General features: G+C 35.7%; 2 protein-coding genes across 6 annotated transcripts; both read left to right on the top strand.

Moving 5' to 3' along the window:
* Positions 1-29,061: 29,061 nt before the first annotated feature.
* On the top strand, positions 29,062-46,962 carry LOC106073999 (putative ankyrin repeat protein RF_0381). Of its 2 annotated transcripts, none has more exons than XM_056009473.1 (3): positions 29,062-29,155; positions 37,164-39,953; positions 41,622-46,962. In XM_056009473.1, the coding sequence occupies exons 2-3, from the start codon at positions 38,350-38,352 to the stop codon at positions 41,674-41,676; spliced, it is 1,659 nt and encodes a 552-aa protein (XP_055865448.1). In that variant the 5' UTR covers positions 29,062-29,155; positions 37,164-38,349; the 3' UTR covers positions 41,677-46,962. The 2 variants fall into 2 exon arrangements, with proteins under 2 accessions (XP_055865448.1, XP_055865447.1); XM_056009472.1 differs by having other exon boundaries at positions 29,071-29,155; positions 37,021-39,953.
* A 141-nt stretch (positions 46,963-47,103) lies between these two features.
* Positions 47,104-64,235, top strand: LOC106073998 (uncharacterized). Of its 4 annotated transcripts, none has more exons than XM_056009468.1 (11): positions 47,104-49,240; positions 52,158-52,273; positions 54,144-54,238; positions 54,866-55,070; positions 55,564-55,632; positions 56,180-56,464; positions 57,135-57,261; positions 57,925-57,958; positions 58,525-58,602; positions 59,611-59,695; positions 60,431-64,235. In XM_056009468.1, the coding sequence occupies exons 2-11, from the start codon at positions 52,231-52,233 to the stop codon at positions 61,147-61,149; spliced, it is 1,740 nt and encodes a 579-aa protein (XP_055865443.1). In that variant the 5' UTR covers positions 47,104-49,240; positions 52,158-52,230; the 3' UTR covers positions 61,150-64,235. The 4 variants fall into 4 exon arrangements, with proteins under 4 accessions (XP_055865443.1, XP_055865441.1, XP_055865439.1 ...); XM_056009466.1 differs by having other exon boundaries at positions 47,395-49,228; positions 54,144-54,322; XM_056009464.1 differs by having other exon boundaries at positions 47,396-49,240; positions 54,144-54,322.
* The last annotated feature ends 7,854 nt before the right edge of the window (positions 64,236-72,089 follow it).

Genomic DNA, 72,089 nt, shown 5'->3' with positions numbered 1-72,089 from the left:
GCACAGTTATCAACCAGCTATTGGCATTTTCATTTGAATGATACTAGAATAAGGATGTAGATCTACCTAAACTAACTTTTGATTTATCACTCTTAAGATCTGTATCTTCTAGACCTAAAATTTAATTTTGGAACAATTTAGAAGTAATTAGGATAAGATTTACGTAAAGAAGCCTAGAAAATCTATCAAAAGACTGAAAGCAACATTATATTTAAAAATAGTAGTTTTAATATTGCATAACATTGCAGTATAGATCTAAGCATTTGGAAATCAAAACATACACTTTAAGTCTAGATTTTGATCCAGAAATTGAAATTCTAGATCTTGATCTAATATACTTTATAAATTACAAATACAGAATAAAAACATTTTGTTATAGGAGTGTTTATTGAAATTATAATTTTAAAATATAAATTTTTAAATGTATTACTTTGACGAGATTGTTGAGAATGTATGAGTGTAATTCTGTCCAGCTAAATATTTATGATCAAATCTCAACAAACTCTCATTTCTTGTCGAATCTAGTTCAAACTTTGAAATATTATTGAACGTACCTAAGACAACATGAATCAGTCAAAACGTGAATAAGTTAATAATTTATTGGTAATTATTATTTTTTAGTTGGTATCAATAAAAGGATATACATGCTACTTATGCAATGATGTGGCTTTATATGTTCAGCTTAATTTGATAATTGAATTTCATTGTTACATATACTTATATGCTAAGGCTACTACATTCTAGAAGTTCAGTAAAGGCTACATAGGAAAAGTAAAAGAGTATAAGTAGTGGAAAGTAGATACGTAGATTTAGTACGTGTATTTTATTATGTTTCTCTTTTGTTTGTTTATAATTTTGTTTGTTTATAATTGTCCTATTAAAATGACCTTTGTAAGAAAAGTTGTAGAAATACATAAAGAGAAATGTCAAGACTAGAAATGTCAAGACTAGAATCATTATAAAGGCCTGATGATACTAAGAAGTAAATTGGCATTTATTTTTAAAATCTATGACATTATGAGTGTATTGAGTTAATTATAGCCAGGGTCGTGTTGTTGGCGTTAGAATATGCATAGATATATTTGGATTGTTAACTATTTGATTGCGGCTGGAATGAGGCTGTTTAGTACAGGCTTAAGAGAAGAGTGTAGATGTTGTTGGTAGAATTTTAGTATGTACTTTGTTAGGATTCTTGTGTTTCTTAGCACATGTTTAGAAGTTATTATTTCAAATTGTTAACTAATATGTTTGAAAAATGAGCCGATAGACGTTCGATACACATCGAACTTGTTGAACAAGAGGGGGTGTTACGTGCGCAGCATAGTGTGAATGTGGAATAGTGCGAATGCGTGTTGAAAGGCTTAGAGAGGAAAGAATCCAAGATGGAATAATGTAAACTAAATTATTTTTGATGTACTATTAATGATTTATCAAGATTTATGTATCCATCATCTATTATATATATGAGTTAGTTAGTACATAATTTAGAGTCTTATCAGCACGTAACAGTATGTAATCGTATATGTTTAACTTCAAGAGGCCTATCCGGAAATAGGCATACAAAAATAACTATGCTACAAATTTGAAGACTGTATAGAGTTTATATAAAGAAATGTGTGCTTTTTTAAATTATTAAACACAATGTTAAAGCAACTCATTTACGTGTGAGATAAGCGAATATTTTAATAAAATTCTAAAATAATGAAAACTAAGCCTAAAGAACAAAACGTCAATTTCTAATGTAATACATTTTGTACATACTAATTACATATTGTTCAACTTTAACAAATGTTAGCCTTCTTTTGTATGGGAAATTATGTTTTAATTTTATGTCCATTATCTCCCCTAAAGTTTTGCATTTACAAAATTTTTAGGGAACGTTAGGGTATTAAGTAACACAAAAAAATACCAACATTACCTACTTTGTATCAAATCGAAACGAAACTCAATACCACATACACACACTCCAGCCGTAGAGTAGCATAACAAACAAGTCTTACAAAAGAATTTTAACCCAGTACTACACATGTACAGAAAACCCGCGGTTTGAAAAAAAAAAAGTGGGGTATTTTTTTCCATTGTTATTTTATGAAACCTTTGGGTAGGTTTATATATATATATATATGATGGCTTAAAAATAAAGCAATGAACAAACTAACGATAACCCCTAATGTTTCGATCCCGATTAACTATGTTACTATGGCAACGAAGAACAAACCACTGGCCATGGGTTTTTTAAAATATCAATGGAAAAAACACATCCCAGGTGATGCGCTGCCATCCGGCCTTCGAAGTATGTGTGTGGACAGTAAAGTCTCAGAGTCGAGGTTGTGTTGGACTCTAAGAGTTTATTTTTGACCTGATTTGTCACGTGACACGTTTGTTGGCACCACTAAATCATGCAATAGTAAATTAAGTAGGACTGATTGTAAAGTTGTTGATATGCCATTAAACGAGATAACGTTATTATTCTCGATGCTTGGGTTTATTTATATATATATATATATATTCTGGTTTAAACATATAGATACATATATATTTTCTTTGAATGGTGTTTGTTTAGTAGAAAAAGTTCATACTGAAACTAGTTTTGGAGATGCACCCGTTTAGCATGGAGGTCTGGACGCAAAGCGATTTCCGCGTTCTCCGTTAAGTGATATTAAAAAGTCATTGTAACCTAGCAAGAGGGCAACTTCCGAGGTTGACAGGGTCATTGCAGCCTTGCACGTTTTAAGCTGACTTTATAAAAGGGACATAACAAGTTTTAAACTGACTTTGGAAAAGGGACATAAGTTTTAAACTGACTTTGGAAAAGGGACATTATACGTTTTAAACTTACGTTAACGTCTTACCTATTGGCACATTTGGAGGTTTACAAATCCTGTGCAGGTTAGCTAGAAATCAATATTAAACTAGGAAGAAGTTATTTTATCTGACGAACAGAAAAGCTAAAGAAAAATTTTATTTGAACAAAAACATCACTGCTATACAAAAGTGTATTCAAAAGTGTATGTAGAAAGGTATGTTTGTGTGCAATTTCGTTTGACTGTGTATAACGAATTTATATAAAGAACATCAAATTGAAAGTAAAGATTCTGATAGGGTTCAAGAACCGTCCCTTTTTAAAAACAAATTACCAAAATTATTTCTAGTTTAGGAGCACCCGAAGCAGAGGAATTCTTAACAAAACAAATGTTAACGCTGTGATTAACAAAAGTCTATTTATATATGAATGTGTATGAGTGTTTAAGCTTGAACTTGAATGAGAGTATGTCAAAATTTGAGGATTCCATTAAAAATAAAAAAAAAACAGGTCAATAAATACTTTTTTTAAAATTATATTTGAATTCTTTTAATTCTAAAAGCAGCGTAAGAATCAGGAAGTCATATAGTTCCACATGCAAGACGCACTTACCAAAACTTTGCAAAATCTAAAATATCATTGATATATTCAATATCTCATCTAGTTTTTGCAATCTGTGTGACAGACAAACGGACGACCAGACAGACAAAACAAAAAAAAACTAATACCGGCTTGTCCCCTTATCGGGGTCACTAAAAAATCGTAGTAGAACTACGAGTGTCAGCAGTATCCCAGTCGTAGGCAGACATTTTGTTAACACTTGAGTGTATTAAAGAATAATGAGTCTCTGTGTTTACTTTTTGTTGTATTTTGTTCCTTCTTGTTATTGTTGTTATTATATTTATTATTTAAAAGAAGAATTACTTTTTATTTAATGTTCTGTGTGCTGTGGTTCAATCTCTGTTCTAAGTCTATGGCGGGGAGGGTATTTAGGAGAAGGTTTCAGTGCTGTTCATCCAACACAGGTTAAGTCGGGATTCGAGCTCGAGTCTCCTTGATATGTATCAATGTTGTTTATGCTACTCAGCCACCATCTCCCCCCCCCCCCAAAAAAAAAAATTTCTAGTCATTCATCTTTCTTACATATAAGTAGACACACAATTGATTCGTTTTTCTTCAAATCAAACATTATCTACCATAGTTTATAGGTTCTTGGCATTGACCTTACTGAATTATACGACGTTTACGAGACGTTGCGTTCTTGCATATAAACCAGGACTTGTGCAAGGATAGTCTCCCAGAACACTTCTGGTTACCTTGACAGACATTTTTATTAGGAATTGTATAAGTAGGTCGAGATTCAGCGTTGTCTCCCCCCTCCCCACTTGTTATCCAGATCAACATACACCTGACATCACCCCGCTCGCCCCTGTTGTTTCCCTCCAACAAAATTCATCTATCTTACCCATTTTTTTTTGTTTTACCTAAAAATTATTGTACGTACGTCAAAATGGATAAATGATTGATTTCATGTTAAAAACTATTGTCATAAGTGAAATAGAAACTCAAGCACTTGATTTAGGTCCCAATGCCTTTTAAAACACACATTGCCTGACGCCAGGACCCTCACGCAAACCAAACAGACAACACAAGATGCACAGAAGAAAGAGAGAGAGAGAAAAAAAAAGCAAGCAAGAACACGAGAAGAAAGAATAGACAGTTCGACATTTTTTTTTCCATCTTTCATTCCGCGTCTCCAGGGGGCGAACAAGTTGTTCGATGACGTCACTGCCACCGGAAGTCCCAGTGTCAGAATCTGAAAAAAAAAAAAAAAAACACACGCGAAGAGCAAGTTTCAATTTATTCACCAAGATTTCCCTTCTATTTGAGCAGGAGAGTACTGTCCCTTGTCAGCTGAGGGCGCTTCCCAAGGGTGGTCAGCGGACCTCATCAAGAATGCGCGCGCACACTTGTGACGTTGCATTCTTTTTACACTGATCCAGTCAGCTTTTAGCGGGACACTTGCATCACGTGATGGAATCAATCCCAGCCTTACATCGAAGCTCCACCTCGCAAAAGTAGAAACACAATCAAGACATTTTGAGATGGAGTTATCCTTTGGAAACAAAATTACTTTTTTATCATGATCAAAATGTTACTTAGTTGTTACTTCGTAGTTACTTTGTTAGTAGTATGTTATTATGAATGTTAGTACGTTGATAAGTTGTCATTTTTTTGTTTCTATTTTAAAGCATAGTATTTTTATAAACTTAAAAAAAGGCCAATATTTTAATTAAAAAAATAATATGTTTAAAAAAAATGAAATCATTTAAAAGTTTTTTCTCAAGTGTTGTCAAGAGAAATATATTAAAATGTTCTACTGTACAAAAGCTTTTGATATTGTTAATGAATAAAATGTTTTACGTTAGTTTTGTACAATTAGGTATCTTCTCTTTAAACGTTCGCATTTTAGTTTTATAATGAAACATAAGTGGCTTAAACAAATGTAAACAGTGATTCTTAAATCTATTGCCAAACGAGTAAAAAAAAGTCTTCATCTAAGATGGGCTTTCAAGGACTTTTTAAAAGGCAAAGAATGTTCTATTTCACAGCGAAGTGCACTGATCAAGCCAAGGAAAGTTACTTATGTTCTTTTTTTACAGCCAAGTGCACTGGTCAAGCCAAGGAATGGTATTAATTTTCTGTTTCACAGTGAAGTGCACTGGTCAAGCCAAGGAAAGGTACTAATGTTCTATTTCACACTAAAGTGCACTAGTCAGGCCAAGGAAAGGTACTAATGTTCTATTTCACACTAAAGTGCACTGGTCAAGCCAAGGAAAGGTACTAATGTTCTATTTCACACTAAAGTGCACTGGTCAAGCCAAGGAAAGGTACTAATGTTCTATCTCACAGAGAAGAACACTGGTCAAGCCAAGGAATGGTACTAATGTTCTATTTCAGAGTGAATGGGAAATGCTCAAGTTAAAATAAAATGTTAACGCCCCTTTATAACAAAATTGCAAATTTTAATTCAGTCCTTTAATTTGCCTTTGTAAATGATAAGAAGTTAACTCTATCTTTCAGAGAGAGAGAGTGAGACAGACAGATAGACAGAGAGAGAGAATGATGACACTTCTGGACAGTGTTGGATAATTGAATGAGAAATTTGTATAAGGAATTGTGGCCAAATATCGTTAGGTATCAATGTGCTAGAATAAATACAAAACAAATGACAGATTTTAAGAAACAACAACGTGGAGACCACTTTTGGCTTGTAGTACCAAACTTAATTAGGTCATTGTGCTGGCTACATGACCTTCTCGTTAACCGTTAGCCATTGAAACGTCCGAAATATAACATTCGTTTTGTCAGAATGTTGACCCCATAGACACACACAGTTTAAGAAAAATTGCTGAAAAAAAGCAGCAAGTTTGTATTAAGCTGCCTTTAAAGACAAAGTCCTATAATTATTTTTTTTTTTTATTTCAGTTATAATAGGCAAATGGTGAAGTGATGAAATGTGAATATTTATTTATTTTCTTTAAGTAACACTAATATATATTTAAAAATCAAATATTTCAAAGAAAAAAAAAAAGACGGTTAACCCCAGAACTGCGCAAAATTAGGTCACTAATTGGTTTAGACTTATTTTTAAAAAATAGACATAGGGTTACAAATGCAACATCTTGAAATTGAAATGCATCTTGCCTTGAAATTGTGTTCTCAACTTTAGTAGTGAAGTCGAAAATATGGAACAGACTGTTAAACGTGGCACCGCATCTCATATCAAAGTTAACAACCAGTGAATCCAATACAATGATCAGTCATGTCAACACACAGATTTTTTTCCTTGTATGCACCTACATTCAGGGGAAGGGGCAAAGGGTAATCCACGTTGTAAAAATTATAAAAGGGATACACATATGTAAAAAATTTAGGAAGCACTATAGTAATGAAGGGCAAAATCTAGTAAATAATGGCCTTGAAGTACAAGGCATCCAAATATTCCCTTAATTTTTTATCACAATTTATGCACACTTAATCGTAGTAAAAAAAAAAATAATTTTTATTTAGTTTCTCAAAGTAAATATACAAATGTAGTGGATAATGAATAAATTTAAAGGAAAAAAAAGTACACATAATGAAAACTAATAGTAAATAATGAACGTTTTTATTTCCCACGTGATAGTCCAACATTTCATGGTGTTAAATTAAATACTCATTCATTAAATGACAGCATTTGTTTATTTTAACGTGGATAATCTAGTTATGATCATTTACATTACCTCCCTTTTAACAAATATATGCTTATTTTATGTTGAAATTTTTTTGATGGCTTAAATACAAAGACAAGAATTAAAGCGACGATCGAACTAACCTCTAAAAAATGTTTCTATACTGATAAACTTTGAGAGTGACGTCCAAACTCCGGCACGTGGGACATATTCGGCCCCTCAAAACCAGACTTTGATACTTTGCACCGGACGCGTTTTTTGTGATGTCTCGGCTCGCGAATTTGAGTGTCGAGGTTGTCGCTACCTGGTTTTGTCTGTAGGCGTAGCGGCGTGGGTGTGTCCGTGTGTTGTAGGTACCTCTTCTGGTACGGCTATAATACTCCTCTTAACGATGTACTTTATTAGACGCACTAGATTTGCAAGTGCGCAACATTACTAGTATACTAAGGTCTCCAACGACAACATTTAGAATTACTGATGAACACACTGGTAGCAGACGTAACGTTTATTATATATATAGGATAAATTACAGAAAATACTGGCGACTTCAGCCGTCACAAAATATACACCAATAAATACTGGCTGTTCATGCCATGTGGAATAAGTAATCACATCAATGAAATGTTCAAATTATAAGTCCGAAGAAAACTCTCAAGTTAACATTAAATCAAATTCATTAAGGTACATATTACAGACAGAGAAAATCGTACATCCACTCTCTGCTGGAGTTTTTCACTAACTAACTTTGACTCTTATTTCAGAGTCCTTTAACTTATTCACATAACCTCGTGCTTGCCCGCACGGAATATTACAATAGGTGACTGAGTGTCACTTCATGTCACAGAGGTTCTAAAACTGGACTGTGACAGAGGTCTGAGCAGAAAATGTTCGGCTACATGATGTGCATGTTACTGTACTTCGGTGACTTTTACTTTATATGTTATGACGTAATAACGAAACCTTCTATGTAAATGGCAAAGTATCTAACAAAAGATCTGATACAACCTAATACCTCGTACATTACACACTTGACAGGCTAACAAAAGAGATAAAGATGGGTTTTAGTCAAACATTAAGTGGACTGCCATGAAACTGTTTAACTTCTGACCTACACAATCTGTCAGAGACTTCCACGTTTTGATCATGAGACTTCCTTCAAGACATTTTGGAAATTTCTCTGGCCTGGAGGCGGATAAGGGTTAGACACTGGTGAACTATTGTATATTAGTCAAGTCAATTTGGGTTTCACGACAACTGGTTGACAGACAAATAGAAATGTGTCAAGACAAAATGTAATAATGTCCCCTCCTTTTATCAGAACATTGACTGTTGTCCTCAACCCCCCCCCCACACACACACACACTAACACATTTACAAAGTTTGAGAAATGATGCACAAACTTGACTACAGGTGAGACACAACAAAGTTACAAAGAAGGTTCTATGGATTGATATACAAGTACCATTGATTGAATTGATTGAAGAATTGATAGGGATTAGATGTAAATGGAGTCAGAACTTATGTCACCATTTATTTGGCCTTTAATGATAAGGCGTTCTAAATTAATGTACATTTAAACTATGGCACGTAAAAGCAAATGCTGTAATAAATCTACATTATTTAAACATGTATTTAGTGTAACTAGAAAGAAGTTTTAAAAATTTTACTTCACGCTAGCCTCTAGTAACAGATCACATAAACAAAATAGAATGCATAAACATGTAAGCCTTTTAAATGTCACTAATATTCTTTTGGTTTCGTTTATTTCATTTATACCGATTATCTCCCTATAAATTGTTCTTATAGTTTTAAAGTCAACATTGTTACTAACACTAGATTTAGTCCTTCGAAGAGCGTGTCTGCAAAGTATCCACACAATCCTGATGCAGTCCCAGCTGCGATGGGCAGGACATGTCTGCAGAATGGAAGACCACCGCATCCCTAAACGACTCTTGTATGGCCAACTAAGCGAAGGAAAGCGCTCGCAAGGTGGGCAAAGAAAGCGCTTCAAGGACACCCTCAAAGCTTCTCTGAAGGCGTTCAACATAGACCCAGCCACCTGGGAGTCAGAGGCACATGACAGAGCATTATGGCGTCGCGCTGTGAAAACTGGCGCACAGGTTGCTGAGGAAAAGAGAACCACGCTGGCAGAAGAAAAACGCCAGAGAAGAAAAGCAAGGCCCACGACACTAACCCCAGCTGGAATAACCTGCCAAGTGTGCGGCTGAACGTTCCGGGCTCACATGGGTCTCACCAGCCACATGAGGAGGTATAAAACCCCAGTACAAAGCCCTCAGCCCCCTGGATGAAAAAGTGGTCATCATCAAACCACGATGGACGAACTATGCTAGATTTAAATGGCGAGTATTTTAAGGTTTCGCTAATTAACCTGAAGGAAAATGTTCAGACTCGGGTATTACAGATCCAATAGTTATTCTTAATAATGCTAGAATTGTCCATTATTCGAGTTTGGTTTCTATAATTTCAGAATTAAACATCACACTCCACTAATTACCTCTCTATTCATTACAGCGCATTGAGCCTACAATTCTTTGTTAACAGCGTTTAGAAATAAAATTATTAGTAGTAGTAGCATTATTATTACCTTCTAAACCCAAACATGTTAAAGTCTTCGAAAATCGATCCCCAAAAAGAATAAGTAGCCAATGACCACTCCCCCTGGCAGAAATGCGATGCCGCTGTTCCAAAAGTCAATAGGGTACCCGCCGTTATTATGTAAACATCAGCTGTTTTTTTTTCACTGAAACTAGTTTTGTAGATGCACCCCTAAAGAGGATCATCATAATTCATAATACTCTTGAAAGCTTCTCTTTTTTTTTTTTTTTTTTTTACATAACTACTTACCAGTTAAAAACAAATATAAAATCACTATAATGATGTTCCAATTAGATGTTTTATATAATGAATGGGTAACTAAAATCAATTATTACTGATGATTACCATCATAGGCGTGGTGACTAACTCGCGTCCGGGGCAAGGTATTTTATTGGCGTCCCATCACCATTTACCATGAACATCACATAGAAGTATAGGCGCCTCTCTGCCTGTGGCGCTCAGTGAGGGTAGCGCTTGGGGCATCATGCCCCCTTTGCCCCCCCCCCCACCCTAACACTAGTTTTGGGAAAGGTTTTAAATATCCCATCAACTGATGTAAATAATAGATCCACGGATTTCTAATACTAAGATTTTCAAGTCAATTTTATCTCTGTAAAATATATTCTCGTGATGTGGACCGCGGACTCGCGTGCCGGAATTTAAAAACAGTATAAGGATAGGTATCAATGCCGTGAATTGATCGGGTTTTTTAGTATTACATTATCAACCCACAAAGTAGGCTTACAAAAGTATTATTATCCCTATGTCAATGTGAAGTGTATCTACATAATGTTTTACAACTTTGCAATATTTGATTATCAAATAAAAGTAACTATGATAAAGTTTAATACAATGAAACATTTTTGTAAAAAAAAAAAAAAATATCTAATTTAAAAAAAATATCTACTTTTTGCAAGAAGCAAATTATATACAAAACAAACATTACTACATGCAAGCTTTATTTTATCTCAGAACTAGTTGGTGTATGTAATATATTTATTTTGTTTCTTGTTGTTCATCCCTACCTTTAAATATTTGCTTTTTAGTTTTATATCGTGGGGTTCTCTTGCTTTCGTTCGCGACCCTCCATTGACACTTTTAGTGGTCGTTTAATACCATTTGAAAAATATATTTTATTTTCACGTGTAAAGCTTGAGAATGTACAAAGTGTTTCCAAAGGTTGTTATTAGTGTGTAAATTGAAAGGAGAGGGGGAAAATATTTGTGTGGAGGATCTTACACTCTTTCGAAAGCTTAAATAAAGAAACACCAACGAATAAAAATAAAAGCATGTTATATTTAAGAAGAAACATAATAATTCTAAATATAATCTCACTGTCTTTTTTTAATATTTAATATGCATAGTTTAGTTTATAATATGTTTATGTTTTTTGTTTGTGGAGGGTAAGGCCTTTGGTGGACATAGTGCCGTCAATCCAGAGCTGTGCCGATATTTACATATTCGAAACATGCTACATCTGCAAGAGGACACTTCTTAATCAAGACATCGTTGCCACAGGACGTAGGATTTTTTTTTGAAGCTTTTAAAAATAAAATGCTTTAAAGTTTCTAACGGTCAAAATTCGGATTCATGTGTGGAGGCTCCTTTCTGCAGCCCCCGCCTTGCCTCCCTTAAATCCAGCCCTGTTGCCCCGTTGGCCTGTTGGCCTGGGTCTGGATTGAGGAGTGGGGCAGCAAATAATAAATGGGGAATAAATAGGATTCTTTTCTATGGAAGCCTCTTCCACTGGGCACTTGTGTTTATTTTTTTAAGAAGTGTATGTAAAAATATGGACTGAGCGTTTCCATTTGCGAGAAGAAATATAAACTTAAAATAATGAAAAGATTATTGGAGAAATGTCAAACATGTTTCCAACGCCATGTAGTAGAGAATAGCGAATGAATGAAATTCCGAACAATGAAAATATATATTGTATTATTATTAAAAGTTACTCAAATAAAGTTTAGAAAGAAGAAAATAAAAGTGAAGCAGTATGAGTTCAGTATGACATAAAGAGACAGTACAGTTTAGTACGGCAGTACGGTGAGGTAGTGTAGTCAGTTGTGTTGCTAATTGTGCCGTATTGTTTCTGTAGCTGGAGAGAACATTGAAATAGTGCAAACTTCTTAGTACCTAGTAAAATTAAATTAAATTTTACTGCAAATAAGACAGTTTCCGTACACAAACTCAAAATCGGCCCCCGAAGTGGTCCACACAGGCTGGTAAAAAGGCAGCTTTCAATATTTTCAGAAAGAATATCAGAATGAAATTATATCAAAGGCAAATGACAGAGAAGAATGTAGAAAAAAGGTTGGCTGATCTTGTGTGGTACTAATAATTAAAATAAAGTCGTCATTCTATGTTCAATCACGGTTAAATATGCAGATTGGGTTATGTAATTGAGCAGATGAACTAACTTGGTTAATAGTCCATAAAATGAAGTGAAACGAAGAGGTAGGTTTCTTACTGCGGCTTTTAAGGATATAGCCAAGAGCTATATATAAAGAATGTCAAAAAATATCTCTATTATTAATTACTATAAATTTCAATATAAGCAAATATTTTAACTGAAAAAACATAGTTCCCAACTATAAAGGCTATTTAAAAAAAAAAAACTGCCATTTCAAATACATTTTGTAAATTCAAATTTAATATTAAAATTAGTTTATATACGAATATGTCCTATTTTAAATCCTTATTCCCATCCCCCCCCCCACCCCCCCCCAGTATTCACATTTATAAAAACAAAAAATAATAATGAACAAGCTAATTTCTTATGTTTCCATTCCGTTTAAATTATACCAATGATGTCCAAACCACGGCCCATGATCTGATAATCACCAAAGTAAAGTAGATTCACCACCCAGATCTGATAAGTACCAAAGTAAATAGATTCACCAACCAGATCTGATAATTACCAAAGTAAAGTAGATTCACCACCTCGATCTGATAAGTACCAAAGTAAAGCTGATTCACAACCCAGATCTAATAATTACAAAAGTAAAGTGGATTTACCAACTCGATCTGATAAATACCAATGTTAAGATGATTCACTACCTCGATCTGATAAGTAACAAGGTAAAGAATATTAAACACCCTGATCCTATAAGTACAAAAGTAAAGTAGATTCACCACCCAGATCTTACGTCTACCTGTGCAAAGTAAATTCAACACAACTTGAATGCGACTACCAAAGGAAAATTCAACATCTAGTACGGATGACTGATTTGTGTTTCTATATGCGACACCTCTGACGGAACTGAGGAGTTGTACAACAGCAAAGAAGTGGGTATAAAGTGCCGATAGGCTGTATAACATCACTTAGTAGGTATGTGTACATAGCGATAAATACTGGGACTAGAAGAGATCATTGGTGTACTCCGTTTCGCTTGTTGAGGTAGCCCTGTTAATCATGGCACTTTGGGTGCTTTCTGTCAGGTAGGATCCAAGCCACATTTGGGAGATTTCGGCTATCGTGGTCAAGTGTGTCAAAGACTTTGGACAGTCCTGATTGATAACTGGCATATGTCGGAGTTTTGAATTATTATAATGGATACTGATGAACTGTTTATTTTGTAAAAGAATACGCTATTTTGTTTAGCACTTTTTAAAAAGCACTCCAGAATATCACATGTAGTTCACAATTATTTCAATGAAGACGAAGTGTTCGAATTTAAATCTACGGTTTGAAAGTTGTTGAAAAACAAAATGGGAAACTGACTGGCTGTACTATAGCATAGATGGTATGAAAGTTAAATTGATTGGCCTTGCTGTGTATATGTATATTAACATGTTTCAGCACATTTAGTTTGCAGCAGCACAGTTCAATTTATCGCCCTTGATAGTCTCACAAGACTGATTGCCTAGTCTATTGTAAGTATTGAGTCATAAACCTACCACAATGTTGATACTCTCAATATGAAACACGCTGTGACGTTTCAATCCTATACTTTATAACAGCATGATGTGCTCAACGTATATTATGAGACTATTGTAAACATATTTTTAGATCAATCATCTCCCTTTTTAAAAAACAAGAACTGCTATAATAAAATGTATACATAATAAATCGATATGTATATTTTAATTATTTTTTTTTATAACAAAAATGTATTGCATCAAACATGGGTATTATAGTATTAAAAACAGCAGGTAGGGGTGGTCACATAAAAAAACCTACTTGTCTTTATTTTAAGAGAGTTTTTAGAAATTAGAGTCCCAGGGCATCGTTAGGATATCAGATTCACATGATTCGACACAGGCAGCTACCCTCTCACAAGTTTATAAGATTATATAATCTCACAAATGATAAATTTTTTATTTTTTTTTATTTTAGGATACCTCAGCTTTTTAGCTTTTGACTTTAGTTGTCGAGCTGTTTACATCCTAGGAATCCTTGGGCTTTTGCCTCTTCTCTTTGCCTCTTTTTTGGGCAATGCCTCTTTTTTGGACAATGCCTCTTTTTTGGGCTATTGGCATCTTTATTGGGCTTTTTTTTTTTTTTTATTAACAAAAAGATGCATATTTTATTTGAGTACAAATTAAATAGTTACATTTTAAAGTACAATAATTGCAAACATGGCAATGCAAATAGTTACAATCAGGTTGTCATAATATTTTACCGTTTTAAATTGCTTTGTATATGGCGTTATTTTTTCTAATAGCATATAATGCACAAATGATTAAATTTAATTTAGAGAATGTAACAAATGTTCGGATAAAAAAAAATTATGATATTTTAAAGATAACATATTAATATTCGTAACAGAAAAGGTAGAAACATTTTGTGTTTGATTCTTACATGTATATATATATATATATATATATATATATATAGTTACGATCTCTCCTACTATCCAGGCTCTCTTCAAACTGCACCACACGACACAACGAACTTAAAGAACCTCACAACTCATCAGGGCTCCACAGTAACAGTAACAGTTTAATTTCAAATACATTACAAATACTGTACAGTTGGCAAAAACATCACACTAACTGTCCAAAACCTAGCCTTGCTCCGCCTGACTTCACACACCGTCTGTTTCTAACTTTGCCTCGTCTGGTCACATTGCGAGGTAACGTCAAGTCTCGTCTTTCTGACACACTCGCTCTTATATAGTGTCTCTACTGGCCTTCTAGAATCGGATGAAACGTTCTTGACCACTCAGAATGATCACAATCGCCGAGACTTGCGTGCGTAATATTTACACACAGGTCGTTGCCGAACTGGCGTGTATTGTCACTGGTCACAGTTGACCGCTCGTCCTGCGCTGGGCTGGGGCGATTTGCGTAGGCTAAAAACACATACAGCCTACGACCATCTGTGTCACCACCGAGTTTGTAACATATATATATATATATATATATATATATATATATATATATATATATATATATATATATATATATATATATATATATATATATATATATATATATATACCACCAACGCTCGCGATATATTCTGATACAGTTACACATTACAAATACATTTTTAAATAATCCACCTTCACCATGCAAACACACCCACACAAACACACTGCAGTACTTACGAAATGAAACACTCACACTTAATTCTCAATAATGCAGTTTAATTACTGCTAGTGGACATTGCATTCGAGGATTGATAGCAATCTTCTCAAGTCTATTCCTTTATCGTTGAAACACAGTCATTCAGTTGAAGTTTTCGACGCTTTTTTTTCCCCTCAAAAATGATTTACATTTCCATATCTGCGACATCATAACTATCAATGTAATTTAATGTCGCCAAAGTAAACCAACAACAACACAAGCAAAATTATATCTATCCATTATTAAATAAAGTTTTCATAGATCTCGACTAACATTGATAAACAAGTGGAATTAAAAAATTTTTATTTTTATTTGGCGCAATTTATAATGCTTATAGCATTAACACTGCGCTTTGGTCCAATCACTTTTGTGGACCAGTTGGAGGGGTTACTTGGAGAAGGTTCCCATGATGTTTTTTTTTCTGTTTTCTAAAGGTGGTCGAGTCTGATATCGAACTCATGTCTTGTGTCTCCATGATGGAAGGCCGGCGTGTTTAGCCACTGAGCTATTTAAATTTTTATTAAAATAAGCTTTATAATCTAAAAAGCTTAACACTTTTATCGAAACAAATTCTCTACAATAGGCTTATCTCCACTTACATAAGTACATTCTCTACACAAAAGAAAATTTATTATTTACAACTAATTGATTAACTAATCATTTTTTTTAATTGATTCATATGTTGTTATTCGCAATGAATAATTGTGCAAACGCTTTTGTTAAATGTGAATGTGGTTTTTCGTGTGGAGGCCTTTATTCCTTGTTAAAGGTGATTACATTAATTTACATTAAACTGATCTATTTCTATAATAATATTCCTATTTTATGAGAAAGTGATATGAATACAACTTTGCAGCCGATCAGGGATTCGGCATTTAAAAATTCAGTAAAGAATTGTATAATGGTTTTAGATAATATAATGACCTGAAACTGTAGATGATTTATATATTTTATTACGAAACTGTTATACAGGTTTCTACAATCACTAAATTAAGTTTATTAAATACAGTTAATGAAAATCTATTCCCAATAAGGATGTCAGGTTTCTTAGTAGAATAAATATTTTTTTTTACAATTTAAAAAAAGTGCAAAATCCATTAATATATATTTCTATCAATTTTGTTGTCAATGTCAACTTTTAGAATATTTGATATTAATTAGGATTCTTAATGTCTAGTTAAATTTTGGCAAACAAATAGTGGTTTTCTTTCGCCAAAAAGTGAGCGGATACGTCATATATATCTACCACAGGTTCAACGTACAATTGAACGTCTATTATCCGGATTAATAGTAAACGGGTAGGCCTCAAAATAAACCACCAAAAAACAAAAGTACTTAAAGTAAATAATAAACAAATTGGAGACATAGAACTGGATTCTCAGACAATAGACCAAGTAGAAAATGTTATATACCTTAGGAGTGTAGTCAGTATACCAGGTGGAACAGATGGAGACATTTAACGCCGTATAAATCTAGCTCGTCAGACATTTACACAGCTAAAACCAACCTGGAAATCTCGTCACATCTAAAACAAGACTAAACTAATGTCTAATGTCAAGGCTGTCCTACTGTATGGTTCTGAAACATGGAGAACAACTAAAGCCACAACAAAAAAAATATTGACCTTCATCAACAGATGCCTGAGAAATATCCTAAAAATACAGTGGTATGACAAAGTAGAAAACACCTAACTGTGAGAGATGAGTGGACAGAGGCCCTATGTTCCATGAGGAACTTAAAGGAGTGATGATGATGAATAGTAAACGGGGGTCTGTTTGGATAATCGATCGTCCGGATAACTGAACGCGGGATATTATAAACGTTTCATTTCATTACTAATGTAAAGGAAATTCATATAGCGTTGTGTTGAGCTGTAACTTTCGATAACTTTCAATAATTAAATCTTATCTTATTTAGAGGGTCCTTAACTTTTATGTTCCCTTCAATGTATATAATTCATCGAATTAAATTCTGAGAAGCATTATTCTGGAATGGGTGTGCGTGTTTCTGATGCAATGATGCAACCTGGAGTACAATTTTAGTAGATCAATTGTATTAGCTGGATAGTCTTTGATAGAACCACGAGTAACAACATCGTAGTCGAGCCTATAAATAGAGGGGGTAAATGTTGAATTAGGAAAGACAAGCGACAGACGGGTGACAGAAGGACTTGTAGTTTTAAAAGGAGTTGAATTTTTGTTTAAACTATATTATTTTACTTGCGCTTCGCCATGTATTTACACCAAAGATAAATGTATATTTGTCACGAAATGTTACGTTCAGTTTCGTTTCAAAAGAAGTTGAAATTTCATTCAAGATCGACATTAAGAAAGTAATACGCCACAATGGTTTAGATGGGCTAGCTTTTTGGGCTAAACCCAACGACTGTGTATAGGTAAGCACATACGCAAATCGTTACTTAGTCTCTGACTTATACGAATGCTGAAAGTAAGACACAGTCTGTCCACGTTGTAACCATAGATATTTATTCTTTAAGCATCAAATCAAAGACCAGTGTCATTGTCAAGCATCTACATTATTCCAGAAATTTGTAAGGCCAGAGACAGCAATTGAAAATTCGAATGTCACTGATCATACAAAGTGACCTTGCGATCTATAGGGCACATAATGTGAAGGTTATGAGTTTCAATGATCGATGGTTAACGACGGGTCATTTAGTCAATACAACGACCAACAGTCTTTATTTACCATAACTAATGTCAGGTAGACACAGGGGCGCAATAAGCCCAATATTCGAATTTCCAGTTTTAACTAAGATTGGAACCCGCTACCACACAGATTATGCTAGAAGCAGATTATACGTGACATCATATCCGAGGAAGTAGCATCGAGATGAATGAAATGTCACCAGGCCATAAGGAGGAAAGAATCAAAGGGTAACAGTTTACATGTTTATTGTCGCCTAGCAAAAGAGCCCCTGTGGAGGCTGAACTAGAAGGCAATAGTAATTTAAAGAAAGACCCTAGACGAAAACAGAAACAGATGACTAAAAGACAACTTAAATAGACCTCTCGTGGACAAAGGCTTTGTCAGCATTAGATGTGGCAAATTATGCAGGTTGCAACTGGGTTTGCGTTGTCATGTGAAATACTGCGGTCAGCCTTAATCTTCGGAATTGAGGACGACCAGAGTGGTCATATACACTATATTTAGGCTATGTGTCCCTGCACCACAGTGGTTAGCACTCTGGACGTTGTGTTAATGTTGTTTGGTTCGATCCCAAGACTGAACTTTTTTTTAAATATTGACAAAAAAGAATGTTTAGCCTGGTATATTATTTAAGAAGAGTAGAAATTACTTTTACACATAATAACAATTGATGCGTGTTTGCTCGTATTTCACTCATTGTATCATTTACACCTGAGGAGTGATGCAGGGAAGGTCAAGGTGAGGGCATTGGTGGGAAGCGGGTGGGCTGAGTTTGATGTATGACAGGTGTTTCATTCTACTGAGACCGACTTTATTGTTTGGAGAAGGATGTCTATGCCGGACCTGATTGTATGTGAGAATGTGTGCTATTAAACTTAAGTTTCCCATTATAAAACATGAGGTACGATAATGAGTTGATGACAATCCCACAATATGTCAACGTTCTATGTAAAATTTAGGTGATTCTGAGTATCGAACATATATAGAAAATTACGGGGTATATATTTATAATATAAGTACTTAAAATAGGTACTGCAACTGTGGCAGCATAAATATTTGTAACAGTTTAAATTAATGTTCATTAAATGTTGTACCCCCTTACGGGATCATAGATTAAATATGGTATTTCTATGGTGAAGAGTTTTTTACATGTAGTGACGCGATGAAAATCACTTCTATTTATAATTAGTAATACGCCATGTTTGGTTTTAGTTTATGGTATTGAATGCAATATATTCATTATAGAATAAATTATGAAAATATATCTTGCACTAAAGAACGTTAAGAAAAGAAAATAGAATGATACCTAACTACTTTTACGGCATGATTTAATTTTACTTCTAATAGTTAAAGCGAAAATTAAGAAACTCCAATTCGCCATTTGTCAACCGAATCTACGAAGCTGTAAAAACTGAAACGTTATTTTCATATAAGCGTCTCAGCTTTTTTTTTTTTAAGATGGATATCCAGTATTTAAGTTTTAAACCCAGATTTGAAATCTGCAGACAAACACAATAAACAAAATATAGCAGCCGTGGAAGGGTGTTATTTAGTGGCTTTCAGAAAAGCCATAACTATATAATATCAAACAATGTGAAAAGTTAATATTTTCAGCGTCCAAAAACAATGATCGCAAATCGGTTATGTGTATTATGTAAATAATTGGTCTATTAGCAATTTCAACAGCAAGAAATCTAACAATACACCTAACGTCATGTGATTCCTTCTGAAAAACGCACTGACCCAGGTAACCTTAACACTAATCTGTTTGAACCAAAATTGAAGAAAAAAAACGTAAATTTCGGGCGGGAAAAGTGTCGTCAGACATTGACCTCCATAAATAAGAGAAATATACATGCTGAGTAAGGTTGAACGTTAACCTTTGAAATTCAGCCATTTACTGGTCTATGATGTGTACATGTGTAATTAACAACTAAATGCGTACATAGCAAACACTTTTTTTTTTCAAGTATAAATTACGTGAAATCAATATCAATTTTCTTTCGTACATGTAATGAAAGAACTCGGGGCTCTAAAACACAAGTGATCTTACATATTAAATCACTAGTTCCCAAACTTTTTGTCTCGTAGGCCCCATGCCATATTTTCCTGTATGCGGTAGACCCCTTGCTTAGCTAATATTGCCATTGTGCCGATTCATTAACTTTAAGTGTTGTTGTTGTTTTTTTATACTATTTTTATCCTATTGAGGTGAAGACTAAAAAAGTAATAAAAACCAGATTAAAGTTTACCTTAGAGAATTCATGAAACAAGTCTGTTCAATTGGCTGTGTTCGATTTGCTCTGAATTTAATTTAGCTTTAAAATTGGATCTTTAGCAACCAAGAATCGCGATAGTGTCAAGGATAATGGAAGATGCTCTCGAGGGCTATGAGGGTACTGTAAGCATTGGAGGAAGAGAATTACTAACTCGCGCTTCGCAGATGACATTGACGGCCTAGCAGGGACAGAAGAAGAACTAGCTGACTTGGTGATGCGCATTGACAAGACTTCCGCAGCATATGGCATGCAAAAATAAAAATCCCCCAAAAAAACAAATTATGACCAAAAGCCGACGGGGCTTTAAGGGGGGGCATCAGTATTGGAGGTGACAGAGACAACAGCTCCAAGGTATTTGAAGCTGCTAACACTAGTCAGCTTTTCACCTCCAATAAGTCAAAATTACATTTCGGATAAAACTTGACCTTATGAAAACTTTCGTTACATAATTTCCTAAGATTCGTAACCCAGCAACAAAATTAGGTCATCGTCTGTACAAATAATTGAAATATTAATCTAAGAGTAAATAATCAGATCTGCATGATAATATTTTGCGCATGTGTCAAACCCCCCCCCCCCCATGTCCTAATATCCACAGAAGATTAACTTATTTTACTGAATTAAACAGATTCTAATTAGATTTTTTTTCTCATTTGTCTAAATGAAAAAAAAAAGGGGGCGCATATGATATATTTTAAATACACCTCATTCTTTACGATAGCATGCACCAGTTGTATAAAGTGGTAACGGTTGGTTGAAGATGACCCTCAGCTGGGCCAGACGTGTCAGTTTTCAAGAGTTCCGTTAACACGTCTCTGTTCTAGGTGTGCAAGCAGGCGTGACCATACTGAGAGACGGTGCGTTCCAAATGTGTTGCATTCATACCAAGGGAAGTAAATGCAGCTGGCATACAAACATTGCCGTAATAATGGGTTCAACTATTATTCTTTCATACAAGTTGCAAAATTTGTTGCAGTTCATTCCAAGACAAGTTAAAGCAACTAGCATACAAATAGAGATATTCTAATGATGATAAAGATAAAGCAGTTCCATTAAATTTGCTAGACCTTGAAAAACATTTTTTTTTAGGTTGGCTTTCTTAATTAAAAGAAAAAATTGCTAATCTTTTTTATTTTTTTTATTTTATATTATAATATACTTTATACAATAAACTTTAAAGCAATGATATGATGAGAGGATGTTTTAAATAGATTTTACTTTTTTGGATTCTCGATCAATAGAGGATATTTCTTTACAAACCTATTTAATCATTTTTTTTCTAACGCTGTGTATTGCTACTCTAGTTGACATAGCTCATACTTGTATATTTGATTACAAGAATCGGAATTTATTATTATCTAAATAAAAGAGAGAATGTCGTAACCTTATAGGAATAGAATTAAATAGATGTTAAAGAATAGAAGAACTTATTTATCACATGCATAAAACTAGACAAAGAGTGAATATGTACGAGGGTGAGAGAGAGAGAGAGACAGCGTGAGAGAAAAAAAAAGAGACACAGAGATGCAGAAAAAGTCAGGAAAAGGTAATAATGCCATATTTACAGCATGAGAATTACAAGTGTGGTCTGGATTGTGATGTTGTCTTTGTTGTAGATTGAAAATGTTGATGAAGTAGTCAGTTCTGGTGCTAGATAGGTGAGACTTGAACTTACCTTACAGTTCTGGAGTTAGATAGGTGAGATCTGAACTTACCTTACGGCGCTTTGATTCCCTTCAGGCTTACAAGGGGCAGACGTCAAATCCAGCACGATTGAGAAAGACAGCAGCCAGCATCATAGTGTGCGTGTGTGTTTGTATGTGTGTGTGAGTGAGTGTGTGTGTGTGTGTGCGTTCGTATATTTTTTAGTGATTTGGAAAGAGTAAGAAGTATTACATCAGTGATGCCCAAAATCTTATGTTGTTTTTTTGAAAAAAAGAAAAGCTTGGCTGTTTAAAAAATAACAACAACATATAAACGGCAGATCTACAACAGCTTGGGGTTATGACGTGGACACGTAAGGCCCAGGAGAGATCTGAATGGAAGGATGTGTTGAAGCAGGCCAGAGACCTCCATAGGCTGTAGCGCCACTGGGATGAAACAAATATGACGGCATTCTTCGTTAAACTACGCCTAGAGATTTGAGGATTTATGAGAATATTTAACATAAAGAGACATGAAAATTAGTCGATGGTAAATTTAGCTACAATGTTGCTCAAATTTTAAGTAGTGAAATGAAGCCATTTGTCGACGCCTAAAAAAGATAACCTTCAAATATCCCATTAAGTAACCACTAGATCCACGGGTTAATATAAAAATAGTTTCTGGTTGAATTTTCTTTATTTCATTTAAGTGCACCCGTCCCCCCCCCCCCGGACATGAATGAGGTAATTAAAATGACCCGCAGGTCAAACTTGTTTGGGCATCACTGCTTTAGACAATTTAAAAAAAAAATAGAAGAAAAATAGAAGAAAAAATATGTTGAATAATGTAGCATTCTAGCTAGATCTATTGATATCTAGTTAGCAGAACAAGTGATTAAACTGGGGACTTTTAAGGTCTTTAAATACTTAAAGACTTTATTTAGATCTAATCTAGATTAAGAATAATTATGCTGAAGTAAATCTAAAGAAGATGATATAGCAGATCTAGATCTAGCCTACATTCGTTCCTTATTATTTATAAGGTGGACTACTTATTTATATATACATGTATTGTTATAGCCTTTTACATCTAGATCTATGGATTCCTATTATTGTAGAATTAGCTCCAAATCTAGATCCTGGAATTGTCGGGACATTTCAGTTATCTGAAATGCTATCGAATCCCATTCTTTTTTCTTCTATTTTTGCTTCTAAGAAAAACGCCTTACCTGAGCGCAATAAATTATCCAAACTGCTCCAATAATCCGTGTTATTATAATCCAAGGTATTTGAAGAATCCAATATCCAAACACATTAAATTATCCGAAATGTAAATGAATTAAAAGAAATACATCTAAGTGTGCCCATGTGACATGAGCTGCAATAATCACACGTCTGCTTTCACTGAAAGTAGGTCAAACGTTGTTTTTTTTTTTCATGGCTCAAACAATTCACGTGAAGCTCATAGTTACACAATAAGAAACTTCCGGACAATAATAAAATGCTGGGCATCTCTTGCGTGATGTCCTTATGTGTTGAATTATTGTAGTCTATGTAGCCTACATGCCTATCATAGTATCATGCCCTACGTAGATCTAATATATACTGTCTGGGTACATAAGGTAGATGTAGTCTATTGGCTACCTTACAATATGTCCTGGCACACACGGTATAGTCTAGATTCTTGATCTATTTCTAACAATTGGGTTTGCGTACTCATGTGAATCTTAAAACACTGCACTCATCCTTAATTAAATAATCGAAGACATTGATAATATTAAATCTAACAATATGTTTGGATACACTATCGAATAAGGCTTACCTAGTCTAAATCTTACAATATGTCTACTTACCTAATAATGATTATCTAGATCCAGGGACGATGTAACTAGATCTAGATCTAAATCTAGATATCTTAGGCAAATGCATGATTGCTCGGCACCCAATGGGCAGTTGGCGCTGCGGTGGGGTCGTCACCGAATGGGCTTCTATGAATAATATTGTCACTACATTGCTTGAAGAGATAATAATAATAAGGCTTGTCTTCGAGTCCGAAGATTAATGAGGAATGCAGTATTTCTAATGGTACGCAGCCCCAGCTCTGAACTACATTTTTTTTTGCGACAATTAGCGCAGGCGTAACCATGTCCCGCCGTTAGTCGATTGAAGAGATAGACTTGCGGGTTCGTAGATGCCGTTAGTCTAAGATAAATACTACTAAGATTCAATAAATGACATAGTGCAGATATCATTTTCTTGAGATGAGTTCTTTAAACTTGAACTTGAAACAATAAACATATGCACAGTTTACAGGATACTAAAATATTAATGATGATCAATTAAAACTAACCAACTATTTTCTTTGAGCAAGCGACATCTAGTCCTAACTCTAACTGACCCTGACTGTAACTGACTACAACAGAATTCAAAAACTTTAGCTAGATTATATCCCTTATAATCTCGTCCCCAAAACTTCGATACCTTCCTTACAAACTCCCGCCATATTCAGCCTTCACCTTTCTTTTTTCCCGCCTTTTTGTGTGACTTTATCTAGTTCATACAAGTGGATCTTTACTTTTGATTATCCGATCACAGACGGCACTTTTTTTTTCCGGCTAGCCTTGACCTTGTCCTGCGTACAAACATACGTGTGACAAATAGTAGTGCTCGTAAAAGATTTTATAATATTCTTTTTATAAAAAGGGCTCATCTGAGCCTCATGATTGGCCAAAGCCTTTATATTTACTTTAGAATATATTTGTACAAACTTTGCATTTAGTGTTGTGGTAGCCATATCAGCAAATTAGCTAAGTACGCACTGGCTCATTACCATGATAAGGAAAAAAATTTGTGGGCCGGACTGCATGCAGATGCCAAGGCCGATTTTGACACCCAGTTAGACCTTGTCTAGATGCTAGTCTAGATCTAATGGTGTTGAGCTAAATATATAGACTTCAGGTCTCTTATTAATTGCCTTACGTATTGCTATAAGCCGTTATAGATATATCATTTATTGGTGAACTTAGAACGAGTGTTAGTCTAGACTAGTCTAGAGTTGAAAATAATGACTTCATAGCACATCTATGTCAGTGTGTTGAAAATAAAACAATATTATTCCTAGAATCGATTTCTGTTTTTAAAAATAGTTTCGCATTATTACTTCTTGATATGAAATAATAATTTAGTAATGAAATGTTTTGCAGTATTTTTTTTTTTGCAGATTTTTTTTATCAACGCCCATAGCGTATTTCTTAAACATTGCATTACGTGATGCCCCCCCCCCCTCCGCCTCTTTTTTTTTTTACAACGAAAACAAAATTTTACTCTCACCGCTCTTAGCAAGCTGGGGAGAGGGGGGGGGGTCCTTAATGTCCTTTTTGTACACACAAAGGAACTTATCGGAGTGTATAAGTTAAATGAAAGCAGACGACATCCTCGCCGCTTGCCAAAAGTAGTTCTGCTGTCACTATCAGAACTAGCGCTCTATAGGGCAGATGATATTACGGTCATCTGTTTCATCACGTCTGTAATAAGCGTGATTGTTTTAAGATCTTCTTTCTTTTAATTATAATGACCTGTCGAGGACCTTTTGACATTAAAGAGTCGCTTTCGCGAATACGTTTTAAAATGGGTTCTTCTTCTTGTATTTAAAAAAAAAGGTTTTAAGCTCATCTGTTTAGGGCTCGTTTAGCTTGTAGAGTACAGTCCCACTCTCAGACATTCTGATCAAGGGCGCAAATTATGTAAGCTCATCTGTTTCTGTAGCGCACAGTTAAGGAGGGTGTCATGTGGCCAGCACAACAACCTTCAACTAAACTTGATATATATTAAAAAAAAAAATACCTACTTAAAAGTTGAAAAACGTCTTTTAGTAACATAGTTTACATTGTGGAAACATTGGTTGTTATGGGTGTAAATGGGGTAATTATTTAAACATAATCTCATAATTTCCTTAATAAAAATAAAATGTAATAGTTTGTTTACAGAATTCCTTGCCTGTCTGTATGATAAGAGCTACTTATTGATATTTTACAAAAGTTTTCCTTTCAGACCTTACGATCTATAGGGCAGATAGTTTTTTTTTTTTGACCAATAGTTTACGAGCAGGGTTTCATGTAGCCAGAACAACGATCAACCGCCTTTACTTTCCCCAACTAAAGTCATGAACCTATTAGAGTTGGATGGACTCAGGGGCGCTCTAAAAATCCCGAAATTCAAAATCCCAGTATTCACAGAGACTCGAACCCATGACATCAGCACTTAACCTCTCAGCCAACGCGCCCCCAATTGATATTTTTAACATATCTTTATATTATGTTGCCCCGTTTCTGGTATGTTTGCCAATGCGATCTTGTGAAGGGCGATAACACCTACTTCCCTCCGCATCGAAATCCTTTGAAGAATTTGGGGTTGTCCAACTTTTATGCAGAAATTAAAGTTTGAGAACAAATTTAGTTAAAATGTCTCTATATTTTTTCTTTATTTATGTTATCCATCTCTAGAATGGTTTAGTATGATTTAGTGGGGTTCTGAAGGGGGCAATTGCATCTAATGCCCTTCCCTATCTAACCCATTGGGTGGGGCGGTCTATTTTTTTTTTTAATTTTTTGTAACTTACATTTTATGTTTAGGCTATGAGCTATTGGTGACGTTATCTAAAATACCTACTCTAACTGTCACGTCCCTAGTGACACCTCAGTGTTCTCTAAATGGGGACAATGTACCTATCTCAAATCAGGTCACCGTACCCACGCTTAGATGCCAGAAAGACTCCGATTAAAACTTAGTTCAAGGCTGCAGCAGGGAAACATAATTAACGTAGGTTAAATTACAAAACAATTAAAACGAAAATTTAATGTAAACGGGTCAAGGAGTCAAGGATGGGTATTGAGAGTGTCATGGTTCTTTATTCTAAGGAAATATATGAAAGGAGTAGTAGTAGCTTGGGACAAGAGAGAGAGAGCTAGAAAGTTAGACTCAGAAGTCGCTAGTTTTAAAAGTAAATAGTTACTCACTTTATTGATCATTCTTACTGTATCCTGTATCTGCTTTATACATCTTTGTACGTACATTTATTGTTTCAAGTTCAAGTTTAAATTAATTAAAACTCTAGAAAAGCATATCACCAATTTGTTACATCATTGATTATTAATGTGTTTGAACTTTTTTTAAGGCACCTACGAATCCGCATATGTCACAAGTTCATATCATCAAGATCATCAAGTCAAACAACCATAATAAACACGTGACAATAACTATAACTATTTATCTACTGCACTTTGAGGATACAAAGAAGAACTGAGAAAAATGAAAAAATTCACTAATTAGAATGTGAAGAGAAAATTGATTAGAGTCCTTATATAAACAGACATCACGTAATCATCATTTCAAAACTACGTCTGTTCATTTGACTGTAGGTTGGAAACTTTGTCCCAATTAGATGAAAGTCATCTGTAAGGGAACGAAACCACAGCAGTCATTTCTAAGCTAAAATAATATGGAAAGACAAAGGCTTTTCCCTCGGCACCAAAATCAGACTGATGCGCTCCCTGGTCATGGCCACATTTTTATATGCTTGCGAGTCTTGGACGCTGACAGCAGAGCTAGAGAGGAGGATCCAAGCCATGGAATTGATATGCTACAGCAGGATCTTAGGTATCATATTTAAAGACCGCATCACAAACCAAGAGATTAGAGACAGGGTTACTGCAGCGATCGGACCCCATGATGACCTGCTAACTATCGTAAAAAAACGCAAGTTTAAAATCTATGGCCATATTACAAGATCTTCGGGGCTCGCTAAGACCTTCCTTCAGGGAACAGTACCAGGAAAGAAGAAAACGAAGCAGACAGAGAAAGCTATTTGAGAAAAACCTAAAAGAATGGACGGGCATGCCATTGAAGGAGGTTTTTACTAAGGCTAATGAAAGAGAGGAATGGAGAAAGACAGTCGACGAATCTTGCGTGGTGCCCCAACGGTCCAGCGGACTAATATATGGGTAAAGGTAAAGATGAACGTATACATTTACTTTTGATGTCAAGTATTATTCGTGCTTTTTAATATTACAATTCCCTTAGACTATCTCTAGAAATTTTTATCTACATGATAACACACAGCAGTTATTCTAGTGCATACCACCTGTGATATCAGTTTCAGCACTATTTAAAAAAAAAATATCATTATTATATTTAGGTTAAGCATATGAGCATAATGCCTGAACACCAGTGCTCTTCAAACCATGTTAACTTGCCCTATTTTACTTTGCCTTCACACTGAAGTACGGTGGTTGAACGTTGTCGAAAAGTTTATGTTTGACAATATTAAATCAACTCTGTCTGTCTGTCAGTCTGTCCGATCAAAATTGTGAACACGTTTTTTCTCCCACATCCATACTGGAATCAAGTAAAAACTTTGCACAATTATTTATTAACTTGGACAAGACATGAATCAATACAAAAAAAGTAACCAATTAGACAATAAATTACTTGTAATTCTTTATTTTGTTTAATAGCCACAAGGGAAACTAATATTTTATTTTGTTCTCTTAACAGTTTCTGAATTCTTAGACCCTTAAAAGTAATCAAGCGGGAACCCTACTATATAGAATAGACTTGTTACCTAAATTTAATGAGATTCACTTGCAGCAACAAGGTGATAATCAAAATTTGATAAAAACGAAGTCAATAATATCTGTTTTTCTTGTGAAAATAAAATAATTAAGCAAAAATTTGAACGGGGCGAATTTTCCAAATTTCCAAAGTCAAACTTTCAGGAAGCAATAATGTTCAGACTTATGTTTAGCATTTCAAGATCTTCTATCTTTTATCTTATTTTATAGAACAGGTGTTACTTTAAAAAAATAATAATAATTACATCTTACGCATTCTTATAGTGAAATAAGTTGTATCTAATTTAAAAAAATGGATATCACTAACTGAGAACTTTTAATATTAAATCTCGCTAAATTGGAGATCGAATTATTATTATTAGTATTTGGTGAATTCAAAATGTAATAAATGTTAATTTGCTTCGTTCCATCTTGAATTTTATTACTAATTTGATCTATATATAGCTTAGAAATCAGTCAAAGAAAAAACACACTTTAAGTTAGTGATTTATTTTAAAGCATTGTTTGCTTAACAGGTACTCTTAAATATGTCGACGACACAAAAAAGGTTTGGGAACCACTGGACTAAATGGACCATAGATCTTTTTCAAACGACTAGACTATTAGTACAAATTAGTCTCATTTTGTTGTAGCCTTCCCAGAAAATATACCCAGCAACGATAATGTAAATATGTGAAAACAATATAGTGTATGTTGCGGTTTAGGCTGTGTGAGTATGTTTACATATCTGTATCAATGCATGTCTCCTTTTTAAATATATAGGCCTGTTAAATTAAACGTTGAATATTTTTTGTTACAAAGCTTGTATCAATTCACTATGTCTGTCTGGTAAAAAGTTTGAACATGTTAGGGTTAGTTCCATACTTAGATCAAGTTAAAACTTCGCACAATTATTCATTGAACATGATGATCAAAAAATGTATCAATTAATTAACTGTTTGTGATTTATTATTTTGATTGATATCGAAATAAAGTGAATAAATGCTACTTAATGACAGATGTTGATGTATATATAGATTTATTATTCTAATTAAGTTTTGATACGTTTTATTTCTCCTTTCTCTGGAAGAGCAGGCTATGGAGCCTACATCGACTTTCTTGTCTCTTACACAGTCAAAATCTTTGGACCATGTGGTAGTGTTTGCAGTTTTGATGCGGAGACCATGACAGTCTGTGAAGCCTTAAAAGTCATTGACTCCTCAACTCGGCGAGGGACATTTGAGGGCAACACAGATTGTTGTGGTCACTGACTCAAAATCTGTGCTACAGGCTTTGCAAAGCCCCGGACCATGGCCCCCCAGTATCAACACTGTCATCATGGCTTCACATTACATTAAACAACGCTATGGCACCCCTGTAATAATGCAGTGGGTACCGAGTCACATAGGTGTGACTGGCAACACAATTGCAGACTCTTTGTCCCACCAGGGAGGGCAAATTCCACCCACTGAACAGGCTGTAAGCTTTCATCAAGCCCTGGCTATAATAAAAAAAAAAAACAGAAAAGCCCGTGGAGACTGGGAGTGCATGAGGCGCCCTGACTGCACTTCCCCGTGGTGGAGGCTATCCAGGCCTGAGCAAGCTATTATAGCATAGTGAAGGACAGGCCACTGTCCTGTTGGCTCATATTTCTCGCTGCTATGGCCAAATTTTGATACACGGTGTCCTGCTGCGGGGAAGAAGAGGAAACTGCCCCCGACTTGCTGATCTCCGTCTCGACAGGTCTTGGAAACCAAAAATTATCGACCTGTATGGCGACATTTATTCACTACGCAAGACAGCAGGGTTTCTGTCCAGGGCTTTTGCAAGAGAGGATTTGAGCCTCTCAAGCCCTTACTCTAATGGAGTTTGATGATGATGATGATTTTTCCTTTCCCATTCACTGATCAAGTAGAAATTTCGCGTAATGATTCATAATTGATGACAATATATTAATCAATCCAAAAATTAACCTATTAGTTAATCAATCAGTACTAATTAATTAATTTTGTTTACACTAGCAGAAAGGGAACTAACCCTATAATTTTTTATTAAATAATAGTAATTTCCCTTAGATAAGCTTTGATTTTAAAAAAAGAATTATTTATTATATTGCTTATTTTTTTACAAAGCGTATATCAACTTACTCTCTTTGTATGTCTGTCTATCTGGTAAAAATTCTGTACACGTTATTTCTCCCACACCCAACATCGGATCAAGCTGAAATTTTGCTTAATTATTTCTTTTACCTGACAACAAAAGAATGAATTAAGACGAATTAGTCCCCTTTATAGGTCTTCTTCTTAGTCTTAGTAAAAACTAATCTGAAAAATAGGAGAGGACTATAGAAACAATAGATAACTATATAATCATACATCTTTATAAGTTCTCCACTAGCAGAGTGATTACCGTGTTAGCCTGAGAAGGCTTGAGCCAATTGTTCGAATTCAGGTCGTTCCACCTTTTTTTTTTAAAATTGTATTTACTAATGCTGATACCAGTACGCTTAATTTAAGCTTGGTTTTTAAAAAGTATTTTAAAAGTATTTTCTTGTTTATAAACACATTTCAAAAATGATCACCCAGATATCCAGTTCATTCTCAAACGCACTCATTTCCAGATAGAATTGAGTAAGCTAAAAGCGTGAAAATGTGATAAAACAATAGGCAAAATATTTGTAATCGCACAGATTTATTATGTTTGCCTAGATCTATTACAAATTTAATTACATGACAGATCGAAATAAATTGATAGAGCTACACTTAACAAAAGCTCTTTCTTAATTAAAGTATTTTATTTATATTTTGTTTGCTAAATATTCAAATCAAACCGCGGTGAATTTCTTATCTTATATAATACAGACGTTACTCAAAAAAAAAAAAAAAAAAAAGATGATTGCATCCTACGCGTCATGCATTCAGTCATGCATATGAACAATGAACAAAAATTCTGCCAAGTCACTGGTTTTCCTGGGTAGCTCAGGCAACCCATTCTATGCTCTAATAGCACTAGGAAGAAGGAGAATGTATACATATTTATCCTAGCATATGGGACGAGGAATGTGCCTTTATCTTTGTGTCTTTCAGAGTATTTTATTAGATTTTGTTTTTGTATTTGAAGGTTATGGTTCAGTGTTTTATGTATAATTGTTACTTTACTTTTGAGTCTTCTATCCTGAAGCCTTTCTAAATTTAGTGATTTTACTAAAGGTGTTACTCTAGTCAAATCTAGAATTTTAACCCTAACATACACTAACTGTTATGTCTAACCATCTTCAATTTTGTATATGATAATGCTTGAAGTGGTACGTAATTATTATTTCGCGATTTAATATTATTTATATGGTATTTAGACTTGAAAAGGGCCTGAGCTTTTAGATATTATTTTTTTAATAAGTCCAGATATAATATATAATTCCTAAATATTTCTTTGGGAACGGGGATCCTAAGCTTTAGATTGTGTTGCCCATATAGGTAAATCTGGCCAATATTGTTATATAGTGATTGTGATTTTGTTAATTTTATATAATTAAATATGGCAGGCTTCCAGCTATAAATATATTTTTATTGACATCTTTATTTTTTTATGTTGTAATTTGGCCCGGGCAAGTTACCCTGCCTCATAGTGGCGCCCGGGTGGAAACGATCGTAAGAGGAAACGATTAGGCTAAAGGGTAGCGAAACAAGACTCCCGTGGGGGTGCCTAAAGGGGTGCGAGAGCATCCTTATTTCACTGTGCGGAGTTGTAAAAAAGCTCCCACAACCTTGTCACAATCCAGGCGCTGTTCCTCAAGGGGCCGTTACATAAATGGCGTGTCCTGCACGGTTAGCCTGGTATAGAAAAGGAAAACGGCAGGGGTCCCAGTGCACGCGGTCTTCGGCCGACTAGAGGGAGCTCTTGTTCACTTTTGCTGGCTTAGAGTTTCAAGAGCCAAAGGCTCAACTCTGCCTGACAGTTTCAAGAGAGGAAGAAGAATGTTGTAATTTGGGAATAAGAGAAGCTTTTCAGCCGATAAGTAGTTTTTTGCTGTACTTTGGTTTTATTTTTCTTTGTTGAACACCTGTGGCCACTCAGAACATTTGATAAGACTGCCCTAAATGAGAGATAGGCCCATTTAAATAAAAATATTTAATATTCATTTAGGCCAGGTTCACAATGAACCTATATTTCCATAACTATCAGTCCATTAGATACATTTGAATATTAACAATGTAAGGATAATCTATCTATATAATTATTTTCTTCCCTCAAAAGTTTAAGTAAAGGAAAGATCACTCTGCGAATAGTCCCACGAGAAAACAAGAGGGAAAGGGAGGGGGGGGGGGAGAACACGCGTAGTCACAAAATAGCAACCAAGAAATATCACTCTTTTTTTTTTTTTATTTATTTATACCTCCGTTTAAAAAAAAAAAGGTGGGGGGGAGTAATCTACTCTGTTGTAACTAAAGGGGGGGGGGGGCGAAAAGCACGGCTCAGGAAAAAAAAAAGGGGGGGAGAATAAGAAATCTTTCTCTTTATACATGCTATACACTTATACGTGTTTTAGATGTTGTATTGTTTACAATAACTCTCTGAGGTCTCTGTGTCACAAATTATCCCTTAGTATGAAATAAGCAATTCACTTCAATGCTTTCATTGTTTTAATAAGTAAATGAAGTTTTATGGTATTAAAAGCTGATGAGAGATCAATAAAGATCGATCTCATATAAGCGTTGGATAAGTCTAGGTGTTTGTACACACTGTTTAAAATATGCAGGATGGCATCGTCAACAGTCTACCACTTTAACCGAGTGAGGACATGTTATAACTTATAACAGATTTCCTGCGGCCTCCTGTCGATTTAACAGGAGGTCCTGGAAATCTCCTGAAATTGCAAAATATACGAAAAAGTCCTGGAAATATTTGAAAATTATTAAAATCTTTTGAAAACTCATACCAATCTCCTGAAATATACAGACGAAAACTGTCTTTTTTTTTCACACTTAAATTACCTAGGATAACTCCCTCCTTTTTTTACGTGAGGTAGAAATAAAAAAAGAGTGATATTGCAACGGTCCTGCCCTCCTATTTTGTGACTTCGTGTTCTCCCCCCCCCCTCTTTTCTCGTGGACTATCCGCAGAGTGATCTTTCCTTTACTCCTTACTACTCGTTTAAACTGTTGTCAGTTACATATGGCAATGAGGCAAGCCTCGTTTTTGAAACTCAATGACGAAAATATATGCGACTACATTGCCGAAAATATTCCTCTCCAGAATGTCATTTAAGAACTCCCGCAGTTTGATATGAAAGACGCGGGCAACGACATCAGGTCTGTGTTCTGGTCGCTCATGATGGGGAATGACGTTAGAGATTTCCGGCCAAGCAGGATTGCAGGTGAATGTTAGGAATAAGTCGGGCTTTTCACATTTGCGGACAATTGCCATCGCGTCTTGGTAGTTCTGTTGCATGTATCGTGGACTGTCTTGAAACGTAGATGGAAGAATAATCAACTGTCTAGGGCAAAGGTTATTGTCTTGTGCTTTCGCAGCGATAGCATCCATCAATACCTTGTATTGTTCTACTCGCAAATCTTGTTGATGAGAGCGAATATAATGTAAACGTGCGCCTTCTGTTCTGACATATGCGTCAACGACATATTGCTGGAAGAGTTTACCGCTGGAATGCAAGATGCTGAATGCAGATCTCATGGCAAGCCTGTAAGCATAAAATTGGAGTTGTGTGACTCGGGTTCTGTTCGCGGTTCGCTTTTCTTCAACATGGGTCATTTGTATGTGCCAGCCTGGATCTCCGTAAGGGAATAGCAGTGGGTAAACCATGGGGTCACAGTTCATATTGAGTACAGAGATACGCTTGCAAGCATCTCCCCTTGGGTATATGCAAATGTCGCGTTGTGCAGGAGGTTCCCCGTCTTCCCCTACAAAGATTGCAGCAACATCAGTTTGTCATGATGGCGCGTTACACCTTCTCCTATCCAGAGTTGGATTTTCCATGAATACCATTCGTACAGCAGCAACAGGGTTACAATGAGTGATAATGTCGTGCATTTGCATATACGATTTAGCGAAGGGGTTAACGTGTCGTATCATTTTGTCTAGCTGCAACAACAACATATCACTGCAAGCGCTGTTATAATCGTTTTGCAAACGTTGAGTAGTAGCCACAGCAGACATCGAAGATATCTAGTTGACCGTATCGAGGGGGCGTGTTAGCATTGGTATACAAAGGATAGACTTGATGATAAATTTAAACTTTTTTTTCGCAAAGCATACGGTCTATGGCCAGGTGGTTTAGCGATGTGGGCGCCCATTGATGCAAAAGCTAAAGCAGAGTTGTACTCTGATATGATCATAGAAATTTTGGGACAGTGGATTCTTGCCACTTAAGAGGTCTTGTAATAAAGTAGGAGTTTGGGATAGCGGTGGCAACGACACTTTGCCATTATGACAACACTTAGTATAATGTCCGGATTTGTTGACCTCTGATGGCCAATGAAGAGCATTGCAAGAAGTACTGCGGTAGGTAGTCCAATGCTATGTTCCTCTCTATGCGAATGGCAGTGTGTTCTTGAAATGCAGCGGAAAGCTGAATCCGATGAATGTGTATGTGTTTTGCGAGAAGATTCGACTGCTTGAAAGAACGTTTGCAATGTACACACTCAAAGAATGTGTCATGGGGGGGGGGTGTTTTTGTATGTTTGTTGAGAAGAGATGTTGTGAACGATTCAGTGCAGTAGTGACACTGGAAGGATTTCGCCAGGGCATTTGTTTTGAAATGGTTAAGATATCTGAGTGAGGGAAACTGTTTGTCGCAAATGCTGCAAAGAAATGTTGAATGTGTTTCTACTTGTATATGTTTAGTTTGTAAGTGCTTCTTGAGAGTGTCAGTTGTTTTTAAAACATCGCTGGCAATGTTCACATTGCATAATTCGTTCAGTGGAGTGTGTTTTTAAATGTGCGTTGAGATATCTCTGGAGTCGAAAGGTTTTTGAACAAATGTTGCATTTAAAGACGTCTGTGGAATGCGTTTGCTCATCAGTAACAGAAGAGTGGGAAGGTGACGTCACATCAGTGTGTAGATCACATGGTTTTGTAATGTTGGTGCACATGCCGACGTTGGCAACAGGTGGCACCAGAAGGTTATCACGTGTGTTTGTGACAGGCAAGAGAACTTTGTAATGGCCCTGATCCAAAGGACCGCTAAATAGCAGGGTTATGGAGAGACGTTGACCCGGATTGTAAACTCGAGGAGGTTCATAAGGACGTTCTCGGAAGTGAATAGTGATAGTAGCGGGAAGTATTTGAGACATCGCCACAATTTCAGCCTCGCCACCATAAATGCCCGGGGCGCCCTATGGGCTCAGACCTAAATGACCATCCAAGAGAAAAAAACAACATAGGAAAAATGCTGCAATGATAATTTTTAAGTATTAAATTTAAAAAAACAAAACTCGGAAATCGATTTTGTTGAGAAAAGAAGGAAAATGACATTGTTTCTGTAGTTGGAGAGAACGTTGAATTTGTGAACACTTTTTATAAACTTGCATTTGAGATAATTGTTTTGTAAAAGACTAATCTCTCATTCAGAGCCTCAACAAATAATCTCTCATTCAGAGCCTCAACAAATAAACTTTCTCTTTCATTGTAAAAATAAAATATAAAAAAATTTTCTATTTATATATTCACATCAAGTCTATCCACCGAAGTGCACGTCACGTGTATAATATAAAACACTACTTATTAATTGTTGTTTTAAATTACACACTGCCTATACGTACACTAATTAAATTTTTCACCTTTAATGAGTATACATTATTTTCTAAATGTAGGTAAATAGTGTGATAGAAATGACTAAATATAGTATTACAAATTAACATTTTTTTTTAAATATAAAACCGTCTACATAAATGTGTTATAAATTTGCTGAGAATTCACGACCCTTGCTGAGTTGTCTCTCGTTTCTTTTCTTTCTTTTTTTTTTTTACTATTGATAGTGAATAGTTTAAAAAATGGTGTTTTTTTTTGTTTTTGTTTTTTAAATGCTTGCATATTTGATTTTAAAAATAAAATTTTTCGCTTTCAGGAAAAAAAGTAGCCGTTGCATCAGAATTTTAAAAGGCCTAAAATATGAAGTCGGATTTTCAATTTTTTTAAAATATTTTCGATATCTAAACGAGACGGACGGACGGATAGACAGACTACACAAAATTAATAGTGGCTATTCCTCTTTTGGGGTCTGTAAAAAAAAAAACTCTGTTTCAGAATCTTGAGATTTTAACCTTACAAAATGATGCAAGATACCGTTTACAAAAACAGACATAAAAACTTCGATCCACTATGGATTGAATTCATTAAATTATTCATAATTGGATTTTTCGCTTGCTTTTAAGCAAAACTTGATTGAAATTTAATCCTTTTAAATAATAAAAAAAAGATCATTGCCTGAATTTTCTTTTTCCTAGGGTGGTTCGTTAAGGGCCGCCTTAGATTTTTGTGAAAACACATACTCTCTTTGTTATCCTGTTTGCGTTATTACTTTTTTTTTTTTTTTTTTTTTTTTTTTAATCAATTCTTTTTTATTCTAATTTAACCCTTCAGACTGTCGCTGATCGAACTGCAATAAGCTCACCATCATTATTTGTCTTCATTCGGAGGATGCACTGTGAGATTTAGATACTTTCTTAAAATGCACATGATAAAACCACTGTTGTTTGAAGTCTTTTGTGTATAATTTCTCACAGGTCAAGACTAAGTGATTTCTTCAAACTGTAGAATTGGAACTGAACAAGTATCTCATCTCAGCTGCCCCTTGACAGGGTTGCTGTTCTAAACAGGATATCAAGAGAGAGGCCAGTCCATTCGTAAAAGTTATCCAGCCAGCTTTTCTTAGGACAACCCTTCCTTCCTGCTCCAAAAACTGTACCTAGTAAAATGACTTGATGGTGACATTTTACAATATGAACGAACCAGCTCAGCTTTTGTATCTTGGCAGTGTTAAGTAATTCTTCCTTTTTACCATCCTTGGTATTGAATTGTAAAAGTACAAACCCATATGTCTTGTTTTCCTGGTAACTGATACCCAGCATTTTTCTATAGCATTTACTCTCAAAAGCTTGGATTCCTCTTTCAGCCTCATCGTTCAGTGTCCACCTTTCACAACCATATAAGAGTACAGAGACCTCTAGCGAAGAATTAAGGTATGGGGCTGGCAAAAAGAATAAGAGACACCGTTTCCTTTTCCTCACCTAACGAATACATGATGATTCAAACTCTGGCCCTGATCTGTGAAACTAGCAAAACAGCAACCTGAGAGACATAGCCTTCCAATAATGGGCAATATAAGAGTTAAGACCTGATTGGCCTTCATCATGTGGTAACCAGGTCAGGGTGCAAACATTTATCCTAGACTGTTTTTGAAAATTGTTTCAGCACTCTGACCAAATGTCATCTTACACATTATGGATGGATACCTAGCATGTTGAAAGTTACAGATGAAGGATGGTTCCAGTGTTCATTTGCGTGTCAGGGACTTTGAGGTGATATTACCTGTCACACCAATGAAACTCGGTTTCTATGGCATCGTCAACGCTCTTCTATATAAAATGTTAACAACAATGATTGACATAAATAGCAACATCAAGAATATATTTAGTTTTTAAGAATGTTTTCTAAATCGTAGGAAAGCTGGCATCGGGTATTTTCAGTAAAGTTACTTTACATTAGGCTTCGAGTCCGAAGTTTAATGATGAGGCCATTTTTTTCTCGTGACCTACATATTTGGCCACAACTAGCGCTAATTAGCGATAATTGTGGAGGCTAATAGTTGATCTCAATACATACAGTAAATAGAATGAATACTGAAGTAAATGTAGTCAATGAATTTTACACGCTCATGTAACAGTTATTTATAGAATCTATCTCTGAACAATGGCTCGATCATTGGTCGAAACTGAGCTGCACAGAGCGTCGAGAAACGGAAAAACTAAAAAAGTTAAGATGATAATAAAAAATGGCGCCTTTATAGATGCAGTGGACGAGCAAGGTATGACATCGTTAATGCTGGCCTCGAAATTCCTGAACCATGAGATTGTAAAATTTCTTATACAAAATGGAGCCAACGTTAACGCAACAAACAATGGTATGACGTCACTAATGTATACCGCCCAAACTGGCAAGAATAAAACACTGTTGTTACTTATGGAAAATCAAGCGGAAGTTAATGTCAAGGACACACAAGGTAAAACAGCATTGATGCACGCAGCTGAAACGCGACACATCCTTAGAGTGAAACAGCTCGTTCAGCACGGTGCGCAAGTTGACAGCGTGGATTTGGCGGGAAAGTCTGCACTTATGTATGCGTCCCAGTCAGGAATACGTCAGGCTGTGAAATATCTTGTACAGCAGCATGCAGACGTCAATGCGAAAGACGAAAATGGAAAGACTGCATTAATGCAAGCCTGTGCAAGTGGATATGGAAGCAGAATTAAACTACTCATTAATGGGGGCGCCAGAATTAACGAGAAGGACATTAACGGCAGAAACGCGTTGATGCATGCTTGTATTAAAGGTCATTATGCCTCTTTTAAAATTCTGATAGATTTAAGAGCTTCAGTCCACGAATCAGATAATGATGAAAACACAGCTTTAATACATGCTTCAGAACACGGCCATCACAGAATCGTTGAGAATATTTTAAAAAGCAAATCAAAAGTAGACGTGAACAAACAAAACCTTGAAGGCAGGACCGCATTAATGTTGGCGTCGAAATATGGGCACATCAAAGTTGTCAACATACTTCTCAAATATAACGCCGACATTCATTTAGAGGACAACAAAGGCTGCACTGCTTTAATGTTTGCAGCCGAAAATGGCAAAAAGGAAAATGTCCTAAAACTTCTGCAGAAGAACGCTGATGTCAACAAACAAAATGTCAACAGCAAAGACGCTCTAATGTACGCTTCTGAAAAGGGAAATCATTGTGTTGTTGAAGTTCTTATCAAATACAAAGCTCTTGTAGACAGAAAAGATGTTTATGGTCTATCTCCTCTGCATTATGCATCTAAGGAGGGCCACCATAAAGTTGTGAAACTACTCTTAAAACATACGGCTCTCAAAGATTTAAATTCTGACTCTGGTGAAACAGCGCTAATGTATGCATGCCGAAAGGGTCATGTTAACACTGTGAAGTTATTAACAGCCAAGGGTGCTGATATCAACTCGGTGGATGGAAAAGGCCGCACGGCTCTGATGTATGCTGTCATCAATGACCACAGGTGCATCGTGGAGAAACTTATTAATGATGGTGCTGATGTCAATAAAGTCTCACTGGAAAAGAAAACAGCACGCAGCTACGCCATTGAGAACAAACACATTGCAATAGAGACGTTGCTAGCAAGAGTCAATGCAACAGTCTTTTTTACTAGGGACGAAACAGATACTTGCACATTGTCAACATTTACTGCTAGTAAAAGTAAACAAACAGAGTCCTACAATGAAATTAAGTGTCACAATCCTCTTGAATTTAGTCAAAGGTAAGTAGACCTATAGAGATACATTTCTATTCATGTATTAAAGTAGAATGAAAGTGAAAAAAAGGAGAATAATATGCACGTGTTTATCTTTACAAAAAATACACTTGTTTCATTAACTTTTCATACACTTAATTTCATTAACTTTTTTTTTTTTTTTTTTTTTTTTTTTATTTTTTTTTTTAATTTAAAATGTTAAATAAATTGACTTTTTTTTTAAAGCCCACTATAGCTGGCCAATAGTTTCAAGAAAGCAGAGAGTTTTTTTTTTCATAATCAAGATAAGAGATAAGTAACAAGAGAAAAAAACTTTTTTTTAAATTAAAGACAATACCTTCGTTAAAAAAACTTAAAATCTTATAAAATATTTTTTTTTAAATGTTTGATTCTAATCGGGTATCACACCCACGATTTTGACCAAGTTCAGCCGCTTGAACGATCGATGTTGCCCATTCAACCAACGCACAGTGTAAACTTGAACGATTATTTATTGGTACTTTCATTTATATAAACATCTAGATCTAGAACTTGATCAATGTTGCTAAATATCAAATCGAAGGATCTAGTGTAGATCTACTGATATTATCTGTATTATATTTACGTAAAAATATTAGCAAAACTTTGATAATGTTTCAATAACTTACAATAACTTTAAATATAATATCCAACTTAGGTTGTTATCGATTCATTGTGGTTGACTACGCCATGTTTTTTATTGAATATTTCTAATGATAGGCTTTTTTAGATCTAGACTTAGAAAACGATTCGCAAAATTTTCCTGAATATTAATTAAAAAAAAACTTTTGAATCACTTATATAATACAGACCTTACTTCAAAAAAGAAGATGATTACGTCCTACGCGTCATGCAATCACTAATGCCTGACATTCGGAAATCCACAAAAGTGAAAGTCATTTCAATAATGCAAGAGTCCTTTCCAAGCCGATTATGGATCTAGAGCTAGATCTACTTCTCTAGATAAATTTAAATGTATTTCTTTTTTTTCTTTTTTTTTTTATTTGCTTGAAAAATTATAACTGTCAAACTAGAGTTTTCCCCGAGTGGCTAACAAGCTAGTAATTCTTTTCTCAGTGATAGACATCTTAAATTTAAAGAAAAATCGTAAAAGCCATTGTTTGAGATCCTCCTCCAGGTTCCACGAAGTTCTGACTTGAATAGAGGTACTGTAAAAAATTGTAGAATTGTACCATCCCTTTGGCGAAGTCCTGTGCGTTGGCAAACTATCTACAATGCTAAGTTAGGACATGTTTGTAGGAGGCTGTTTGTATACTAAAAGACAAAATGCTCAAAGATGTATAGCTTAGGTTGGTGTCGCTCGTCTTCATTAATTAAATGTGTACTCACCCCCCTAATAGCCTATTCCTAAAATAATTCGGGTGTCAGCCTGTTTGGGCAGCCTGTTCGGTTATCAGCCTGTATCATCCTGTTTGGGTATCAGCCTGTATCATCCTGTTTGGGTATCAACCTGTTCGGGTATCAGCCTGTTTGGGTTTCTAATTTTCACACTCAACTGGCTGTCGTCTACATATAGTGTGATGACATAATATGTTTTTTAAATCCCTATCTCATAAAACTTGTTAAGATACTTTTCTAAACTTTTAGTAATAATTTTTTTTATTACAAAAATTAAATTAAAATTTTTTTTTTCAGATATTCTCCAGTTAATGTATTTTTCCAAAAGGCTGCCGTTGTTCAATTTCAGTAATTCAAAAAGTATCTAAAAGATAACAAAGGTTATAGGATCGATCTGAAAGTAGGAGGCTACTAGATGTGGTGACATTTTGCTCTCATTATCTTGCTTCAATAGAACATTAATGTATTCATATAAGTGTTTGGCTGTATTACCTAATTGTAGATAAGGGTTTAAAATAGGGGTGCACCGGATTGTCGTTTTCTCTGTACTTAATAGTTGTGCTTTAGCGTATAGGAAGTAGTTTATAGTAGGTGCGTTTTGTTGTCTAGATTATTGTGTGTGTGGGTGTGTGTTTACGGCATCCTTAGTTCCCGCAAGAGAGAGAGAGAGAGAGAGAGAGTGAGAGAATGAGAGAGCTTCTTTTGTGAGCTGGGTGGCTGGTTTTGTTGGTCCCCCCTTGTAAGGGTACGTAAGTACATAGTTGTATTAAGTAGGCTGGTCTTTCGGGACGGGTGTCGCTATTGAAAAATTCTTTATTGTAGCGGCTTCGCTAGATCTAGGTTTTCTTGTCGTTTCAGGGTTTTAGGCTTTGGGCTATGGCAAAGTGTGTCGTCTTTCCGCCCTTGGAGTTGTGTAGTAACTATCGGTGTTGAGGTGTAGGGAGTTGAGGTTCTGTAGGGCGCCGAGATGGAGTGTGAGCGTGAAAGGTGTGTTTTTGAAACTCATTGGTGTGATATTGGACTAATTATTAATAAATGCTAACATCAGTGATATTGATGTAAATGTAAATATATTGTTAACTTACACTTAAGTATTATTAAATATTGTTCCTGTTGACAACTGTTGTTATTCACTAAATGTTCAGTTGAATAACTTTTAATCGATGTTCGTATTTTACATGCTATTATCTTTAGGTTCTTGTGTTACTCTGTTCAGGTTGGGGAGACGGGACCATCATATCATACCCTAGCTAAGCGATTAAACCCACCTGACACGGATGGTCGCTCCGTCTTCGGCTCCGCATGAGGCGCCCTGACCGCACTTCCCCGTGGTGGAGGCTGTCCAGGCCTGAGCAAGCTATTATATCACAGCCGAATAGTAAACCGGATAGTAAAAGCTACACCGTAGTACCTATATTTCTAATAATATTTTTAGGCGCCTCCGCGCTAAGTCTTTTTCAGATAAGCTAGTTAAAAAACTTCTTGGCTTTTTTATCTCATTCTTCCTCTATCTTTCCCTATATCCCTTTCTTTTTTTGTTCTACCTCCTGACTTTCTCTACAACACTTTATTTCTTGGGAGAATATCCCTGGGTGCTAGAAGATAGCTATTTATTTACCTATTTTTTTTCCATCTAAGTTATCCTTAACATGAAAGCACTTTGCTTACTTATTTTGTTAACAAACAACATCTACTGTCAATGAAGGTACTCCGTCTGTTTCCCATAGTGTTTGCTTTTTTTTTTTAGATTGCCATCGGTTCGTTTATCGTGTCTTTGTGCAAATGTACAAGATTTATTGTTTAGAAAATTCTAAAATGACTTCAATGACAGATTGAGAAATGTTTTTTGTAGATCAAAAGAGTATCGAGAATGCTAATATCATACTTTGCCTATCTTATCTTATAGATTACAGACATTACTTCAAAAAAAAATAAGATAATTACGCCCTACGCAATTCATTTGCTAAGGCGTTATTTTTTTCTGGCTGACTCATTCCATTCTCTAACGGCACTAGGGAAGAAGCAGCACTGGTATGAATTTGTTCGAGCGTATGGAATAAGGAATGTGCCTTTGTCTTTTCGTCTTTCTGAGTATTTCATTAGGTTTTGTTTTTCTATTTGTAATTTATGGTTTAGTGTTTTATGTATTATAGCTATTTTACTTTTTATTGTTCTGTCCTGAAGTGTCTCTGAGCTAAGAGATTTTGCTAATGTTGCTACTCAAATAAAATTGGAATATTCGTTTGTTATAAATCTCACTACTCTATTGTGTATTTATTCTAGTTTCTTTATGTTTTTGTTAAGTAGAGGGGTCCCAAACAGAGGATGCATATACTAATATTGGCCTTACTAAGGTAAAATAGCGTTTTAGTTTAATGCTCCTGTTTGATTTATAAAAAAAAATTTTAATAAACCATAATGTTTGCTTGATTTTTTATTATTTCATCAATATGGGATTCCATGATACCGTTTCTAGATATTCTAGTTTGTGTAACTGATGAAAAAAAAATTTTTTTTTGTTACACTCAATAACTGGCATGTTTTTGGGTGGAAAGACATGCTCCAATTTGATTCCCATTTCTGTAATTCATCTAATTCATCTAATTGTTTTTATTGTTCTATATATTATGCAATAATCTGCAAATAATCTTTCTTTTGTTCCTGAACTAATGAAATTGGATAAATCATTTATGTAAATTAAAAATAGTAGTGGACCTAAGACTGTTTTTTTTAGGTACATCAGAGTTTACTATTTTTGGTGTTGATTTGGAGCCATTGGTATAATGAACCATTAATGCCGAAGTATTTTAGTTTTCTAAGCAGGCTATGGTGATGAATTTTCTCGAATGTCTTGGAAAAGTCTAAAAAATTGCATCTATTTGCTTACTATTATCTAATCCCTACGAAAAATCATCAATTAATCCTATCAGTTAAGTTTCAAATGACCTATATTTCCTAAAGCCATGTTGGTATGGAGGGCATTATATTTATCAAAGCGATTTATAATGTTGATACATATTATGTGTTCTAGTATTTTACATGTGATGCTGGTGAGTGATACTGGTTTGTGGTTCCTCGGAAAAGATATTTCTCCTTTTATGATAGGGGAGTGACAGTAACTTCTGTCCAGTCCCTCGGTACCCTGCCCTGATTCAGTGATGCCTGAAAAAGTATTTTCAACACGGATGCTAGCTTGTGGCTAAGTTCTTAGAGCAGTCTTGCCAGAATACCATCAGGTCCAGAAGCTTTAGACGCATGCCATCGGAAGCATTTTATAGGTAATGATGGGCTTAAGACCATTACCACTTCCGGCGTTAACAACCTTGCGGAACCTCTGACAACCAGTTCAACTCCTGGCCTTCACTTGTGGTTCAGTTACTGAGCCTGGCGGAACCGTTACCTCAGACAGGAGAAGGTGCAAAGGCGAGTAACTGGCGCCTAAACCAGTAAGCTTCGGGCAGGAGGGGTTCGTTAGCCATGGTTGGCTACCCACCTAAGAGAAGGAAAACTCTGAATTCAAACCTCTGATGCCTTGCAGCTTTACCCAAACACGGGATAGGCTTCGGGAGTCAACCCTGAGGAAAAATCAGGAGCTGGTGACCCTTAGGCAGATTGTGGCACACCGTGCTACAGCCTTGCAGAGCCTGCGGCGCTAATGATCTCAAACTGTATTGGATCCATTGGTCACATCAGTTGCTCGGGAAGGGAGGATCTGCTGTTTGGGCGACATCGTTCTGACCATAAACAATGCCCAGGATTTCATCTCGCTTAAGTGTGCGAGATGAACCATAGTCGTTCTACGACTGAAGGAGGCCAATATAAGAAGCTTTATTTGGTTTTATGCTCGCTAATAGTTTTATTGTATCCCTTCTTCTTTTGCATTTATGTGTTCTTATTGGTTTCAATTTATTACTATGTCTGTCTCCTGGGGGCTGAGAATGCTGATGTAAATTGTTTATTAATAATGTTAGCTTTGATTTCATTTATAAGTCGTTGGTTTTACTGGCTGGCTTAGGCAACCCATTCCATGCTCTAATAGCACTAGGGAAGAAGGAGTATTTGTACTAATTTGTCCTAGCATATGGGACGAGGAATGTGCCTTTATCTCCTAAGGTTTGTTTTGAAAATCACTGTACTAATGTTATGTTTGTATAGGTTAGGAGCAAATTAGTCATATTTATTTTTGTGGATTTTCTCACACATTCCTTACTACTTATTATCCGTCAATATCGTCTGCATTCCTATTATCTTACCTAAGGGTTCAGATAAAATAAGTAGATAATATATAGAATAGAATAGAATAGAATATACGTGAATATAAATGTGTAAGGACTGTAGCCGTGTGTCTTCAAAAAATGTATAACTTTAAAATGATGTCTAGTTCGATAGTTACTACATGCTGTTGGCTAAATATAAATTTAGAACTTTGTTATCTCCCTTTCGTAATGATCCCATTGCACAATCAACAAAGAAATCTAAATAACTAAATAAACTACACCTACACCACTATAACTTGACACACTATATTAATTAATTTTTTTTAAAATTTTTTTTTACTTATATAAATAGCTCTCTCAGATGCATGTTGTTGTTTTATTTATATCTAGATGCCAGGGTCATTAGTTGTAGTTGTTAAAGGGTTATATCTTCATATACAAATTGCTTTTTTTTTTCTTTTTATTTTTAGAGTAAAATAATTTCATACATTACATAATAATAAGAGTACTTATTTTTACATTTATTATATGTTATGGCTTTGATTGTTCATGATGATACATAATTAAATGTGTTAGTAAAGTACTTTAAATGTTTTGCTTATTGGTCATGTACCGACTTCACGATTTTGAGTTCTATCTGTTTGTTTTTCTATTCGCTGGTTTTCTTTTAAAAAAATCCTAGTCTTCCCCTTTTTTTAAGGAAAGTCTGTACGTGATAAGACTTCATCAATTTGACTTCGATATTTTAATTTCATTTCTGTACTGAGGATTTCATTTATTTGATTATAAAACGTGCAACATTTTCCTGAAGACATAAACATGAAGAAATCTACAAAGCAGGGGTTCTCAAACTTTGTTTCCTTTGACGCACCCATACAGACGTTAAAAAAAAAATGCGTTTGCTCTTTCACCCACTTGGACTTCTAAAAGAAAAGTGTGAGAGCTATACATTTTTTGCTCGACAGAGAAGGTCTATAAAAGTAATGAAAAAGAAAATAAACTTTCAGATATATAATTTTAAATATGCTTTCCATTGTTGTGTCTAAAGTCGAAACAAAATCTATTTGCGGGACTATTAAAAAAATAACTTTTGAGTCTTTTGCAGACGGTTCTTAGATCAGGAAACGACGTCTCTAAATAAAGGTGTGATATATTTTGGAAACATCGGTAATAACGTTTCTTAAGTTTGTTAAAATTAAAAAAATGTATTTATAACTAAATATTTTTTCCCTTGAAAGATATATTAACTCCTTCGCGCTCCCAATGTTCGCATGTCAATCGGCGCGTACCAGTTTGAGAAACCCTGTCATATAATATCTTTACTCATGGAAATCAAAAACCATTTTGGTCTATTTTGGAAATTTTAAAAAATTTATACTTTTTTGAATAAAAAATAATTAAATATTTTGTTTATGGAGTTTTGTAAACTGTGTTTGTTTTACCTATTTCTAGGTACATAATATGTACATGTTGTTAGTATATGTTTGCTTTGTGAAAGTGCATTGTAACAACAATTAGTTCCTAAATCTATTATATTTGAGATATATATGTTCGGCCTAAAAGACATCGGCCTTGATTTCTAGCATGTTTATAATTTATAAACACAGATTATGTTTAATAATTATTTATTTGGTAAATTTTGTGTTTACGTTTTTCAAATAGAAAATTACTTTAGAAAGCGAAATTGAAAGAAAATGGAGAAAGGAATGCCATGTGAAGAAAATATTTTGAAATCTTATTTTAAACTTGCATTTTTTATATATTTATATCTGCCCAATAAATGTAAATGCAAAGGCCGCTTAGAGCATCATTATGGTTTAAATTTGTACAAAGCTTATATCAACTCGCTCTGTCTGTCTGTTCAGGCGTCTGTTTCCTCTCAACGGTTAGAGCTTGGACAATACCTGCGCTACTTCCTTTGTTAAGTGACCATGAAGGGACGAGCTTGCGCACTTTTATGACCCTTCACGTAAGAAAAGGATTTTACCCAGAGTTAAGAAATGAGACCTTGGCTCTAAACTGAATCCTCTGTCCTGAGGTCCCCAATGAACTAGATGATCATTCAATCAAATCCTTTTTTTTGTGAAACTTGTGAGGCACGGCTTCTTAAGCCCCGTATCGGGGCCCCCATTTGTCAACTCCAGAGGCTGAACAATTGAGAGAATCCTCCGTATTGTTATAGGGAAACCGCCACTAACCGTGAAAAAGCAGTCACCGCTGTGTACGGCCCCATTGAGGTTGGTACGGTTTAGCCAAGCGTCGTTTTTATACATCCTTTTATAGTGGAATGCTTGTTGGTTTAAACGTGCTTTGGAAGCCAACAGGATGAAATGTTTCCTTTTCGTTAGCTTATCTTCCCTTAAAAAAGGTTCCACGAGGGAAAGTACCTCGTGTGTTAACTCCTGAATGTAATACCACTTGATGTCCACTATAAGTCGGTTATTCAATTCAACTACCAGCAAATAGTCGGACTGTCCAAAGTAATGGCAATTCTTGCACTCTGACAGAAATAAAGATCTTTATGGTCTAGTAACTCTAGTTCAAACCTCTTGCGGGATTGAAAGGAATTTCTGCGTGTAAGGTTCCTACCCAGGACATTTGAACGATAGTCCGTACCTCTAATGTTTTGCTATAGCACACCTGTAACAATGCATTTAGTACCTAGTCACATAGGTGTGACTGGAACGCCATTGCTGACTCCTTGGCCCACCTTTATGGTGACCTGTATGCTCTACGCAGAACAGCGGGATTTATGTCCAGGGCTTTTGCAAGAGAGGATTTGAGCCTCTCAAGCCCTCATTCAAATGGAGTTTTATAATGATTATGACTTTTTAATTCTTACCAGATAATAATTCGAAAGGTCATATTAACTATGGAGGCGCGGTGGCTGAGAGTTAAAGCGCGTGGCTACTGAACCGGGGGTAACGGGTTCGAATCTTGGGGAAGATTTTTATTTCGGGATCCTTGGGCACCTCTGAGTCCACCCAGCTCTAATAGATACCCAACATTAGTAGGGGAAAGTAAAGGCGGTTGGTCTTTATGCTGGCCACATGACACCCTCGTTAACCGTAGGCCGCAGAATCAGATGACATTTACATCATCTGCCCTATAGACCACAAGGTCTGAAAAGGGAACTTAAATTAACATATTAACTATAGCTAACGTAAAAATATATATTCGTAAGTATGTTGGTATCAAGAAGAAAAAAATTAAAGGCCACAATTATGAAATTTAAAAAAAAGTTAATGATAATTTCAACTGTATACCCCGAATAAGAAAGAAGTAGTGTAATGTTAACTTTAACAAAGAAAAATGAATTAAAAAAATCGATACAAATTGTAAAACAAAAGACGCTTTCATTGAATTGCATCATTTTCCAAGAAAATGTAATCTAATTAACGGGAAACGTATTAAGTATTTTTAGAAGAATGTAAAAAAAAAAAACAACAACTGCGCCAATGTATGACTTATCAGTGCCAATAAAACTAGAAAAAAATGTGAGAGTGAATTGTTGCTTCTGTTGTTTTGTTTCTGACAATCAAGTAACAGTCGTCAGGGAAACACATAGCTGGTGAGAGAAATAGAAAATACAATCACTAGCAAGGTGGAAATGTAATGTGTTTATCGCGCTCAGGGTTGGGCTATGAAAAACAAAAAGTATTTCCAAGTTCGCTCTCTCCACTGAAGGTAAGCATAAAGGTAAGAGAATTGTTATTCGAGATAAGATTGTATAGAAATAGAGCTCTGATACAAGAGACGTAAGTTTAGGTGGTTAGTCGTTGTGTTGGCTTCATTTCACTCTCATTTGTCTGTCGGTTCTAGACCAACTTCCCCATAGATGGCAAGGCCTGAAAGGGTGAACTCTTTGGTATTTGAAGATGTTTTGAAAAGTGACAAACTAAGTGAGAAAAATCCACATTTAATCAAAACTTTAATTTCTTGATTTCCTTTTTATATAAACCTTTTTTTGTTTCTTTCCTCGTCCTGTATAGTTTTGCCGACATCTTGTTTTTTTTTTTTTTTTATTTCTTTTTTTTTAAGACTTGTCGAAAGAAAACTTTCAGCTTAAAATGATCCGTTTCTAAAATTAGCCATAACCTCGTTGGTAATCATAAAGGTGACGCAACTAAAGAACTAAGACTAAGCCTGTTGGTATGGTGCGAAAAAGGAGCAGTCGTTCCAGATAATAATGTATTATTTTTCCGTCATGACACTAATGGTCAACCAGGCCTTCCATGCTGCCTTTACTTGAAGAAGATGCTAATATACAATCATCAAATTAATTTGAAATACATAGACAAAAAATATCCTGATAAAATTTCGTTTCTTTATCCTTAGTGGCGCGGTGGCTGAGCGGTAAAGCGCTTGGCTTCTGAACCGGGGGTCCCGGTTCGAATCCTGGTGAAGACTGGGATTTTTATTTCGGAATCCCTAGGCGCCTCTGAGTCCACCCAGCTCTGATGGGTACCTGACATTAGCTGGGAAAAGTAAAGGCGGTTGGTCGTTGTGCTGGCCACATGACACTCTTGTTAACCTAGTCCACAAAATCAGGTGACCTTTACATCATCTGCCCTATAGACCACATGGTCTGAAAGGGGAACTTTACTTGTCCTTAGTACAAAATGTCAAAGTTTAGACAAATATACAATAAGTTTCCCAGAAAATAAGACAGGTATTTTTCAGAAAACAGTGGGGATTTCCAAAGTCTTATTAATAAGAAAATAGAGACACTAGCTAAACATTCATTGTGCTTCATTCCAGTGTTCAGACCGTAATGACAAACGTTTAAATTGAAACTGAACACCTAATAGTTACAGTTTTGTAAGATTGTATTTGCAAGAAGTGGTAATGGATATAAGCACTCCACTACCTATAAAATGCTTCCAACGGCATGCAACCAGTCCGACTCCAGGCCTTCGTGTGTGGCCCAGTTATTGGGTCCTTGGAATTATTACTGACACAAGAAAATGTTTTTAGCAGGAGGGGCTCGTTAGTTACCTCCTAGGAAAACGAAAAGCCCCGAATCCAAAGCTCAACTTCCTTGCTGGTATATCCAAATATGGGAAAGACTTCTGGGGGTCGACCCTAAGGGAAAATCAGGAGCAGGTGACGATGTGCTACACCCTGGCAGAAGAAGAGACGCAACTGATCCAGAACTGCGTCGGTACCTGTCGTTTCTTTGGAGACATCAGCTGCGTGGAAAGGGGAGAACTGCAGTGGAGGGCGACATAATTCCGTCAACAGCTAACGTCTAGTCTTTTCTCACAATTCTTTAACATGATCTATGGTCGACATTCAACATTTTAAAAAATAATTTAAATGATAGAAGTGGACATCGACGTTGATTTCTGAAAAGACATAGCCCAAGACCACACTGTCTGGACATTGATGTTGACTGTTGAAAAGACATAGATCTAGACCACACTGTCTGGACATTGATGTTGACTGCTGAGAAAGACATAGCCCTAGACCACACTGTCTGGACATTGATGTTGACTGCTGAAAAGACATAGCCCTAGACCACACTGTCTGGACATTGATGTTGACTGCTGAGAAGACATAGCCCTAGACCACACTGTCTGGACATTGATGTTGACTGCTGAGAAAGACATAGCCCTAGACCACACTGTCTGGACATTGATGTTGACTGCTGAAAAGACATAGCCCTAGACCACACTGTCTGGACATTGATGTTGACTGCTGAGAAGACATAGCCCTAGACCACACTGTCTGGACATTGATGTTGACTGCTGAGAAGACATAGCCCTAGACCACACTGTCTGGACATTGATGTTGACTGCTGAGAAGATAATAACAAATAAAGATGCGGAGAGTGAAAAAGTAATGACCTCAGGTCTGACAGAAAAGGAAGCCGAGTGAAATAAAAATGGCTGTTTTTTTTTTCTGCCTCGAATACCATCTTTTTCTGCATTAAATGAGGACAGAGATGTACAGGAGAGAAACCCTGTGTCGTTCTACGACTCTAGGAGGTCAATAATTCTGAAAGGACAGACAAAAAGTGACTAGAGAAAAAGTATTAGCCATAGACCTAAAATAATGATAACAATAATAATAATAATTATTATTATTATAATTATTATGTTAGAAACGAACGAGTATTCATTCTCTGGCGCTGCCAGGGTCGAGTTTCGCTAAAGAGAAAACAAAATTCATCGTAGCCCCTTTAACAGTTTCCACTGAGGAATTTTCTGGTGATGTGGCAGGTCTGCAGCAGTACCACCCTTTGACAGATAATGAGAATTTTCCTAGGAATGTTAAGGGTCTTGAAGGTGTCTGTTAGGTCAGTTGTTATTTTCCCCTAAGTTGTTATTATTATTATTATTATTATTATTATTATTATTATTATTATGAGTATATAATAACGAGTGATGGCGAAGATAATTGATGATATCTGTATAAAATTAATGATTTGTCAATTTTAAATTTTCCTAACTTCCCTCGAACAAACAATGTGTGTATCTTGGTGCTAATATTTTTTTTGTGTGTGTTCAGTCTCCATTCCATGTAAGCTTAGTATATATAGTTGTGCCTAAGAATTTCTCTTCTTGTTAATAAAACTAGAAAATTATTACATTGAAGTATATTATTTGCATAGGCTAACAGTAGACTTAAAGGGAAGATAGTTGCAGAAGCTGTTTATTAAGAGATGTGTCTTCAAGAACCTTAGAATGGAAAAACCTCTTATCAACAGTCTGGTTTTACTCTTACAAGGTAATTACATTTTAGATATCCAGAAACTTTCTTTTTTCATAACAGTTCCATAAACTTCCATTGATGGAGAACTTATTTCCTAACAGTTCCATTGATGAAGAACTTATATTCTAACAATTCCATTGATGAAGAACTTATTTTCTAACAGTTCCATTGATGAAGAACTTATTTTCTAACAATTCCATTGATGAAGAACTTTTTTCCTAACAGTTCCACCGAAGCCTTGGCGAGACCGTTTCTGCGCAGACGTTTTAACACGATGGTCATTTTGGCGCAGCCGTTTTGGCGCAGGGGACGTTTTGGCGAGAAACGTTTTGATCACATTATTTATTGTATAATTTCTGTAAAAAAAAATGATACATATCTATGTTTTGTATTTGTGTTTGTGACTAAGGTATTATTCGTAAATAGAACAAGAGATATTTTCTCCATTATTTTTTATCATTATCTTTGTTTTGTAATAATCGTTAAATCACTTTATAACGAGAGAGTGTGTTTTGATATATAAAGAAAACAATGATAGAAAAAAGTATGTATGCATTTTAAAAAGGAAAGGAGAATGATTTATTAAATTTATACAACTTTTTAAAAAGAGAACTGATAAATGTCATTCTGTGTGCACCTTACGTTTAGCCTTTGTAGGTGGGAGAAACATATTAATAGCATGGTCCCAGGTAGAAATCTTAACTTTTTTACTTTTTATATTTAGGATTATAACATCCAAACGAACCTCCCACTGGAGGGTGGGGGATTGCGGTGATTGTATTTGAACCCGGGACCACATATCACAAGATAATAGCACACGGCCAGGCAGCCTTCCAGATTTCGATAATTCTCACTGTGGCCACTTATAAAATGCAATATACTATTTATTGCATGTATATATGCGTGTTTGTGTTTCACCTATGTTGGCTTGTGCATGTTTGTTTATTAAGTGGAACATTATTATTGTCAACAATGTTTGCTTAAGTAATTACTTTAATTTACAAACAAAAGCTAATTGAAACAATGATAAAGAAACAAATCGATGCAATATTTTGTTTGCAAAAAAAAAATTTAATCTCATTAATTCATGATAAATCCAGACATATATTTAAAATATGTTCGGAGCGGTCTTGTCGTTTGTTGTTGGTCAAGAGAAAATCTGTCTCCCAAATCTGTCTCCCAAATCACCCTTAGCCAAAATAATTTGGTCATTTAAAACCAATCTTTTAAAAGTTTCTTAGCTTTTACGGACATTGAACTTATTTCAATACTTTTTAAAACTATTGTCTTTTGGAAATAGAAAACAATTGATGTATTCTGATGCATGGAACTCGCATTTAATTTAAGGTCGAGAGGAAAGCATATCATTACTATGGACTCAGGAAGGAATAGGACTTCTTATATATTCAGGAAATAATCAAAACCTTTATCAAAAAACAATTCGGTGGATGAACTCATACTATACATACAATAATAAACTTCAGTGTCATAAAATTTATTATACAAGCTATATGTTTCTTAAATTAAAGTTAGAATTTCTCACGCCAATACGTACTTTATTATTATGGCTTTTATATAGCGCTACGTTCATGCTTATAGTATGCTCAGAGCGCTGTTGGTCCAATCTCATCTAGGGACCAGTGGGGGGAGGGGGTATCTAGGAGTTGGTTTTCCGTGCTGCCTTTAGGCGCTCAGTAAACGCAACTCTGCCCGAGTCGGGTGCCGAGCCCCCTTCTAGGTAGCCAAGCCAAGTTCAAGCGCACTTGGCCCCTCGACCACGCTTCCTAGCTCCAAAACATCCTGCGTCAAAACGGCTGCGCCAAAACGTCACCTTCAATAAAATCCAAGAAATGTTTTCAATAACTCACTTTATTTCTTCTCACAGTTGCATTTTGTCAACACATCCAGTTATCGAACTACTATGGGAACCAAAACTGTACCATTATTAATGAGCTGGACAGAATCCTGTTGCATGGCAAGGTAGACTTCACTGGAAATATCCAGACACCATCGACTGTTAATGTGGACATTAAAAGACAAAACAATTCCAATTTTTTTCAACATGTAAGAACTTCTAATGAGTTTCCTAAAAGTTTGACAGTTAATGGATATAGGTAGAAAAGAACACTGGCTAATTAGCCAAATTATGAAAACTCTCATTTAACAGATACAATTTTTCTAAATTATTTAATAATTTTAAAATTGAATTTGCTTACCTTGACATTGTTCCGAATGACGTCAAATGATTTTTTCACACATCATGTCAGACGGCTTCAGCGGGAATTCCCGCACTCGACTTAAATGTTTTTTATATTCAAAAAGTTGAAATAAATAAACAAGCAAATTAACAGTTTGGGTAAGGTCTTTTGTCAGTTTCAAAAATGTTCTGAAATATACAAATATCAACTACTTGACAAGATCTATATTCTAGATTGAGAGTTACATGTATGTTACTGGAAAGACTTCTTGCATTTATGAAGCATAAACAGAAAAAGGAATAAATAGACTGTATAAAGTAGGAATAGATTTTAAAATAATGAATTACAGACTTATTTAATTATATTTACAGACTAATCTTTTTTTCTACATTTCATCCATACATTTCAGCTCTGCTTTCTGAATGTTCCTGCTGACTGTGGTGATAACAGAATCAATTATTGCCAATGTTTCAAAACTAGTGACCAAGCAGTTTACAAGGTTGTAATCAATATTACAGCCTATAAAGCGAACAGTGAGGCAGATGTACGAGCAGAGCTGCTTTATAGAGAAACATCTTTTTATAGTGAAATAAGGAAACTGCCAAAAGTTTATGGTAATAAGTAATATGAACATTACAGAAATTTTAGTTTGGAGGAACTGTCGCTGAGGTAATAAGTATTTGGATTCCGAATCGGGGCTCCTGAATTTGTATACAGTTATGGTTTCGGATTTTTACATATCTTATATCAACTCACTATGTCTGGTAAAAAGTTAGAACATGTTATTTCTCTCACACCCAATCTCGGATCAAGCTGAAAATTTTCACAATTATTTCTTATACGTGACAACACAAGAATCAATTAAAAAAATGTTTACCAATTAGTTAATTAATTATTGTTAATTAATTATTTTGTTTGGTATCTCAAACAGGGGAAAGAAATTTTACTGAAGTGCTGATATAAGCTGAGTTAGTCCCCTTTATATTAGGTTGTCGTGTTCGACTTAGTGAACAGAAACAATGAACTAGACACCATAGATAACTCTAGCTCTACAATCGAACTAGACACCATAGATAACTATAACTCTACAATCTTCCATCTTCATAGACTGTTCACTAGGCCTGTGGTTACTGCGTTGGCTTGAGAAGGCTTTCAAGCCCACAAGTTCGGATTCAGGTCGTTCCCTTTTTTTTTAATACAACAAATTTAATGACATGACTGAACCAAACTAATTGATGCTCATTAGTGGAAGCCTTTTTTTTTTAAAGTTGTTTTTTTATTTTGTTTGTAAATTTATTTTTTCTGTTTGCCATCACACCCTGTTTCTTAAAGCACTCCAAAACTCTTTGGATAACTCTTTCAGGAAGTAGCTATTTAGATATGTTCACCTTTTCCCTTGTATGTTACTCTAACTTGCTCTCTGGTTGTTATCTCTCTTGGTCTGTCTATTTACCTAGCGCTTTTTCTCTGTCTTTGTTCTCTCTCTCTCTCTAGGTGGGTTTTCCCACATTGAATTAATCTCTCTCTCCCTCTCTTTCTCTCTCTGAAACACAAAATACATACAGACTATCTCTCTCTCTCTCTCTCTCTCTCTCTCTCTGTAACACAAAATACATACAGACTCAGACACACCGGTAACTTGCAACACGAACATTTGAGTCTGAGAGCAGTGTTGTCTTACTGCGTGTTTCTCTAGGCTAACTTCTTATTTCCCTTTGATTAGATACTGAGACAGAGTCAGTTCAGCTGTATGCCAATGACCAGGCCATCGACAAGTTCAATTCTAATGTTTCCACAAACGACACCAGAATGACCATATTTTCAAAATGTGCAGACAGCTTGGCGAATCAATGTACATTACAACTTATCAATCTAGTCAATAACTCTACTGTCAAGGCCGGGCTCAATGTGCTGGCTCACAGCATTGAAGTAAAGGTCGATGTCAATCTAGAACTCAGATATTTCATTTGTAACCAGGAGAAAAGTATTTCCTTTTCCATATTTATAAGTAAGTAATTTGTATGTTGTACCTCTATTCACTTATTTCTATTTGACGACTACAGCTCATCATTGAAGCACGACATCAGCCTAGGTCTTGGCTACTATAGGAAAGTCGTTGTGGACAGTATAAGGCTCTACCCTCCGCCACATCCAGCCGTTAAGCCATTTGTCTTTACTGGGTGATCCATGCACAAATAAATGAGAGATTGGCCCTTTACAAAACAATTAAATCAATTAGATAATTATTCAATTACATCAGTTAAGCCATGTTCATATTGAACTATATATTTATATCAATCAGTTCATTGTGATGATAATAATAATAACATTAATAAATCTTCGTGTCCTGTAGTATCATGTCGTCATTCGGACTAACAATACAATAGTATCGGCAGCAATATCGAAACTTAGGCGTCCTTTCTATCTGTATCGACAGCGATTAGGTCGTGGTTGTTGATACTTTGTAGTTCATAAATTCTGTTATGCATGCTGAAAATATTGAAACCTGCCCTTTTACCTGACTGGGTGGACCACTTATGGGGCCGATTTTGAGTTTGTGTTTCCACACAAACTGTCCTTGTAACCTTGTGTTTTATGCATTACTGCTACCTTATATTAAAGCCCTTTTCTCTTACATGACTATAAACTTTTTCAATTATTTTTTTGTGTGTGAACAGATACAGCCATTACTACAAGAGACTATGCTGAAAACTGCCATAAAGAGTGCACTAAAGAGTTGATAGTCAGCCTAGCCTGGATTACATCCCTCTTTGTTCTTTTGCTATCGATAGTCATTGCACAGAGGTACATACGTCAAGTATCAAATACATTTAACTTTTAACATGGAGGAGGCGCGGGGGCTGAGCTGTTAAAGCAGTTGGCTTGCGAATCCTCGTGAAGACTGGAATTTTTAATTTCGGGATCTTTGGGCGGCTTTGAGTCCACGCAGCTCTTAAAGGCGATTGGTCGTTGTGCTGTTCACATTGCACCCTAGTTAACCTTTGGCCTCAGAAACAGATCACCTTTGCATCAGCTTTCCTATAGATCGCAAGGTTTGAAAAGGGAACTATAAAGAAGAAAATTGGGAAAAGACGCTATTAGTTTTGTGTAGTCTGTCTGTCCTTTCGTCCGTTCTTTTGTTATATTTAAATTTCAAAAACTTAAAAGATATTAAAAATTAATTTTTAAAACAAAAATTCTCTTATACCACAACAACCAGCCACCATGACTCTCCATAACTAAATTTGGGTGCACCCTAAAAATCCCGAGTGTTTTGGGCTATTCATAAACTATTATTTAGATTTTAGATGGTCTCTATTCCGATAAACTTTCTCTTCTATTTTGTTGTGGAGATGGGGAGGGGTGGCGAGGGAATTGGAATGGAAGGAAAAAAGAATTTTATCAGATTTTCTTTTAGAGATTCAATTTTTTTTAAACATATTAACAACAATTTTTTTTATATCATAGATCTCTCGCCTGGATTCGTATCAAGATATCAAAAGTAAGCATAATTGGTAATAACTTGTTTTTAAGTAAATTGCATTTAGAAGTATTTGGTTTTTATGTATAAATTTGTCTAGAAAATAATTTACAATATAATTCGCATAATAGATTTCACATCTACATATTCGATAAAGAAAACATTACATAGACTACTATTTCTTAGCGGCCCTGATTTCAATATGTGGAATTTCCGTGGAGGCCGCTACACTTTTTCGAAAGCTTTAATAAGAATCCACTGATTAATAAAATAGTAAAATCTAAAAGCACGCGCCATATTTCGAAAATAAAGTTACTTAATATGCATGTTTTAGTTAACTTAAAATGTCAATTTTTAAGGTTTACATTATGTAGTAGACTCTAAATGGGAAGCTACTGTTACCTACTGTAAGATTTTAAGTGTTTAAAAAAAAAATCAAGCTGCTGACACGTATGAATATGGATTTTTTTCTCTATTGTGGGGGGCGGGGGGCATTTTTGTGGAGTCCCCTTGGCAGTAGCCCCACCTGACTTCCTATAATACCTCTATGTTAATTTATCATAAATTTTAATGTATTTTCATTTCAGTTTCGGTTTTTAAACAGAAAAACTAAAACTAAAACTTGGACTAGGAATACACAGAGATTATTGGGCAGCGAAAATCAGGTATGCATTTCTCTTTCTATTGTAACTTTACGCTAAATATATATTAGAGACCAATTCATTAATAGGTAGCTTTAACGTTAGGCTGATCTAGTTAATTTAAAAAAAAGGCATCTTGTCTTCTTATATTATACAGACGTTACTTCAAAAGAGAAGATGCCCGGGGGCTTTGACCTCTTTGGGGGTCCCTGCGATTTGTGTATTATTTAATTTTAATGTAAACAAAAACACCTATTTGGGGCCCCACTAGTGGGGGCCCGGGAGGATTTGAACTCCCTCCTCCCCCAACCAAGCTTCGCCACTGCAGTTGGATAACCAATCAAAAGTTTGCGTTCTTTGCTTTCTGACTTCATTCTTACCTTGTTGTTTTTATTCCTTTAGCTTCAATTACACTCCCACCACATTGCATTATACCGCTTTGTTTTCTTTTCTCGTACTGTAATATATTGCATAAAAAACATCGACGGGGTCCTATAACCCGAAGTGTACAATAGACTACTGTGATTAACTTTTAGTATGAAAATTTAAGTCTTATTATTTCATTTAACTAGCACTTGGTCGTAAGATTAGTTGCTAAATTTTCTATGTACTGCTAAAACCTTGCCATGCACACCACCATCCAAGATATTTCAGAAGGTGCGCACTTACAGACACTAGACTAGGAAGGATGTTGACAGGAGAAGTAGAAGAAAACGATTTCTGCCCAAGTCTAGAGTTTGTATGTCCTGGTGTTATGACATTTTTAATAACTTAAGGGAGGCATCTCAACGAGATGTAGGTGTTTATTTACACGAGGAATTCACCTACATGTGGAACATCTGCCTTGAGCACAGCATCTTCATATCGGTTAGACAGACTCTAATAGTGCGCACCTTCTGCACTATTTTGGATTGCGGTGTGCATGGCAATGTTATAACGGTATATTAATTTGAATTTATTTTCTCTACGAGATTTTTTATTTCATGTCCGTCCCTTTTTTTTTAAATGAATTTATCTTTTGTTACTTTTCAGCTTATTGAGTATAGACAATCTAATGTTACTAGAGCTGCAGATGAAAATCAAAGTTTTATGTTTGGGAAACAGACAAATAGACTAAGTAAGCAAAAATAAAATGAAATTATATTTGTTCAGCCTACTCTTACTTCCCAGGCATAAACTTGTAAAGACAAAGCCAATGTGCCATTTTGACACTCATATTAATACTGTAATAACTGAAGGGGGCAACTCAATGAGGCAACGATGTTTATTTACACTAGGACATCACACATACATATAACAACCTCTGCCTTGTGCACAGCATCTTCAAACCGTTCTCTTCTCTAATGTCAACAACCTTCCATGTCTAGTCTCTAATAGTGCGCACCTTCTGCACTATCTTGGATGTCGGTGTGCATTGCAAGGTTACAACAATATGCTATCTTATTTCATAAAGAGCTTCAGCTTTATGAGTATGAATAAAACTATATTCTTAGAGTCCCGTTCATCAAAAAAGCAGAAACTATACATTCTATTTCAGAGGCGTAGCTGAATAATAAATAATTAATTACCAATAATCACTTTACTAATTGGTTAATTTTTGTATTGATTCATGTTTTGTTAGGTACAAAAAAAAACTGCGTAAAGTTTCTAATTGATTCTAGACTGGGTGTACGAGAAAAAACGTGTACAAAACTTGTACTAGACAGACAGACCGACAGACAGAGTGAATAGATATCAGATTTGTAATAAAAGTGTTATTCTAATATGAGTAGTAATAGTAAAGATCGCGTAATAATCATAATAAATATTGATATTGTTAATGCATTCAGTTACTTTTTTTCTTTCAATTCAGAGACCACTACATATGCACAGAAAATGGACAATGTTGGCAGCAGGAACAAACAAAACGACCAAGATCAAAAAGTATTTCGTATATTGATTTGCAAGGCTGTTTTATCGGTTTGTTATGAGGACACAAATTTGCGGTCTCTCTTTGAAACAATGTTGTTATTATCCTGTGAAATAAGAATAGTTGGCAACACGTACGGAGAGTCTAATGTCAGAGGTGTTGTTGACATTGTAAATAGATATTGTCAGAGCTTCGGAATCAACACAGTTCAAAGAAATGAACACTCATATTGCACATGTAATAAATGCGCCTATTCTAGTAAACCAAGTGATTCTTTTGCTGAGATCTTCATAAAAACAGCCCCCGTCTTTCTCAATGGAAAAGCCAACCAGGGAGCCGCTTCCTGTGTTTTTTATCACGGAGCCAAGACCACAACGATATCTGCACTTACCATCTCCGAAAAGAACATTGAGACGGCGTTATTAAAATGTGTCACCTGTGATCAAAATCTAATCAATAAATTTGAATGTTCTGTTTATAAACTGAACGAACTGGAGTCAAAAGTTCAAGAAACATTTAGAGCCTTTGAAAACGAAGGACAAATTCAATTTTCGGTTAAATTTCTATCGGCTCCCAACACTTTGAGACAGCTTCAGGCTGATAAGAGATTTGAAGATTTGATGGAAATGTTGCCCCTCAGAAATGTTTCACATGGTTGGTAGTTGGCTTCAGAGTTTCTTGCAGACCTTTGTGATGTTGCTTGTTCAGGCTGTCTTGAGGTCAACTATAGATGACTGTTGATTTCAACCAATTACTCTGCAAGCGTCTGAGTTTTATTGTTCGGGTGTATTCAGTGTAGTTGATCAACAATACAGAATGAACAAGACATCGGTTTAAACAAGTAAAGAGATGTAGTCAACACTGACGAACAATTTATCCTATGTTTATTCTAAGAAAAAGCCACAGTAAAAGTCTCTGTCAACTAAACACGTCGTTACCCTAGAGGATTCTATCGCTAACTGATTTTCCGGTCTCTAACCCCAAATATCCCAAACGTCACTGTTCCCGTTCAATATACGTCTTCTATGGTGCGTCGCTAAATAACTAAACTATAAATAAGGTGTCTAACACCTTAAGCTTGAAGTCAAATGTAATGTACTTTGGAGTTTCACACTAACAATTCGTACGTGACAGGACACGCCGTCTGTAAGTCTGGGTGCGTTGTTGATCGCGAATTAAATATCTTTATAAGAAATATGGGTCTTGTGTTGCTTGTTAATCGATTACTGTGCACTACATTTACTAGAAACACTGACTACTTAATGGACCTCATTCACCAATCGTAAACAAACAACATTTAGCCACGCGATTCTCTATATCTTCTATACAAAATATTGAATCCATAAAGGCTGTCACGTGACAGTTTTTCCCATTGTTTTATCAATATTATCACATGGCTAAATGTTGTTTGTTTACGATTGGTGAATGAGGTCCATTAGCCTATCACATTATTTCGGAGCATGTATTAGATTAGTATAACATTGTAGACTGTGTAAAAGTTCTTTCTTTTTTAATTAAGACTCTCAAGGGTCACTTTTACAAGAGAATATTATAAAATATTTCATAGCAGCCTTAATTGCAATGGGCGTGATCGGCTTATGTTAGTTAGAATGTTGTTTGGTCTCACAAAAGTCGTCAAAATAACGAAATATCTTAATTTTTAAAAGGTTAGTAATAATGTCATGTTCACTCATATTCAAACATAAATTGAGGACTACAATGACAACCTATTTTTTTCACCCTACGCTTGTCGGGACGTCACACCTTCCTTGAGAGGACGTCCGCGCCTTCTTTGAGAGGACGTACTCACCTTCCTTGAGAGGACGTCCGCGCCTTCCTTGAGAGACAACCCCTATTTTAAGAAACACCATTAAAGATAAATGAAATCATTACATTGTTGTAACTTAGCCAGATAGCCTCAACGAAAGGATTACAAAATGTAACGTTGAATCCTCAATTAGAAACTAGATCTAGAGCCAAACCAATCACATCTCAGGCGTCCTTCTTTTCATATCTCCTCTGTTTCTCCATCGTGTCCTATGGTACACAATATCGCGCCAAATGACAGTGCGCAATGTAGAGTCATAACAATATGCATGACTTATACGTCCTATTAATGTGTTAATTTATGTAGCTCGTGCGGTATGTTATGTGAATGTGTATGAATCGGGTGGGTAGGGCAGAGGACTACGTGTGATACAATTGGGAAGAGGGGGGCGACTTTGACATTGATAGATTTATGTTCTGTTTCACGTGCGACTTTATTGTATTCCCATTAGACGAGTAAAGCATTATCAGCAATACATTGAAATACATTTATATTATCGAAGGTATGGTGTTAGAAAAAAAACAACAAATAACTAAGTCAACGCAACCTGGCCTCTTTCTCTAAATGTATTTACATAATGTATGTGTGTGTTAATCAAAGTCTCACGTGATCACGAGATGAACGTGATTATAAAATACAAGAGGGTGTCTGTCAGCCAGGACGACGTTCATACTTTATAAAATATACACGTAACAGGCAGGGCCGGCCTTAGTCACAGGCAAACAAAGCAGCCGCCTAGGGCCTCTGATTGGCCCAGGTCTGAAAACAATTGTTAAGAGAAGAAATGGCGACACTTGTGCCCAGATTTTGTTATTGAGTCATTTGATGTTTTTGCTTTTGATCTTGTATTTCTTTTCTATTTCTTAGGAGGCCACGAAATTTACTTCGCCTAGGGCTTCCAATTATCCAAGTCCGGCCCTGGTAAAAACCCTCCCCTCAATTGAACAAAACATAAAGAAAATAGAACATTCGTAAAATAGAGCTGTGACATTGATAACAAGCCGATATTGACATTTGACAAGAGTCACTTTACTAGTAAAACCACTAAATGTACAGACATCCATACCCGAGAGGAATAACTATAGTAGTAATAATACTTAAGACACCAAAACATATTGTTATGACTTTGCCATGCGCACCGCCATCCAAGATAGTGCAGAAAGAAGGTGCGCACTATCAGTGACCAGACAAGTCGGATGTTGACATAAGAGACTAACGATTTCCGCCCAAGTCTAGAGCCAATATGGAGATGTTGTACACAAGGCAGACGTTACTAAATGTTTGTGATGTCCTCGTGTAAATAAACGTCTATGTCTCGATGAGTTGCCTCCCTTCAGTTATTACAATATAATAGTGAACCAAAAAATAAATAACGTACCTTGTTCAGACCTAGCGATCTATAGGTCATGCAATGATGTAAAGGTCACGTAATGAGGTAAAGGTCAAGTAATGATGTAGAGATCATGTAATGATCTAAAGGCCATGTAATACGATGTAAAGCTCTTGTAATGATGTAAAGGTCTTGTAATAATGTAAAAGTCATGCAATATGATGTAAAGGTCATGTAATGATGTAGAGGTCATGTAATGATGCAGAGGTCGTGCAGTGAGAGAGGTCATGTAATGATGTAGATGTCATATAATGATGTAGAGGTCATGTAATGATGTAAATGTCATGTAATGATGTTAAGGTAATCTGTTTCTGTGCCCGACAGTTACATACTGTTATAATCTTGCCATGCACACCGCCATCCAAAATAGTGCCAAAGGTGCGCACGGCCAGAAACTAGAGAGAAATGCATGTTGACATCATGAGAGAGAGAAAGATTTCCGCCCAACTCTAGAACCGAGATGAAGATGCTGTGCTCAAGGCAGATGTCCTATGTGATGTCTCCATATAAATAAACATCTATGTCTCGTTGAGTTGCCTACCTTCAGTTATTTCAGTACAAACACAAAAAGATAAAGTAATAAAATACACACACACACACAAAACTGACATTTCTTATTCCATATTGCTAGGACGAATTTTTATAAGTACTCTTACTTTCTTAGACATGTTTAAAATGGAACGGGTGGCCTGGTAAACCAGGAAAATCAAAGACTAAGTCTCTTTCATTAACATGCAAAAATAGACAAAGACACGGATACGATTACTTTGTTTTTTTTGTTGTTGTGTTGTTGTTTTTTGTTTTGTTTTTTTAAGGAATCTTTGAAATAGATGAGACAAGATACGATAAGACGCATTGGACGTAATCATCTTTTTTTTTTTTTTTTTTTGAAGTAACGTCTGTATTATATAAGATAATAAATTGTGTACATTAGAAGCTTAAGGCCCTCCATTTGTAAACTGAGCAATTCGTCACCCGAAGCCGAATGACAGAAAAAGTTGTAGCTTGCAGGTCAGTGTAGTTTGAAGGTGAGTTGTAGTTTGAAGGTCAGTGCAGTTTGAAGGTGAGTGTAGTTTGAAGGTCAGTGTAGTTTGAAGGTGAGTTATAGTTAGAAGGTCAGTGTAGTTTGAAGGTCAGTGTAGTTTGAAGGTGACTTGTATTGTATCTATTTTTGTTGTTTCTACATTCACTACATTGAAAACTGTGTTTAATACTAGGACTGGATCCTCTAGCACCAAATGTGAAGACACTTTCATCTGCAGAATAGGGACCTACAATCACGGGATAGGGTTTTGCATTGAAACGTGTTGCACAAGAATTATAGTAATTCTACAATTGCAGCAAATACTAAACATGTTTTGAACGAGTGCTGTAGCGACATTATTGTTGTAGCTCTAAGGTAGGCACTCAACGAACAGACAGGAGGCAATAATCAATAATGCATTTATTATATAACCTATCAACAAATAGTTGGAGTTAGACTTCCACTATAAAGTCACAGGTAGTAACGTCTTAATTTCTAATTAATACCAGACCACATTTAGCGGTGTCGCTCCAGGTCCTCAAAACTGTTCCCTAGTATCAAACAGGACAGCACTTAGCGCAAGACTGACTCCCATGACTTCTTCAGCTGGATCTACAACAGTTCTTCTTCCTGTCTATAAATGTCTTCCACTACTTGTGTTAAGCGGCGCTCTGATGCGCACCATCGTTGTGACTCGGGAGAGGAGTTACAACAGTATGTTATGTACCATGAACCACGATCTGCTGGAAGCCGGTGTGGACAGTCAAGAAACACTAAATACCATTCGATAGCTGCGCTGGGTCAGACACACATCCCCATTGGGAGACGACCGCTTGCCAAAGCGATCCTCTGGTGAGCTTTAAGGAAGACAGTACAACCGGTTTGCATAATCTTGTGGAACACTGCACTTAATCTTCGGAACTGAAGACCTTGCCATAAATACCACATAAAAGAACTACAGGAGACAATTCAATAATTGAAGACTTCAAATTTTAGCCGGTTAGCGATATAAAACATCTTGACAAATAAAAGTATCTGCTAGTTTCTAGGCTGTAGTCCATTTCCTTGTGGATAGACCTACCATTGAAAGAGCTCTTCTAGACTGAAGACATAGAGGAATGGTGAAACACAAACAGCAGATCTTATGTAGTGCCCCAGAGTTCCAAAAGACAAAGGATAGATGAAGATGAAGGTTGTGACCCTATAAAAGGCCAACTACCATCTCCACCTGGTTTTAGTCTGTTGAACCGTTGAGGCACCACACAAGATCTGTTGACGGTCTTTTCCAATGTCATCTCGTCTATTGCTCTGAATAAAATTCCTCTCAACGACTTTTCCGTTCCTGCTTGATGTGGCTCTATCTGCTTCGTCTATTTCCTGACGCTCTTCTCTGAAGAAAGTTCTCTGCCAGGCCTGTCAATCCGTTGTGGCACCATGCATGATCTGGTAACCGTCTTTCTCCAAACAATCTTGTCTTTTGCCTTGAACAGAATCCATTTCAAGAATTTCCCGTTACGCTTCTCTGAAGAAAGCTCTTTGCGAAGCCTGTTAAGCCATTAATTCTTGAATGTTGACTTTGTCCTTGCTTACTCCTTCCGATTCTTCCATTTCCTGGTCAAGTCTTCTCTGTAGAAAGGTCTTTGAGATCCCTGTGGACTTAAATAAGAGGATTAAGATATACCTAAATTCTACTTACTAGTATCGTATTCACCTACCTTTTTGAGCTTAGACTTTCCCGTACATTCTTGAATGCTGACTTTATCACTATCACTTTCTCTGTCTGCTTCATGTCATTCCTTGTACTCTTCTCTGGGAGGCCGATTGGGCATCGTCGACAGTCTTTGTCCTTGCTTGCTCCTTCCGATTCTTCCATTTCCTGGTCAAGTCTTCTCTGTAGAAAGGTCTTTGAGATCCCTGTGGACTTAAATAAGAGGATTAAGATATACCTAAATTCTACTTACTAGTATCGTATTCACCTACCTTATTGAGCTTAGACTTTCCCGTACATTCTTGAATGCTGACTTTATCACTATCACTTTCTCTGTCTGCTTCATGTCATTCCTTGTACTCTTCTCTGGGAGGCCGATTGGGCATCGTCGACAGTCTTTGTCCTTGCTTGCTCCTTCCGATTCTTCCATTTCCTGGTCAAGTCTTCTCTGTAGAAAGGTCTTTGAGATCCCTGTGGACTTAAATAAGAGGATTAAGATATACCTAAATTCTACTTACTAGTATCGTATTCACCTACCTTTTTGAGCTTAGACTTTCCCGTACATTCTTGAATGCTGACTTTATCACTATCACTTTCTCTGTCTGCTTCATGTCATTACTTGTACTCTTCTCTGGGAGGCCGATTGGGCATCGTCGACAGTCTTTGTCCTTGCTTGCTCCTTCCGATTCTTCCATTTCCTGGTCAAGTCTTCTCTGTAGAAAGGTCTTTGAGATCCCTGTGGACTTAAATAAGAGGATTAAGATATACCTAAATTCTACTTACTAGTATCGTATTCACCTAAATTTTTGAGCTTAGACTTTCCCGTACATTCTTGAATGCTGACTTTATCACTATCACTTTCTCTGTCTGCTTCATGTCATTACTTGTACTCTTCTCTGGGAGGCCGATTGGGCATCGTCGACAGTCTTTCTCCAATCCATTTACTTTTGCTTTGAACAGAATCCATGTCAACGATTTCTTGGTACTCTTGTCTGAAGGAAGGTCTTTGCGAGGCATGTTGAAACATTGGGGCACCATGCATGATCCGTCGTCCGTCCAATCTATTCCGTTTTTTCGCCTTGAGGAGAATCCATTTCAACGTCTTTCCCGTAATTCTTGAATGTTGACTTTGTCCTTGCTTGCTCCTTCCGCTTCTTCCATTTCCTGGTAGTCTTCTCTGTAGAAAGGTCTTTGAGATCCCTGTGGACTTCAATAAGAGGATTAAGATATACCTAAATTCTACTTACTAGTATCGTATTCACCTACCTTTTTGAGCATAGACTCCACATCTGGTCTGGCTTCTTCAATCTTCATTAACTTCTAGATCAACTTAGTAGACTAACATTTACAATCTAAAATCCCTGTTTTAGTTACTAATATCTACTTACACTAATATCTACTTAAACTAAAAGTTTCACCTCCCAATCTGGCTATTTAAACCTTCATTAACTTAAAGTACTAGATCTAGTAGACTAACGTTTACATACTTAAATCTTTGTTCTTATTACTAATATCTATTTACATTAAACGTTTAACCCACCACCCTCCCCAATGTTTAAGATTTAACTAAATTTCACTTACTACTACAGTATTCACCTACCTTTTTGAGCTTAGACTCCACATCTGGTCTGGCTTCTTACATCTTCATTAACTTCTGGATCAACTTAGTAGACTAACATTTACAATCTAAAATACCTGTTCTAATTAATAATACACTAATATCTACTTATACTAAACATTTCACCTCCCAATGTTCATGTTTATGTTTTGCACCGTCTTGGCTTATTTTACGTTTCCATGTAATGCGGCTAGTTTTGAATGTGCGCAAGAGAGGAGTGGTGTCGTTGTAAGTGTCGGGTCCCTAGTGTGTTTATCATGGGGTGTTGAGACGGAGGCGTAGAACAATGGCGTGCGATGAATGTGAGACGCTGAATAACTTGTAGTGCGTGTTCATATGGGTCTGACAGTGCTTCGTCTAGAATATAGGTATTTTGGGAGAAATCTTTTTTTATTTTTTTTTAAAGAAATAGTCAATAAGTTTATTTACTTTTTTAAACAAAATTATTTGAACTGTTTAAATTAAAGTTTTATATTAAGATGAATTTTATATATATATTAAGAATAGTAGAACACTATTTAAAAAAACATAACATATTAATTCATATTAATTAATTCATATTAATTGTCACTATTGTAAATTATAAAAATTGCATTTTTTTTAAAGAAATAATCAATAAGTTTATTTACTTTTTAAAAAAAAATTATTAGAACCGTTTAAATTAAAGTTTTATATTAAGATGATTTTTATATATATTAAGAATAGTAGAATACTATTTAAAAAAAACATAACATAATTATTCATATTAATTGTCACTATTGTTAATTATAAAAATTACATCAAAAGAGAGTACATTATTCTCGTTAATATACTTTAATTACTACTTAAATATGTAAAAAAAATGGAAGGACTTTAAAAAAAAAGTTTCGTTTTTAAAGGAAACCTCAGAATTCGCGCTATTTTGGGCCTTCCTGCCTCTTATGTGGGCTTTTTATTTATTTATTTTTTTTTGATGTAATTTTTATTTGTCATTTCTCACAAATATTAAATTATAAATAATTATTTGGAATCATGTGACTGCAAATAATGGAGATTAGTTTTCAGAACCTGCCCCCCAACAAAACAATTGTTTACAATCCTTGAAGGAACACTCGCGCGAACGTCTAAGCAGTTGCTTTGGAAGGCGACTTTTTGGCCTCGAGATTAAGCAGCCGACAGTTCTAAAAATAACAAAACAAGATGTCAACAATGTTCCCCTATAGTTAAGTGCGCAAAAGTTTTAGCTACCAGACTGACTCAGTAGTATATCTATTACCTACAGTGTCCTACCGTAGAGCTAAAACAACTTTGATATTTTCATGAACTATTTGTTGTTTATTTACCCGAGAAGATTTATTTTTGTCCGCAGCTTCGGCCGAATACGTTTTTAATAAATCGACATATCAATGTTGGATAAAAACAAAAGCGCTAGATCTATTTATAACCACTCACAATATTTTGTATATGCGAAACTTTCTTTCGTCTCAGCTTTTAATTTGTTTTTTTCTAAAAATAAATTTGCTCTTCCGGTTAAAATAAACAAAATTATCTTAATAAAATTTAATTAATATATTATTCCTTTTTTTTATTTTTATATCTGCAATCTTTGAGTCCGAAGATTAGCGAGGAGTGCAGTATTTCACGTGGCAGTATTTCACGCACTCCCAGCCGCAACCTACATATTTTGCCTCGAACAACGCAGACATAACCATTGTCCACGTTGGTCGATTTAGGTCATCTTTTTGCCGTCTACGTCTGTCTTCTGCAGTGAATATTATTTTTGTAGCGAAATACGCAAAATACAAATCACTTATCCACTTACTTATCCACTCACTTATCCACTTACTTATTTACTCACTTATCCACTCACTTATCCACTTATTCATTTATCAAATAATCTCTGGAACATACAAACGTTGGATAAAAAAAGCGCTAGATCTATTTATAACCACTCACAATATTTTGTATATGCGAAACTTTCTTTCGTCTCAGCTTTTAAATTTTAATAGTTTTTTCTAAATTTCCTCTTCCGGTAAAAAAAAAATTATCTGAATAAACTTAATCTTAAAATTTATTCTTTTTTTTTTTTTAATTTGTATATCTGCAAAACAAGTCTCGTCTGAGTTACGAGATCAGCAAGGAGTGCAGTATTTTACGTGACAATATTTCACGCAGTCCCAGATGCGACCTACATATTTTCCCACAATTAGCCCGGACATAACCATTGTCCGCCGTTGGTCGTTTTATGTTCTCGTTTCGCCGTCTACGTCTGTCCTCGGCAGTAAATATTCTTGTGGTGTAGGTGCTCACTATAGCAAAGAAAAGATTTTATTAATTAGCGATCTGAGATCGGAAAATCACAAAAATGCAACAATCACAATGTGGTCTTTCTATTAAAACTTTGCAATATTTTCCCTGTGTTTCCCACCTAATTGCAGTATAACATTAGGATGGAAAAATAAATCTATGTATATAATAACCTTGCCCTGCAGTGATTCTTATAAATGTAGCGTTCCACATGGATGGACTATTGAATAGAGATAGTTATAGCCACAGAACAGAAAGTTATATTCAAGGCTGGCTGGCTTATTTGTATGTTTCATCTGCATTTGAGCATGTATCATTGATGTTTCTTTCTACATCGAGTTATTTTGGCCATGGATTTATTTCTATACCAATGTCTTACCTTTTCTTTCACCTGTCCCTTTTGTCTTTTAAATCGTTGAGGCATCACACGCGATCCGTCGACGAGTTTTCTCCATTCAGGAATAGAGAGGCATTTTCTATCAACAATGTTGTTCTCCCATCGCTTCCTTTCTATTACAATACCTCTATTCAACTCGTACCTTCGTGGGTAAACCTTCTGGCTGGGTGGGAAAAACTTGTACACGGATCTCGAAAACGGCTCTACCGATGTTCCTTGAAATTCGACAGTAATGTATATCGTTGGGAAAAAAATTAGAGTAGCTGGTTGGCTACTCTGGGAAAACTATATCGTTATAATTTTTTAAAGTATAAAAAGAAATATCTGCCTCGAATGTCCCTGGAGAAGACAGTTGAAGACAGTTACAAAGGCCGCGGGACACACATTTGAGCCCATAGAAAAGCCCCTAAGGAAGACAGGCGCAGGGACGAAAAGAAAACTTAAATAGACCGCAGACGACAACAGCTTTGTCTGCACGCGTTGCGGGAAAATATGTAGGTCGCAACTGGGTTTGTGTAGAGATTGTGTGCTCTAGTGGCAAGAAAACACTTCAATAAAGGCCTTTCTAACCTTCTATTCATATTACTACGAGAAAAAAGTATTATAGAGCCTACGTCTCTGCTCCCTTTAGTGAAGCTTAGAGTTGATGAAAGGCAAACCTAGTGCTGCATGTAGAGATGTAGACCTACAATTCTATCTACAGGGAGAACTTTTCCAAGTAAATAAAACATTTGGAAATTATGTACGAAACTCTATTGACATGCCTCTAGACGTTTACACGGTAGTGTCTCCCAAATGACATGACATGAATCTAGACCTCTACATGGTAGTGTTGTCTCCCAAGTGACATGACATGCCTCTAGACTTTTACCCATTTGTGTTGTCTCCAAAATGACATGTCATGACTCTAGACCTCTACACGGTAGTGTTGTCTCCCAAATGACATGACATGACTCTAGACTTTTACCCATTTGTGTTGTCTCCCAAATGACATGTCATGACTCTAGACCTCTACACGGTAGTGTTGTCTCCCAAATGACATGACATGACTCTAGACCTCTACACGATAGTTTTGTCTCCCAAATGACATGACATGACTCTAGACCTCTACACGGTAGTATTGTCTCCCAAATGACATGACATGACTCTAGACCTCTACACGATAGTATTGACTCCCAAATGACATGACATAACTCTACACCTCTACACGGTAGTGTTGTCTCCCAAATGACCTGACATGACTCTAGACCTCTACACGATAGTATTGTCTCCCAAATGACATGACATGACTCTAGACCTCTACACGATAGTATTGTCTCCCAAATGAAATGACATGACTCTAGACCTCTAC

The sequence above is a fragment of the Biomphalaria glabrata genome, chromosome 14, assembly GCF_947242115.1.
Source record: "Biomphalaria glabrata chromosome 14, xgBioGlab47.1, whole genome shotgun sequence".
Taxonomy (NCBI): domain Eukaryota; kingdom Metazoa; phylum Mollusca; class Gastropoda; family Planorbidae; genus Biomphalaria; species Biomphalaria glabrata.
The sequence above is the reverse complement of the archived record's forward strand: the minus strand, read 5'-3'. Positions and strand labels throughout refer to the sequence as shown.

Coding starts and splice junctions, on each gene's coding strand:
- LOC106073999 (XM_056009473.1), top strand. CDS start 38,350: ATGGCTCGATCATTGGTCGAAACTGAGCTGCACAGAGCGTCGAGAAAC. Junction 39,954..41,621: donor CCTCTTGAATTTAGTCAAAG/GTAAGTAGACCT, acceptor TTTTTTTTTCAG/ATATTCTCCAGTTAATGTAT.
- LOC106073998 (XM_056009466.1), top strand. CDS start 52,231: ATGGAAAAACCTCTTATCAACAGTCTGGTTTTACTCTTACAAG. Junction 58,603..59,610: donor TATTGGGCAGCGAAAATCAG/GTATGCATTTCT, acceptor GTTACTTTTCAG/CTTATTGAGTATAGACAATC. Junction 59,696..60,430: donor GAAACAGACAAATAGACTAA/GTAAGCAAAAAT, acceptor CTTTCAATTCAG/AGACCACTACATATGCACAG.